The 70,313-nt window shown below is 52.5% G+C and overlaps 2 protein-coding genes across 9 annotated transcripts in view; one reads left to right on the forward strand and one right to left on the reverse strand.

The window, feature by feature from the left end:
• FAXDC2 (fatty acid hydroxylase domain containing 2) overlaps positions 1–5,615 on the forward strand; it is a 15,821-nt gene extending 10,206 nt beyond the window's left edge. For all 7 annotated transcript variants that reach the window (XM_027885626.1, XM_027885630.1, XM_027885629.1 and 4 more), the window contains 5 exons: positions 503–624; positions 940–1,145; positions 2,044–2,149; positions 2,838–3,004; positions 4,004–5,615. In XM_027885626.1, the coding sequence (XP_027741427.1) occupies positions 503–624; positions 940–1,145; positions 2,044–2,149; positions 2,838–3,004; positions 4,004–4,160 (758 nt within the window). In that variant the 3' untranslated portion in view covers positions 4,161–5,615. The remainder of the gene's footprint in view (positions 1–502; positions 625–939; positions 1,146–2,043; positions 2,150–2,837; positions 3,005–4,003) is intronic.
• Positions 5,616–9,389: 3,774 nt separating this feature from the next.
• LARP1 (La ribonucleoprotein domain family member 1) lies at positions 9,390–50,327 on the reverse strand. Of its 2 annotated transcripts, XM_027885623.1 has the most exons (20): positions 49,982–50,327; positions 34,443–34,469; positions 22,248–22,309; positions 20,634–20,699; positions 19,741–19,912; positions 19,019–19,150; positions 18,700–18,843; positions 17,874–18,036; positions 17,481–17,625; positions 17,166–17,340; positions 16,147–16,316; positions 15,545–15,904; positions 14,379–14,502; positions 13,593–13,798; positions 13,388–13,494; positions 12,871–13,022; positions 12,450–12,594; positions 12,107–12,216; positions 11,466–11,593; positions 9,390–10,885 (listed from the first exon to the last, which is right to left on the reverse strand). In XM_027885623.1, the coding sequence occupies exons 1-20, from the start codon at positions 50,325–50,327 to the stop codon at positions 10,667–10,669; spliced, it is 3,153 nt and encodes a 1,050-aa protein (XP_027741424.1). In that variant the 3' UTR covers positions 9,390–10,666. The 2 variants fall into 2 exon arrangements, with proteins under 2 accessions (XP_027741424.1, XP_027741425.1); XM_027885624.1 differs by lacking the exons at positions 34,443–34,469; positions 49,982–50,327 and adding an exon at positions 29,424–29,505.
• Between the last annotated feature and the right edge of the window lie 19,986 nt (positions 50,328–70,313).

A 70,313-nucleotide genomic window follows, 5' to 3' on the forward strand; every position in this document is an offset into this window, starting at 1 on the left:
ATCATTTGCTGCTGCTGAAATGGCTTCCCTTTGAAGATACTTTGCTCCTGTGAGAACTGAGTGACTCGGTAGAACTGATGACTAAAAATATAAGTACAATTACTGGATTTTACTCTTGCTGTAGTACTGTAAAACTCTTCTCTGTGATTAACAGCTGGTGAACAGAACTTATAGGGACCTTGCAAGGTTGCAGGGATCAACTCAACCTTATACTACTTGTATTTAAAGGAACTCATAACAGAGAGGCCTTTTCTTACCCTCAGTTTTCTCAAGTTTCAACCTATAAGACATTTGTCCTCTCTGACCTCCTCCCCATTCTTTAGGTCTTACCTGGGTGTCAAAACTTGAACAAAATTCCGTTTGGAAGCATCTCAGGGCAGGTCTTGGCACATCCGGGTCCCAGCAAGGATGTCCTCTGGATACTATGCCAGTGTATTTTGTTTCTGATTTATTCGTAGCTCTCAATTCATTCACACATCTCTGCCCTCTCCTCATGCCACAGGGGCTGCATTGGTGCCTGCACTTGCTTTCTGGGGCTTCAATGGAATCCTTATGGTGGCTGATATAACAGGAAAGCCAACTTTCATTACTCGCTATCGCATTCAGCTGGGCAAGAATGATCCTGTAAGTACTTCCCACTCTGCCTCTTCTGCTGGCTAAACTTACTGCAGTCTCTTAGGCCAGGAATGGGGAGAAGAACCTGTTATGCTTTTCTCTTGCAACCAGGTAGGATTCCAGGAGAATCAAGCCAAGTCTTGTATATCCACTGCAGAGAGGAAGGCAGATCCTGTAATCAGGTTACTGATCAGATCTGGATTGGCAGCTTGTTAAGAAGCTGTTCCCCGAACTAACTGCCTGTAAATCTGAAAGCTTTTTATCCTTCCCACTAAAGCTGCGTCACTTCTGACTTTGCCTCAAGTCCCGACCTCTCTTTTGCAGGTGGACACAAAGAAGCTGCGCCAAGCCATCTACACAGCACTGGCTAATCAGTTCTTTATCTCCTTGCCCATGCTTGTGCCCATGTTCCACGTCATGAAATGGTGGGGCAACACCTTCAGCAAGGAATTACCCACTTTCCAGTGGTTTCTTGTGGAGCTAAGCATCTTCACCATAATAGAGGAAATTCTCTTCTACTATACACACAGGTGAGCTGAGCACAGGAACAGGACTCTGATTCTCCTCCATGCCTTTAAGCTTATCTCTTACAACAGCAATAATCCATAGTCCCCTCTTCCACCAGTCTAGTATTGATATAGAAAACTTTGAGGTCCTGAAGTCCACCCTTACAACATGAGGTTTTGGTGCCATTACCTAGAGTAAGCAAAGGTGGGTAAAATTGCAAAGGTGGAACAGCTTAGAAGCTAAGGAAGAATCAAAACAGGCAGCTTTGCACAAGAGCTGTGCTCTCTGAAAAGAGTGAGGCTGAGTATGCTGAAAGAAAAGAAGTTCAAAAGTCAGTGACTGATCTCCTGTTCCCTTGTACAGCACCTGTGAAACAGGGCCTGGCTCCCAACACTGCAGGATTTCTAGAGGACAAAGCTAGAACAAGGGAGACAAAAGCCTACAAAAGTCCATGCAGAAGTGAGCTCAGCACTCTCAGAAATATGTAGGTTTTCCTTCTAGACAAAAGTACCAAAAAAATGTAAAATCCCTTTCTTACAAAGGGCCCATGGAACCAGAAATTCTGACTCTTAATAGTTGCCAATTGGAAAAGTCAAAACAGAGAAAATGCAGTCCTCCCCTAAGCAGGACTCCCATATTTGAGCACATGATTCATTCAGGGACTGATTTATAAGATTTATCTGGACTAAGTTTAGCATCAGCCAGTGGACACATTAGTTGAGTGAAGACTTGATACTAGAGAGAGAGCTTGGAAAGCCAGCAGTCCTACACTCTTATTCCCAGCTCCTCTGAAATCCTTAAGTTAGAGGAGATATGAGCAAGTCTCCCACAGAAATCCTGTGTTCTGGTATTCCATGTTCCTTTCTGCAGAGCTCAAAACCTTCCTTTCTGTGTTTTGACCTTTCTGTTTGCTCTGCTTAGGCTTGTTCACCACCCAGTCCTGTATAAGCACATCCACAAGAAGCACCATGAGTGGACGGCCCCCATCGGCGTGGTCTCCATTTATGCTCATCCCATAGAGCACATAGTAAGTGGATTCTCCCATAATCACCCTCCAGCTGCTGTGTGGAGCGTGATTTCCTTGGGATTAGGAGGAGTGGTAAGAGAGGAGAAGCAAATGTGATCAGTGTTTGCGGGAGTGTCTCCCAGCGCTGCTCCTGCTGAGACTTCCCAGAAAACACATCCCACCTTGAAAAGATTCCACTCACAAGTCCCATCTCCTGTTAACAGGAGTCCTGGGCCAGAGCACCAGCTCTGAGTGTCTCTGTGTGTCACAGGCTGGACACAGTGAAGTGATGCAGATCATCACATCGCCCTGCGTGTCCACAGGCCATACCCTTTCACAGCGAGGTTTCCCAAGAGCAGCCTCAGTGTTATTCCACAGTGAAGGTGAAATGCATGACCTGAAACTCCAGGATGATTTGCTGGAACCACGCTGCCCTCACATCCTCACTTTAGTCTCACGTCTAACTTCTACTACAAGCTTAGGGAGCTTGGGCTGTGACTGTGGTTTGCAGATAGTAGAACTCTGTTAGCCCTGTAATAATTTTTTTGGATGATTATGTAACTTTATTAAGATGTTCCCAGAGGAATCTTCCCTTTATGCTGTTTGCACAAAACTAATGTCATGCATCACCCAGGTGACACAATTCAGCTCCTAGAGCAGGGTCTTCTTGTTGTGGAGCATTACTGAGGTGGTTTGTTCTCCTTTCCAGCTCTCCAACACGCTGCCTGTCATGACTGGCCCGATGGTCATGGGGTCTCACATCGTTTCAATCTCAGCGTGGTTCTCCCTCGCTCTCATAACAACAAGCATTTCACACTGTGGATACCACCTGCCCTTCCTGCCATCTCCAGAGTTCCACGACTTCCACCACCTCAAGTACGTCTGGGCACTGCTCAGCTTCCCCCTCCCTCCTGCCAGCACTCTGGCACCGCTGCTCAGCAGAGCCCCTTTCCAAGGGTCAAGCAGGTTTGCACAACTCATGCACGGGCAGAGCAGCTCTCCAGGTCACCTGCTGAATGCTGCCAGTCCTTACAGCAGATCAGGATTTCAAGGGACTCTGCAAGGCTCTTCCTAGAAGTTGAGAGGACATTTTATGTGATGTAAAGACAGAGCAAGGGCAAGTCACGCAGGTGAAATGAACATGCAGGAAGCCTGTCTGTCTGTTCCTCTCCCATACACTGGGATTAGTAACACTGATCAGATAACACCTTGCCCAGACAATCACAACCCTTCCTGGCAGAGATTCCCAGCCTCCTCCTATGCTAGAGAGAGAAGCTGCAGCAGGTTGTTCAGGGACACATACCTGAGCAGTGGAAGAATTGTTCCCATGTCCCAGGTGTGTACCAGATTCAGACGCTTCTCCAAGTCTGCCCCTCCTGCAGATCCAGCCCATGGGACAGTTCACCCGCCACCCAAATGTTGGGCAGCACCAAAAACATGGTGCCAGTTCTTACCTGTTGTTTCTTCTGAATCTCAGCTCCTGTCAGGACACAGATCACTGCAGATCCAAGGTGCTCTCTGGGCAGGACAGCTGTGCCAAGTGTCCCAGTGCTGGAAGCAGAGCCGCTCTGTGTCCCACGGCAGTCAGGTCTTGGGAGCACATGGAATGGTAATACCAATGTCCAGCTGCTCCCACAGCTCAGCTGCCTGGGAGAGTCGTGGCTGCTGCTCAGTGCCACCATTTCTGGGTAACAAAGGCACCAAAGAGGGAGGCTGCATGAGTTTCACCCAGGCTTCAACAGAGCTGCCAGGAGGACTGGTGCAGGGGCAGAAATCACACAGGCAGGTTACAGGCCTCCCAAAGAAAAGAAAATACAAAAGGTGAGGTAACCTCAGTAGCTTTCTGGTGATATTAATCTTTTGTTTGGTTCCCAGGTTCAACCAGTGCTACGGAGTCCTGGGAGTGCTGGATTATCTGCACGGCACAGACAGAGTGTTCAGACAAACCAAAGCCTTCGAGAGACACAAGGTCCTCCTCGGCCTCACTCCACTCTCCGAAAGCATCCCTGAGGCACCCAAGAGGGCTGAGTGAACCAGCCCAGCAGCTCCTGTGACCAGCAGAGTGAGAGACAATGATTTATGCCAAATAGTATTTTAATTGGGAAACGAGTTATTGTTCACACATAACGAGACCCGAAATGGAAGTTAAGCATGCTGCTGGAAATGATTGCACATTAACTGCAAAAACCTCCTGCTCTAGAAATCTATTTTTAAGCAAAATTTAGTGGGTTTGTTTCTTAATTACTTGCACTGTCCCTTGGTTCCAGCTGCCTGTGCATGAGCCAGGTGTGTTCTGGGCCACGTGGCTCTGGGGAGTTCTGAGAATTATTGTTTTGGCACCAGTTTCCACAGGCAGTGCTTTGGCCTCTCTCAGCAGCACTCACTCTGTAGAAACACCAGCAAGGTCACTGTAACTACATGTGATAGTATTAAAACCACTCTTTTTTTGAGACTCAGAGCACCTGGCACAGTGGATGCAACCCCTTGGAAAATCAGTGGTGCCACAGCTTTAGAAACTCTCCCCTGCATATGCAGCAGAGACCTGACTCCCCCTGAGCAATCTCTCCTGCTAGAGGTCAGTCCAGCTCTCAGTTAGGGCTGGCACGGCCTCATCACTGCTCCACAGACCAGCAGCAAACAAAGTGAGCTTCCCTCATGGGACAGGGAAGGAGCTGGGAGCTGATGTGCTACATGCCATCACCTCCTCCTGCTGAGCCTCATCCCACTCCGGGATACAACTACAATTCCACAATGCTAAATTACAGAAAGAGTCTTTCCAAGGAAAGCAGAGTCCCTGCTGTCCTGAGCTGTGCAGAGATCAGTGAAACACTCTAAGAAAGGATTCAACTCAGCAGCCCCCAGAGCTTTATGCACATCCCCAAGTACCTACAGACCCACCGAGACATACTGTGAATCTTCTCAATCTTTTTTAAGTTTCAATCTTGCCTGGGGGCCTGGGACAAAAATGGCACATCTCCCCCCAGTGCTAGAGCAGCCCCCCTGGGAGGGGACACGCAGGGCTGAGCTGCACTCACCTGTGGTCAGCCCAGCTCCACCTGTGGAAGTCAGCTCATTTCCACAGCCCTGCTCTGGTTCCTGCAGCCACACAGGGATGAACCCGGCCTGTTCATCAGCTCCCACCTCCCTGGGGAGGGCAAGTCAGCAGAACAGAAAACCCAGGCTGCGGTGTCTTTTGAAGTTTTTATTTTTATACATTTTTTTTTGTATTAAAAAGGAAAAAGCATAATTACCACAAATTACAAAGGACTAAAGCATTACTAGAATAATGAATCACATCAGCCTAGAAAGCAGATAATCTGAATAATATTAATGTTATAATACAAGCTCTCATTCAAGTATTTTACATTTTTCTCTTTTCCTTTTATACGTGATGATGATCCTAGCACATGGGTCAAAGATTATGTACTATCGACAGAGATGGATCATGTACAGCCGGCCGTATTAACAAGATTTTCCTCCCAAGTGATACATGGTCTGTGATGAGTCATTTTAAGTTTGTCTCTACGATAAATGCAGCTGTAGAAGGTTGCACACACTTTCTAGTTTGGGGAAACAGAAGGCTGAGATTGGACACACGGGGTTTGAGAAGGGCCAGCACATCGAACCATCACCCCTTTAGCTCCAGGCGAGCGAGCAGGGCTGCACTCGCTGGGGTGCAGCTCAGCAAGGGTTTCTGAGCCACAGATCCAAAGGTTTCCAACCCCAGCGGGACCAGGACAGGCTGGGAGGGGAGGAGGGGGGGCTGCACCAGGGAGGCTTGAAGGGACCAAGTGGTACCAAGCCCCCCTGGCGCAAGGCTGACACCTGGGGAGCGAGCAGGGACAGCACGGGGGCCTGGGGGGACCCCGGCAAACCCCACAGGGCCTGCTGGCACCCAGGGCACTCCCCGCTCCCCTGGAGCTTCCCACCAAGGGGATGTGCTTGTCACAGATACATCGGTCCTATGTTCAAGTGTCTGCAGAAAGTGAAACTGTAAACTACGCCTGGAAATGCTGCCCTCCAGCCGCCTGCTCCACGCCACTGAGAGGAACATCTGCTTAAACAAAAATTCATTTACCTGTTAACTGTACTGGAAGCTTTAAAAAACGCCCATGAGGCATTTAACATCAAGTGTAGCAACCCCCTCAAGAAGAGCCCAGCATCCATTTCAAACAGTGACAAGTGACATAACGAGCCTCAGAGGAGACAGGAGACAACAAGCATTGCAAACACAGCTTGCTACATTTACAATTTTCCTTTTTTTTTTTTTTTTTTTCCCATTTTTTCCTTTTGACAAAATAACTGGAAAGGCATTAACAGCTAGAAGGCCCCCTCTGCATTGCCATGCAGACACGTGGCAGGACACTGAGGTTAAACACGTCAGTTTGTTACAGTACAATCGACCAGTCCCGAGCAGTTCCCAAAACTCAAGGGACCCCCGTCAGGGGGCCGAGGGGGCAGCAGAAGAGGGACAGACAGGCAAAAACGGAGCAGCAGTATTATTACTTTTTTTAATTTTTTTTCCCCAAATGAGCATGGCAAAGCAACAAAACCTCCTCTGAAAGACACCTTCTACCTCCACTCCTGAGCCCTGTGCCTATTGCAGCCACCTGCACCCCACAGATGAGCTGACCTCAGCAAGGAGCCCCAAGCGGTGGCAGCCTAGAAGACCTCCTGAGAAGAGGAACACACCATCCCCTCCCCACCAGCCTCCCTCAGCCTTTCCAAAAGCAGCTGGGGCTCCCCCCAGGCTGTGCCAGCAGCTGGGCACTGGCACCAGCACCACGCAGCCCTTGGGGCTGTGGGATGGATCAGCGCTCACAGGAGCACACGTTCAACCACTCAGACCTCTCAAATCAAAAAAAGCACAGAACACGGGGAGGTGAAGGATCAAAGCTAAAAGCAAGGCCAAACTCCCTCCTCTACAGGAGGGCAAGAACTTCCTCAAATAAAATCCCCCTCTGGACAGGTGTCCCTTCATTCAGCTGGAACACGAGTGGTGTGCGGTGCCTCCTGGCCTGGCCACAGCCACACACACTGCCCTCTGCCAGCACCCACCCCTGCACGGAGCAGGAGTGAATGGCTCTGTGTTCCCTCCATCTGGAGGAAGACAGGTGGGAGCAAGCAACAGCTGCCTCAGGCTGTCACGTCCATCTTTCCTTTGCTCTGCCTTGCCCGCTGCTGTGCAACAGACAGTAAAACAAGGCACACAGTCCACAAACCTGGAGGGTGGTGGGACCGCTGGGATTGCTCTTCTGACCCACCTTCCCCTGGGAAACAGGTGCACACACGGATGTGACAAACCACTCACTTGGCAGAGGGGGAAGGATAAACGCTGAGACAAGTCTCAGGCTCAGAAGTGAAAATATTTAAGTCAACTGAGATTTTGGGAAATTCTTGGGGAAACGTTCTACCTCTTCTACTACCCAAGCAATTCCACAGTCTGCTCCACAAGCAACAACTCCACAGCAGAAGCTCATTCCTCCTCATTTCCTATTATGTTCGTTGCTAAAACACAGACAATTGGTTTCAAAAGAGAACACACCCACAAGAGGAGCACAGGACACGGCAACGGGGCCACCCGCGCACATCCAGACCCGCTTCCACTTGCAAACAACCAGCAACACATCTCTTATGTCCAGCCTCCTCCTTCCCAAATCAGGGACAAACCTGGCTACATCCGTAACCTCAAGAGATCTGACTCTGGCTCACAAGAGGGGAAATCCAGATATAACAGTCACGGCCACAGCACTGTACAAGTGTTACTTTTTGCCCATCTTGCCCAGTTCCTACCCCACAACCCCAGAGCACTGCTGCCACAGTGGAGCATCCATGGCCTCAGCCAGGCTGGCCTGCTGGAATCTGGCCTGTGAGTGGTACCAGCTGCAGAGTGACTTGGCAGGGGTGGATGGACCAGGGCAGGATCACACCACCAGGAAACAGCAAAGCAGCAGCTCCCCAGCCTCTCAAATCCAGCTGTGCTGTCAATTCTAGCAGCAGTTCACAAATCCGCTTCGCTCCAGCCCAGCTCCTCCTACCAAAGCAGCATCCTCAGGGCAGTGTCAGTTTGGGAAGTGATGATCTCAGCCAGGGCCCGGCGAGCACCCACAGCCACTGCTGATGACAGCCTGACTGTGCTCCCTCTCCTGCTCCTGCTTCTCAGCTCCTGGCTGCTCTCACCCAGCCTGCAGCCACATAGGGACAGCCCTGGAGAGATGACTCCTCCCAGCTGAGAGCTCTGCATCAACTGGATCCTTTGGGAAAACACTGTTAGGTACCAGCTCGTGATGTTGCAGAGAGGGTCATGCAATGAGCTGTACCTTTGGAGTCACCCATTGCATGCCCGCTCCACACCACACAGGAGCACATTTTGCAGCTCAGGAGATGGAGCACCAGAGCCAAAGCCAAGCCATCTGCACAGCAGGTATTCCAGGGACCCAGGAGATGGAGCACGGTGGCAGCAAGGCAGGCGGGTCTGGCTGGAAAGAAAAAACCTTCCAGTGCTACCTCTGGAGCAACTCCAGAGGTAGCACTGGAAATCTCAGATCTCACTCCTCTGACACGTGCCCCTTAAAAAGCTCACAGGGTGGGGAAGATTTGCCTGCCAAAGCCCACCCGGTGCAGGGCATAAGGATCAATCAAGTAAATGCCACAACAGCTCTGCAGCCACCCCCTGTGCCTCAGCCACCAGCTGCATGGTGTCATCTCAGCCCTGGGAGGTGCACAGGGACTGTGCTGAGTGGGAGGCTCCATGCAGCCACCTGCCAAAACATGACACACAAGGCGAGAGCTCTCCCTGTGCTGGGCAGGTCTCCCGCTCGCCCCTGCACGAGTCCCAGCAGCAGCCCCGAGCCAGTGACTGCTCCGCAGCGGGACAGGGTTCCTAGGGCTGCATCACTCCCTGTCAGGCTAGGGCATCGAGTGGCACCAGAACAAGACAGCCCTCCCACTCGCTCACAGCAAGGACCAGTCCCTCCAGCTGCTGTGACAATCCCCCTGCTCACCCCCCAGCCACGCTGGAAGCACAGACTGGAGCAGATCCACCTCCTGCCCGGAGAGGGTGGGGGGTGTGAGCAAGGCCATGAGCACGTTCAGTCGCGGTCGTGGGGAGGAGGCTGCCATGGTACAAACACAGCAGAGCAGCTTCAACTACTGCGTGAGCACAAGTCTTGGATTTGACTGCCCTCGGCACCTTCACCAGGAGACTCAGGCCTGGCAGGGAGGCTCCATGACAGGAGAGGCATCCGAGCGAGCTGCGGGGTCAGAGGGAAGGCCGCAGGGAAGATCAGCTCGGCAGCAATGCCGTGAGGAGTCTCTGGGCCTGGGGGGGCCAAGTGCCCAGTGCACCCCAGGGTGCAGGAAGCCAACAAGCCTCCCCGGTCCAGCTCCACCATAAGGCAACTTTTTTTGTGTGGGTTTTTGGGTTTTTTTTGTTGGTTTTTTTTTTTTGTTTGTTTGTTTGTTTTTCTTCAATAGTATTTCCAAGGAAGAAAGCAAAGGGAGATGTGTCCTTTTAAAGAGTTTTTTGTTGTAGTTTTTTTTTTTTTTTTAAGAGGGGTTTGTGGGTTTTTTTTATGTCATGTCATTTTTTCCAAGGGAAAAGGAAGAGAAAAGCTCCTTCAGCAAAGTCCTGTCTTTGCACGCGATGGGCATTCCTGGGGCAGCGGATGCACCGTCCATGCAGGCTCGAGTCCAGGTGCCTGCCAGCCTCCCAACCAGCCATCCTCGCAAGAAGGAGTCAGAACAAGCCTATCCTTGGCAAAAGGTCCTTTGGTTGACTTCCAAATTGTCCGTGACGGAAGGGAGAGGTGGGCAGAGGGAAGAGCCAGACCCTCGGGAAGGTGAAGACGTTGGGGTTCAGGAGGGAGCGGGAGGACGAACAGGGCGATGCTCCTGTCGAGGTGGTCGGTGTCGGGAGAGGCACCGCCGTACGTGGAATGGGAGACGCCAGCCGAGTCATGGAGATCAGAGGCTCCGCAGCATCGTGACACGCTGTGGCTTCGGCCCCCCACTGGGGAACCTCGCTCCTCCGAGCTTCCTGAGCGGCTGCCCCGCGAGATCCGAGGGGGGACACAGACGGGAGTCGTTGGGGCCACACAGAGCAGACTTGTTTTGGTAAATCCAGACGAACTTCTAGCAATAATTTAAAACTTGATATATATATATAATAATAAAAAAATCTCCCCTTTCCAACCCAGCCAGAACACATTTTTTTTTTTTTTTTTGAAGAGACGCTAAGACATGAGTGTGTGCACAGGAGGGGAGGGAAGGGAAAGGAAAAGGTGGGTCTGCTGGGAGCGGGTCTGGCTCTGGTCAGGGTTGTAATAGCAAAATGGTGTTTTAGATGTAGATAGTCCTTGCTTTCCAGCCACAAGAGAAGATGATCGTGTGCGTTGAAGTTTCTCCCAAGCAGCCTATTCCTGGGCACCCACCTTCCAGCTCCCTTCCTGTCCCACCCCCTCATGTCTCCCCTTCTCCAAGCCAGTCCCCCCACCAACCCACCCCATCCCCCAGCAGGAAGCAGACGCTGCAGCCTCTCTACTTCCCCACTGTCTGCGACTCTGCAGCCGATGGGGCAGGGGATTGCTGGCTCAGGTTTTTGGCATCCTCTTGTGCAGGCTGGCTGGAGGCGTGGGCTTGGCTGGATGGGCACTGGCTGACCGTTTTGCTGGAAGACTGGGATGGGTAGCGCTTCCTGCCATCTCCCCCTGACGTCGAAGGGTATCTCTTGTGTCCACCTTCCTCCCCCATGGGTGGCTGGAAGAGAAGCACCCCAGTATCAGCACAGCCTCCTTCAAACGCAGGTGCCCTTCCCCAGGATCAGGAAACAGCCTTCCTGCAAGCCTCCAGTTGCAACTTCTCTCCCTGACCCACAAGGAACGCACGTATCCCAAGCACTCAGCTGCCCTCCTCTCCAAACCTCCCACTGCCAGGTTTGCTGACAGAATGACTGACTTCCAATCAAGCACAATGGTGATAACTCGTTCTTAGGCACCTGCTTCCCACACAGGAGCACAGTCTAGCAGTTTGGGAGCAGAAGCTCCACACAATGTTGGCTTTACTCAAACCATCAAGGCCCTCTTTCCCTCTCCATCCTCAGTTCATCAGGGAGGACGGGCTCATCCACCTCCCTCATCCCACTCTGAGTGGATATAAAATATTCCAACCCTGCAGATTGTTCCTGGCCCGGCTGCAATAACAGGGAGTGACAGTAGATGTCACTGCTCCCACTCCCCCGCCTGCCACCACTCGGGGACCCTCCAAATCCTCCATCCTTGGAGGGGCCAAGGGGTGTCTGCAGGTACATCAGTGCGGTGCAGGCGCTGTGTCTACTCACATCTACTCTGAAGTCCTCGAGGCGCTTGAACTTGCTGAGGTATTCTTGCAGTTTGCTGTTAATGTCCAGATTTTTGGCTTTGGAATATTTTAAGAAGGCCCAGAACTTTTCCAGCCCATAGAGCTGCCCTGGAGGGAAAGAAAACCAATCCAGATGTCAGCAGGACAAAAACCAAACCAGATGTCAGACACCTTTCCTCCAGGCTTCCCCACAGCCCCTCATGTCCCACTGGTGGGCAGAACTTAGGCAAGATGAAAAACCTTGAGGGAAGCAACCTGCAACAGTCCTCGGAAGCTCCCCTGACTTGGGATGTCTCCAAGCTCAGCTGAGCTGGTGGTGGCAAGACTCAGCCACTGCAGAGCCTTGAGAAATCTTACATGAACTGGTGTGCCTAAAGGAACGCCTTGGGAAAGCTACAGCCTCCCACTGCCCTCCTCCATCTCCCCCCAGGACTCTTCAGGACTGAGCATCCACTGACCCTCCCACGAAGTGAGCAACAGAACGTCCACCCCGTCCCCGTGGCACATGTTAACGTACAGCACTGTGTGGCTTCCCCAATATGGTAAGAAAAGGCCCAGGGGCAGCCCTGCAGCTGGGTTACATCACTGCCAATCCCAAAGGAGGCCAAAGGAGACACCTACCAGCTTCGTAATCCTTGATGGTCTCTTCTTGAAAGTCCTTAAATATGTCTGGCCGGAATTTCTTCTCCAGCCCGTAGCTGTAGTATCTGAAAAGGCACTCCAGACCGTACCTGGGAACAGAGCAGCACGTGGGGCTCACACACAGGTGAACCAACACAGGGCACAGAGGCTCTTGAGGAGAGAGCCCTGCTGAGCACCAGCAGCAGGTGACTGGGGGTGACCCCAGACCCACTTTAGAGCAAGGCAGAGCTGCTGCTTTATATGCTGTGAGCCCTGTAAAAGGCCAAACCCTTCTTCCCTCACTCCCCTCACAGGAGAGGCCACTCTGCTCCTCCTCTCCTACCTGTATCCCTCCTTTCCGTCCTCCACAGCCAGTTGCTTGAACTCCTCGTACATTTTCTTGTTGAAGTGATCTCGGAGGAAGAAGGACCAGAACCGGAAAAGCGTGTTCATCTCCTGGGACTGACCAATGCCCAGTCGTTTCCGTTCTGTTTTGGGAAGAAAGGATGATTACAAGGCCGATCCTCTCCCAGGGAATCAAGGGCTTATGTACAGGAGGGCCCCATGGCAACGTGACAACACCCAGCCCCAGTGCTGGACACCCTGAGCACAGCCCACGCTCTCCACAAACCGTGGGGACACATCAGCTGACAGCAGGGCTGTCCCACAGGACCCTGCCCGTGTCTGTGGCCGTGCCCTGTGGCAGTTCCTGCCCCCAGCACAGCGGAGCAGGGACACCCTGTCCCCCATTTCAGTGTCCCTACCGTTAAGGCAGCGCCGACGGTACTTGTGGTAGACGTGTTGTGTGAAGCCGTTCTCCTTGAGCAGCTCGTGCGAAGGGTGCTGGAACTTGGGCAGGGACTGTGGGGTGCAGCCATAGCTCCCGACGGCCGGGGTGCCCTCTGAGGGGCTGGAGCTGAGTGTGAGAGACTCCTGTCAACATCCTTCCTTGGCACCACCCAGCCAGCACGCTCCACCCACGGCACCTCTCTGCTGGTCCCACTGCTCACTGTGGCTGTCTACCCTGGGCTTGGGATCTGAGCCAGGGAATAGCCTACTAGGAAGGGAGCCAGCGTTTCTAACAGAGTTTCATCTTGCTGTTCTCCAAGGCTTCAGATTTTTTTCCCCAAGCCCTTCCAGGAGGAGCAAGTTTGGTCCCTAGTTCTTTCTGCGGTCACCTAAGAGGAGACTTCCCCTGCAAGAGCAGATGCTGCCTTTCCCCCTTCCTTCCCACACGCTCTCCCTTTCCCGTTTCTGGCTCCTCCATGATCCCTGGGGTACCTGATGGAGGCAGTTCGTGGCCTGTGCTCCCGAGAGTCCATCACCCAGCCCACGTGGCACTCCATCGGAGGGTTCGAACTGTGCCTCGTCTTCCTTTTCCGTGGAGTCTGCAAGACACGGTACATCAGGGCTGTGTTCCCTTCCTCCCTAGGCCCCACCTGGGAAACCCCAGCTGCCACCCCACAAGCCCAGCCCTGGTTCCCACCTTGGCATCTATCGTCCTGCCCTCTTTCACCACGGGGTAGAACCGGGGCGTCTGTGTCGGGTCCTTCAGCTGCGGCGTGCGGGGGGTGCGGGGGGTCCTGGCGTTGCGGTAGTTGGGTGATTCTGGTACGGTCGTGGGCAAAGACCGGGCGATGGTGGAAGGCTCAGGGACTCCAAACAGCTTGTTGGCCAAAGCGTCAGTAGGTACTGCAGGGAGAAGCCCCCCCCACCCAGGTCAGGCTGAGCTCTGAGCGTCTCTACCATCTGGCAGATGGGAAGTAGGGAGGGCAGGAATGCAGAGACATATCCCAGCCCTCCCACACGACCGGCTTCAAATCCAGCATGACATCATCAGCTTGGCCAGAGAGCCCAAAGCCTAGCAGCAGATCCAAGGATGGAGCTTCCAGGGATCCCACAAGGTATTTGCTTTCTAGTGGCAAACTACAGCGACAAATCCCCCATTCCCAGGAGAAGGACATGGCACTGGGAGCACACACAGGCAGCTGCCTTCCAGGTACTCAGAGAGGGTCCAAGAGGAAAGTCACATTCAGGTAATTACATCCAAACCTGCCAAGGTCTCACTCCACTGGGACACCCCTTCTTCTGCACCTCCTCTTATGGAGCCCCAAAACATTCAGTTGAAAGAACATCATTACTCTCGGAAAGACAATCCCACATGCCTGTGGCCCCAATTCCTTCTCCCTAGCTGCTACCCAACTTCAAGAACCTCTCTGCATAAGAGAACAGGGAAAAATTCAGTCCAACCCATTCATGCCCCATCTCTTACCTTGCTGGAACCTGGGAGGACCTGGAGGGACTTCTTGGTTTGGATCCACAGGGGGCTCTGGGGTCAGGGTGTCAAACTGCTCCCTGCTGATCATATTCACCTTCTTGAAGTTCTCCACCTCTTGCTGTGTTGGAAGAGGAAGATGGTGAAGCAACCAGCTGCCCTCTTCTGCCCTCATCCCATCACAACCATGGCTCTGCTTGTGCAACAACCACAGCACTGGCCCCGAGTGCAGCCACGGGGTGCCCAGAGAGGGACCTGCTGCACAGGGGTAGGAAGGGGAGGTGTAGCAGACAGAAAACTGGGCACTGCACAGTCCAGTTATGAACTATGAACCACTTGCTGCTCCCCAAGCTTCCTGGGATCCTTCAAGGCAGCTCCACTAATTAGCACTTGCTTCTCTCAGGCTTTTACCCACCCAGGTCAGTGCTAGTGCAGTAAAAGCTCAAGGTGAGCTCAGTAACCTGTTCTTAGCCAGGTCCCCCCTGCCACTGCCAGGGTGTTGTGTCCCTGGAGTCCCCTCCCCACACCCCCACAGCAACACCAGCAGTCAGGCATAATGCTCCTGTGTATCTGAAGGACCCACACCCACAGCACACACTGTCCCTGTCAGCTGCTCTCCCCACAGCTTCTGTCTCCCAGAGAGCAGCACTGCTTCAGCCATGAGCCACGTACCAGATGTGGAAGCACTGAGCCCAGCTGTAGCTCCAACAAGTCACCCCACTTGAGCCATAATTTCTGTCACTGAGCAAGTCCAAGCAAGTCCCCAACCGTGACAGTCACCAAGTTTGGACTCAAATGTTTCAAAGCAGCAGATGGGCTTTCTATAAAAAGCCCATGTCTGTGCAAACTGACACCAAAATGGAGAAGAGCAGAGGCCAAGTGCAGCCATGTTCCAGGTCACCTCACTACTTGTACTTTGTTTACCTGGCTGCAGCCTTATGTCTTGTTACAGAGCTGTGTTTATCCTTGACATGGCAGAGCATGATGCCTGGAACCAGGAAGCCCAAACACTGCAAGAGGACTAATCCCAGCTCAGCTCTACCCCATGAGTGGGCTGAAACCTGCCATACTGCCCTTCTCACGCCACATTAACCATCAGCCACCATGAGGCTCCCCACAGCCCACACCACACACACTCCCCTTCCTGGATCAGCCGCTCTCACCTTGATCTGCGAATACTCTGGCTCGAACTGCTCTGTCCACAGGTCCTGCTCGTAGTAGTAGAGCCCATCATTGATCACCTTGGCCAGCTCTGAGCTCATTTTAGCCCTGGAGGTGTGGTTGCCAGTCCGGTCCCCACCAGGATGCCGGCGCAGGTAAGGAGGGGTCTGCGTCACGATGAGGATCTTGTTCACGTCGCGGTCGTCGATCTCGTAATCGGAATCTTCATCTGACCAGTCAGTGAAGGTGTTCTTGCGGCCATCCATCTGCTCCATCTCCTCGTCGAAGAGGAAGTCCAGCTCCTCAGGCTCATCTTGGTCCTTTTGCTTTTGCTGCTGCGGTGTCTTTGACTCCTCTGGTTTCTACAGGTAGGGGGGACAAGGGTGACACAGGGTAAAGACCACACGGCAAAACAAGGGACAAGAGACCCAGCTATTGCCCCTTATTTCTTTACTCCAGACAGAACACCTTATTTACACCACTGAGGAGCAGCTGCAAAGGGGGTCACAGACCCTATTTGATCTGAAGCCTGCCAACTTATGATTCAAGTCACCTCAACAACTGGGAGACCCCCCACTACAACAGCTCCTACATCACCACCTACTTTGGGCCTGGCTGGGGAAGGCCGAGGCCTCTTCTTCACTTCAATCCATGTCTCTGAATCCAGGTCTGGCAGACTTGTGGACAGGCCCTTGGGCATTGTCTTCAGGTTACTGACCTCTTCTGTTTTGGTGGGGACAGGGCTGGCAGGACGTGGGGAGCCAGGAGCAGACTCTAGAGCCAAAAAGAACCACAAGGTGCTTTAAAAGAAGGGAGGGAGCCTGGGGGGTTGTGTACTTACAAATTACCCGACCAAAGGAGGAGTCATTCTGGCAGCACAGCACAGCTTGCAGGACTAGCTGGCATCCTGTGGCCGAGGCTACCAGCACAGTGCCCAAAGGTGCTGGAGTGGGAATCTCCAGTTAACGCCAGTGGTGGCCACAAAGCTTTGCAGGTGACAGTTTCCCAGACACACAAAGCCCTAAGGCAGGTGCTATGCTGCTCCCTGGGAAACCTTCCCAAGACAGTCTGGAGCCAGTGGGAATAGATCTTCTCCTGCCAAAACTCTTACAGGAGAAGATCCTCCAGTTGGTCTCTCAGCTGCAGGCCTGGGCTCCTGCCAGCCCCCATGGGGTGGGGTGACAAGAGCAGGAGCAGCCCTTGAAGGACAGCAGACCCTTCCCCAGCACTTGGTTGGCAGCTCCACACCTGCTGCCCAATTTGTGCCCACTATCTCCTCAGCCAGTAAGGAAAAGTTGGATTCCCAAGTGTCCTCTGCTCCACCCAGCAGCCATAAAACTATTTCCAGGCACAGCCAAAAGACTTCCAGCAGGAGTGACCCTCCCCAGAACCCTTCAGCCCCCAGAGAGGAAAAGCCAGAGAGTCAGTCTCTCATGTTTTCCCATGTATGGAGGCAGCAGCTCTGGGGTTCTAAGGACAGAGCCCACACCAGCTCCTATCACCATGCAGAAAGCCAGTGGCAGAGCCCTGCACTGGGGAACACTCCTGACTATCAGGGTATCTGTACTGTTGCAGTCCCAGCACTGCATCCCACACGTCCCTCCACATTCCCCCAGTGCTCACCTGTCTCTTTCTGGAAGCTCTGCCGGGGCACAAACTCAGGGCAATTGATGAACTGTGAGAAGTCAGTCTGAGTGTAGTCTGCCATAGGAGGGCCAGGCAGAGCCCATTTTTCTGGCTGCTCTTTTCTCCTGATCTTCTCATCCACGATTTCCACCACCTTGCTGTCCTTCAGAGCCTGGAACCACAGGATACTTGGTTAACTTAAGGCCCTGCCTTGGCACGTTGAGAGGCTAACTCGTCCACAGAAAACAGGAACCACACAAAGGGCGGTGAGATGCAGGCCAAGAAGGAAAGGTCATCTTTCCTTGCCCTCACCTTGATGATGAGGCTGATGTCAGTGGTCAGTGCCTGCACCCGGTGGAAGCTGGCGATCAGGGTGATGGGGAGGAAGCCGTCCGAGTCCATCTTGCGGCGCAGGAAGAAGTCTCGCTCCAGGTTGTCAACACTGAAGTAATATTCTCTGTATGGACAACATGCCAGTGAGAGGAAACTCTGAGTCACTGTCCCCTGGGCAACCCCTAAGGAATATACCCCCCTCCCACCTAAGCTACTGAAGGGAGAAGCCTGAGGAGCCCAGATGTGGGGCAAGCAGCTGCTGTAAATGAAGCAGAGCGTCAACACACCTCAGTTCTAACCCTTCCCATGGGACTGGCCACGCAGTCCCCATCACCACCCAATGCTCAGACAAGGACAAGAGGTGGTGCTCACATCTGCCTCTTGATGTAGTCTTTGAGCAGCTCCTGGTCCACGCTGTAGAGCTCAGCACTGCTGATGTTGTCGAAGTAGTAGGTGATGTTGCTGGCGTACTTCTGGGTGCGGGAGCCATCCGAGCCCTCGAATTTCCGGTACCCATACTGGTAATCGAAGTGCCCTGTGGGACACCAGAAAGGGTCAGCACAGACACGCTGGGATGTGCCAGACAGGATGCACTGTCAGATGGGGCCAGACTCCTGCATAAACAGTTCCCCCTGCACTGTTCCTGAGGACCCCATGGCAGCCCATAATAGGGCACCTGCATGCTCTCTGCCTTTGCCACAGGAGAGTCCAGAAGCCCTCTTATCCAGAGCAACTGGGCAGCCCAGCTGACACACAAAGGCCCTATACTGAAGCCAGGTGAGGGTTAGCACAGACACTGCCCAGTCAAATGCCAGAGTAGATGCTCTTCCTTATTCAAGACACGCTTTCTGCATGGCTCTGGACATAAAGCCTACAGAGTACCAACATGTTTCACCTCCTGCTCACAGAGGTACTTCAAGGGACAGAAAACAGGAAGAAGAGCTTGGCCTGAGTAGATGGAAGACATTTGCTTTTATCTAAATACTAGTAAGAATTTTTTGCTTTGTTAAAAGCAGCTCAACTTATCAGCTGGGATGACCCGCCACAATACTTCCTTGTACGCCTACAGTGCTCTGCCCTTCCCAGCCCACTTTAAGATGCCCAGATCTCTCACACAGAGAGATGCAGAACTGTGCACACTTTTGTCACATGCTCAGTTCTCTCCCTGCTGTCACAAGACCACACAAACACTGATCACCTCCTCTGCCACGGCCACGGCCCCTGCCACGGCCCCTGCCTCGGCCCCGGAAGGTCCCTCGCACGGCCCCTCCCTCGCTCTTCACGCTGGAGGTCTCATCGTGGTCCTGCCAGCTGCGCTCGTGCTTGTTGTCTGGGTGCCAGCCTGCAGCAGACAGGGAAGGAGAGGCAGAAGGAGCGTTAGGGGATGAAAGCACCTCCCTGGAGCAAGCCCGCTGCACCCAGAGCCCTCTGAAGGCAGGAAACATGCCCACTGGGCATCAGGGCTTGCTGTGCCCCACGGCCAGGGCAGGGAGCAGGTCCCAAGCCTGAGCCCCCACCTTTCAGCTCGCTGCGGTTGTTGGAGGGGTGCCTGTGCTGCTCGTTTTGCCGGTTGTTCCGAGAGGCGGTTTTGTCCCTAGGCACCTCTGACTTCATGTCTATCTGCAAAGGGACCCACTTGTGTTTGTTGCCTGCAAAAGGACAGGGTTTGGGTGTGACACAGGTTCAGAGAGCATCTGCTTCCTCTCCCACAGCCCTCTCTTGCCACACAGCCCCCACGCACGGAGGAGAGAAAGTAGCGGGGCCTTCTGGATAGACCTTGTCCTGGGACATCCCTCCAGGCCTCACTGGATGCAGAAAGGCACTGACCAGGACTCTCAGGCATGGAGGGACATGACACAGAACTTGCCTGTTGCACTTGCCACAGCACTTGTCCCCCCTCTGCCCCTGCTCAGACCAGACCGAGCCCATGTGTCAACCACAGCTGACACAACCCACAGTCGGGCTGTTCTGTGCCACCACAGAGCACAGGGAGGGCTGACTCCTGTCACACCCCTGCTTGGGCCCTGCTCCCACTAAAATGACACTTTGCCCCTTTGAAGTCTGCAAACACCTTTCACTACAGCTGTCCCCACACTGGGATTGTTTCCAGCAGTGTGGCCCCCAGGGAAGGCAGTGGATGCTTCCACCTGGGTTGTGGACAGGGAGACAGAGCGATTAATTCAGGAGCCCTGAATTAATCGGAGGGCCACGGGACTGAACCCATCAGGTTCTGCCTTACCTTTCTTCTTCTGGGCTGACTTCTGGTTGTCATCATCACCGTTCTTCTCCTCCCCAGACTCATCTGATTTGGTTTTCAGGCTCTCTTTGCCATCACTCCCATCCCCCTTCTCCTGCTCTTTCATGTCTTTCTTGACAGGCAGTTTCCGAAGGGCTGGTGCTTTGTGTGGCTGCTGGAGACACAGCAGTGCAGGAAAGATGTGAGAGGTGGGAAAAATGAAGGGCTGAAGGTAGAACCCAACTGTCCCACCAGGAAGACCTTGTCCTAGGCTGGAAGCATCCCTGCTCTGCACCTCCCAGAGCTGTCCTGCTCGTGGATGAGTGTGGCAAGGGCCTGGGAGATGCTGGGAAGTGTTCAGGATGTGCTGAGACACCAAGACTGCCAGGGAGGCCTGGAGCTCCTGGATGGGAGTGTCCTATAAGGACCAGACTGGCAAAACAGTGAGTGACAGACAGCCAGGAACTGACAGAGCAGCATTCAAAAATAGAAAGGTTTCAATGACACCCATGTCCCTTAGCAGGAGAAGAAGGGCCAAGCTCCTCAGACACACCAGCCCTTTTCTCACACATTTTCAGTTCCTCCTATGGAAGAACTGACTTTGGCCCAGGTCCCTTCCTGCACTAAGCAGCCCTTAGGTGAGTGTGTCTGGGAGCTGCCTTACCTGTTTCACCCAGCCCAGGGTTTAGACTGGGCTCCAGATTCCCAGAATAGCACTGAGGGAGGGAGTCGATTGCATGGGCAGCCCTAAAAGGAAATCCCCTGCACGCTATTCCTGGCTGTCTCCACACTGACACTCAGCACCCCAAATGGCCTGGCTCAGCCAGTGCTTCCAGAGGGACAGAGAGGTCTGCAAGGGCCTTATCTTGCTCATTGCAGTGGTTCTGGGTTCTCACCTGGACACTCTTGTGGGCTATTTCTCCAGGTGTTGGCCAGTTTGTGGCATCACCGAAGTCACCAACCTGGAATCCAAAAAAGAAAGGTCCTGTTAGTGCTATTCCCTGCATTAGGGGAGCCAGAAGCCCTTCCATGCACCACTGTCCTACAAACAGCTGTCCCTGGGAGGCTTGAGGGAGACATCCAAACTGCATATACACAGCCCCTCTCCCCCCCAAAGCAGAGCCCCTGAATTAATCCCAAGAAATGGTGTCTATCACCAATGGTAACAAGGCTGTCACAAGTCCTGCAAGCTTCCAGCCTTTCACCAAACATTTTGCCTCAGCAGTAGCATTTGGTAGGCAAGCAGCCCAGGCTAACTCACCATAAGCACCATCCCCTGGACAGGGAAAGCACTCAGTTTCCACACTGTAAATCCACCTGAAGCAACTACATCCCCTTAAAGAACTTCCTCCACCTAGTGGCAGGTCACAGCCAAGCACAGGTCCACTTAAGTGCCCACGTGCCAACAAGAAAGCAAACAGATTGCCTGGTAGGATTGGTGAGAAAATTCAAGCAGGTGATGGGATCTCCCTCATTCCAGTCACCCCATGCCCACACACGGAACACCGGTCATTTCTCCACTCAATATGTGACCTGACCATTACCACTGTTTTTACCTCTTTCACATTTCAGAGAGAATCAGAAGACAGAGGAAGGAACCCACCAAACAGCTGCCCAGGCACCAATGAATGGTGGCTGGGCACTGAGTTTATCTGGGCATAGAAACTCCTCATTGCCCCCGTGGGGTTTTTATTTCTGTATTGATTTGGAGTCACTGAGTTCCTGAGGAGATCACATCTTTACATTTAGGTGCCATGCTCCTCTCCTCAGGAGATAGGTTTCCTTGGAAAACCAATTCCAGTGCAGGGCCATGCCTCTGTTTCACAGACAGGAGCAACTTCCATCCCCAGGGCCCTCCTCCCTCCAAAATGGAACAGATAAGAAAAGTCCTATCAAGTTGCAGACCTGTCTTCAGTGGTTGCTGGGAACCAACACCAACAGCCCCTGTCCCTTGCTGTGCCCCAGCTGCATGTAACATCCTCAAGAATAACTGTCCCTCCATCACACATTCATCTCCTGGAACAGATTGGCCTGGTTCCTCCAAAGGAGCTGCTTTGTTTGAAATCAATTACCCTGTCTCTCCATGTGCCAGTGAGGAACAGACTGCACAGGGAAGAAGGGACCTGTGGACACACCGCTAATCACTGCCCTGCCTGCACTGCAAAGCAGGGCACAGGCTGAGCCCACAAGTAACTTGGGGTGTCCTTGCAGTGGAGGGAGAGATTTTCTACATCCAGGACTGCTCCAAGTGCCCCCCTGTGGGAGGAGAGGTGAGAAGGTTTTCCCTTGCCTAGTTGGATAGAAAACCAGACGAGGCATCATGCAAGACCACTAAAACGCTGAAGAGATGGAGAATCACAATGTTCTCCTCCACACTCTTGCAAGCAGCCACGCCAGCCCCTCCATAACCAGGCTTGCCACGGGAGGGGTCTGCTCTCCAGGCCCTCAAGATGCTCAAGCAGCACTAACAACTGCACCAGAAGCTGGAGGAGCAGCAGGAACAGCCTTACCTTGCTTCCTTTCCGCTGTCTTGGGTTGGCAGCCCTCACCACTTTTGCTGGAGTTGTAAGTTCTGCAAGAGGAGGAGGAGAACAAAACTGTTAAAAAGACAGCTGAGGGCTGTGGGAATGTTGGCTCTGGAGGGAAGCAGGCAGGAAGCAAACCAGCTCCCCCTTCAGCAAAGGAGGGCTAAGAGGAAAAGGTGAAGAGAAAACAGAGCCAGCTTCTGACCTGAGTCTCTGAAGGGCCCTATCAACATCAGAAAATCAACCCAGGTAGCCAAGAGATGGACCTTTAACCCCATCCTGCTGCAGGAAGGCACTCCCCAACTTAGTTCTGCCCTCTCGACTCGGCCTTGCCAGCTGGGGAGGAGGGGTTTCAAGGAGCTCAGCTCGCTGCAAAGCACCATGGAGAACATGATCTGCTCTGAACAGCAAAGTAAACACGCCCTTGAACAGCCAAGGCCCATCGTGGCACCATGGCCAGCCCTCGCCAGGGTGCAGAGGAGGGCTCTGGTGGAGGGATGCACACACAGGCACTGCTGTCTCCAGGTTTGAACTTCAGCATCCCAGCAGAGGACAGGAAGTTCACAACAGGGAACATACAGAGAAAAGGATCCACATCCATAAAGTGTTTTAACGCATCAGAGTGCAACTGTTGGGGTTCACACCACCACAGACCTCACACGAAGTCAAGACCTCAACCCCACCATGACCCATCTTGGCTCCTGCTCACACATCACCTCCTTACAGGCAGAAATAGAAATTTGACTTGTTTTGTCCCTCACAGGTTTGGCTGCAAGGTCTCCGGATCAGGCTCGTGCAGGGCACACACAGTCTAACAGAGCAGCACGTCACTGCCCGACACAAACCAACCCCGTGAGGACCAGGTACGAGGGTCTCCTCCAGCACAGGGGTGCTCCACAGGGAGAGGAGAGCCCCCTGTCCCCTGCCTCGAGGGGTAGCCCGTGCCAGGTGCCACACAGCCCCAGCAGGAGAGAGCTTTTCCGCTGACTCATCGGCTTTGTTTAAAACCAAAGCAGCCCTGACTGGGGTAGGGTGAGGGTGGGAGGTGGGTGGATAGCAGAGGCTATCTGGGGATGCCCCAGGAAACACCCTGAGTGGCCTACTCAGCTCTACTCAAAGCTGCCTTTGATCTCCTGTGCAAGGCTGGACAACTTTGCCTAGATGATCAAAACCGGTCCCCTTCTGAGCCTTGAAACCGGTGATTCATCCTGCCGGCCCGGCCTTGCTCTTGCTCAGAGCTGGAGGCTTTGAAGTGTCAATAAGGCAGAGTCAGACACAGCAGGACAGAGCCATGTCCTCTCTCTGAGGCATCTGCATAGGGATTACAACTCCAGAAAAGTCCAAGCTCTCAGATGAGTCCCTGGATCCTCCCCTTTCCTGCAGCACCACCCCAATCCACCTGCACTGCTTCCCGTCATGAGAAGTGGCAGTCCCATGCGTCCCTCATTTATTCCACATGCACTTCATTGAGAATCCCAGCTCTACTGCACAAAGTTGCCACAAGGCTTTTGAACTTTCCTGATAGTGGAGGATGAGCAAGTGCTTTCAAAACAGCCCCCAAAATCCTCCCCTCAACACCCACAGATGTCACCACCTAAAAATAGCTTCAAAAGGCACCAGGAGCTACAGCACCCTCAGCCAGCCCAGTTTTCCACACATACAGAGCACCCCTGCCTGCTCCAAAAGCACTGACATGACTGGCACTGCACAGAGAAATAAATGAACTTGCTCTGCAGCCTGATTAGACACTGATCTCCTGGGCTGGAGGCAGCAGGGCTCCCTCTCTCCCTGTGAATATCCTATCCCAGTGCCTGCTCCCACCATGCTGCTGCCCTAGTGATGGCATCCAGCATTTTCCTCCCGCTGCTTCAGCTGAGGAGCCTCACAGCCATAGATGTTCCTGTGCTTTTTTTGGGGACCAGCCAAAGAATGGTGCCCTCACAACCGCAGTGAAAGGGGACGAAGGGGCACAGGGGTGTGTGCCACAGACTCAATCAGCTTTGCGGGGGAGGGAGGAGACTGTTTCAAACAAGTTCTGCTGCTTTCCTTATCTGCAAGATAGGAACAGGGATCCCTTATCTTGCTGAGGTGCTGAGAAGACTAATTAGCATTTGCAGAGCGCTTCGGAAGACAAAACACAAAGCAAAGGGCTGCAGCCAGGCAGCGAGGGAGGGAAGGAGGCTGCTCTGGGCAGCACAGCCAAGCCAGAGTGGATGATGGAGTCGAGATCCAGCAATTCATGGTGGAGACCAAGGTAGGAGAGAGGGTGTGACAGTGCTGGTGGACAGACAGCTGGACACACCATCCACCCAGGCAAGACCCTGGTGAGCAGAAGCCGTGCATGCCTGGCACCCTCCAGAGCACACCAGCCTAACCCAGGGCACCAGTTTCAACCCATCAGCAATTCTGGAGTCAAGCTCCTAGACATCAAACTCAAAACTGCTCTTCCTGTTGTTCCCTTGCAGAGACTCTAGCAAACACAAGTGTTTTAAAAACCAAACCCAATACACCCCAAACACATTTAGGTTAATCCAGATGCTCAGGCTCCAGAAGAAGTCCTTCCTATAGGGACAGCAACACATCTTGTGGTTCTGAGCTGCAGAGATCCTCTATGCAAAAACTCAACCATCCTTTGTCACTGCATCTACCTGGGAAGTGGGGAGCAAGTGGATGCTTCTCACCCCACATAAGAGCTCAGGACAAGCAGTGAGGGACACTCATTACTGCCCTGGTTCACAGCTGGCACTTAAAAGCTGCTGACAGATGTCTCAGACCTCTGGTCATTTCACAAACCTCCTTTTACATTTATTTGTTGGCAGTAAGCAATTTTCAGTTGCACCAGCACTCCCTGACCAGCCCCCCCAAAAACATGGCCTCTCTGTGTGAGGGGACAGACAAAACAGCTGTAGCAGGAGCCAGAGCTTTAGTGGTGTGAGACTGACAAGGGGACAGTGGGCAGGGAAGCAAGGAGCAGCTTTGCCTGCAACCACAGAACAGATGCTGGCACAGCCAGGAACAGAATAAGCAGGTCTCAAGTTCTGATCTGCTGTCTGCAGCCAGAACCTGATCGTTTGCCCAGCCATGAGGTTGCCCAGCCTCGAGGAGATTATTTCTTAGCAACTGAGGGGACGAGGCACAGGTGGGAGCACCCACAGTGGCCCCAACACCAGTTTCGTAGTCAAACCCTTTCCATGGGCACAGCACAGCCAAAGCACTCACTGGCTTTTGACGTTCGCTCCCCAACGCACCCGACAAACACCACGGGCAGGGCTGTGCAGACACCTCGTGCTTTCCTCCAGCCCACGGACGGCGGTGGCACAGCCCTCGGGGAGGGAAGCTCATGGGGGCATCCAGGTGAGTGAACGCCTCGTACTTGGAAGGAGAGGAGCCGTTGCACAAGGCCAGGCAGAGTGACAGCACAGCCCAACCAGAGTGACAGCAGATCCACAGCAGATTTCCAACCCAAGAGGGATATGTGCCACAGGACAACTGAGCTTGGCCTAGGAGACCTTACCTCTGAAAATCACAAACACCCTCCAGCCTGGTTCCCTGTCTTTTCTTACATCCCAATGCAATTTGTAATGGAATTTTAGAGAAGGTGGATGAAGGAAGGGAATAAATTACGGCAATGGGCAGAGACCTGGCATTACACTGCAGAAATACTTGCACCTATGGCAAGAATGCTGTAGTGCCTACTTCAGGTGTACCACTCGTGCAATGGAGACAAAGGCTCACAGAACCCCAGCACCAGCTGGGACAGCCCAAGAGGGCAGCCCAGGCTTCCAGTAGGAATGCAGAGTCCTCAACTCCAGCATATGTCCTATTCCTGAAACAGAACACCCCTCCTAACCCAGCAGCCAAGACAACAGAAAGGAGCCGGCCTGCTCCCGCACTGCTCCAGCCAACAGCCTGGCACCTGAGAAACTGCTGATAAGGGTGGTTTCAAAGCCAAGAGCCCGGACTTTGTGCTGGAGAGGCTGAGGCAGGGGTGCATGCTCTGTACTGCAGGTCCTGACGGGGCTGGAAGAGCCAAACTGGTATCCCCAGTTTCCCCAGAGCCCCCGCAGGAGCTCGAGGGTGCCGTGGAGGACAGATGGCCACGTGCCCAGCGGTCCACCAGGATCCACTTCACTACTCTGTCTCCAAACAATCCTCCCTCCCTCCCACGCTCCACGGGACACTCCTGGCACACATGAAGACCATAGGTCATGATCACCACCATGGGACACCCACTCTGGCAATGCTCCCTGGAGGTTTTTAGGTGAGAAAGAGCAAGTGCAGCTTGGGCAAAGGTAAGCTGTGCCCAGAGTACCCAGGGGGCTTGGCAGGTTGCAAGTGAGAAGGGAAATAGTGCCACAGTCAAAATGACACAGCAAGGACAATGTATGGCATTAACCTCCTGAGAAACCAGTGGACACCCAGGTATGACAACTTCTGAGACTTAAGATAAACCATTAGACAGCTTACACTCAGAAGGACCTCTACTCGCTCACACTATTGGTATATACACATGCTCACTGTTTGGGCAGAGAAAACCAGCCTGGGATTAACTGTTTCCCCTGGAGACAGCTTCTTCAGAGTCTTTCTAGGAGGGCAGGAGAGTCCCTCCTGGGGTACTGACACACAGGAAAGATGTGGTGGGACAGCACCAAACTGCAAAGCAACTCCCATTAGACAGACCCAGCATGCAGTCAGCCACAGCCAAGCCTGCCAGGACCCCACTGTGGCTGCAAGAATCCCTTTCTTGGCCTAAAAGGAGACTCAGAGAGCCAACAGAGAACAGCTCCAAAGGTGCATCTTCTTCACCTTGCCAACACAGGAAACTCAGACTACCAACCCTGTCCTTCCTCACGAGTTGAAAAGCCTGGGATTTACAGCACTGATGTTTGGCATGCTCACATTCTGCTGCTAAAGGCATCACAAACCTTCACAAAGCCAGCAAGGTTCAAGACAGACTCAGCACAAAGACTGCAACTCCTCTAGGTTTGAACCTTTTATGGCTTCACCTCCCACCAAACTGCAGTGGCAGCTGGAGGCGTGTGCATGCACAGAGGGGAAAACCAAGGGAGCACGGGATGGAGTTCTCTGACAACTTTAAATGAGATTTTCCAGCATAAACAGGTTGGTGTCTCCACAACAGGGGTTCCCACCTGTTCCTGGGGACTGCACAGAACCACAGTTGGTCTCACACCACTTGCAGGACGTGGTCTCATGCTAGAAGCATTTGGCCTTTTTCACCAAGGCAAGACTTAGCAACACTTCAGCAGTCTCACAGGTTTCCTGCACACGCAAGAAAAACCACTGGAACGGGCAAGGTCAGGACCAAGCAGATGACTGGATCCTTAGGTATGGCTGAGTGGTACTCAGGCTTGTAAAGCATGTGGGAAGCCTGTTCCACTGGAGCAGGAGATGAGCTGCAGGCACCACGGCTCTAAGCCTTCCAAGCAATTTTCCACAGCTCCTCAGCAGAAGTTCCACCGTACAAGCCCTACTGTAACAGCAAAGGAAGCAAGGAGCTGCCTACACCTCCCTGCAATGTAAGCTCTGCAACTGCCGCAAAGATCACTCTCTAAAAATAACTTCAAAAAGGGCATCTGACAGCTCCACAGAGAGCATGAGAACATTCCCACCTGGGTGTCCTGAGCAGCTCTGGGAGCTCAGGACTTTGCCCTGGAAAAGTGCAGGAAGGGAGGCCAGGATACAGGCAGGTACAGGCAGGAGAGCTCTGTCACAGGCTGAGAGTGTGGGCACACAAGTTTTAATCCCAGTTCTCCAAGCTCTCACATCTCTCAGCTGATACTTCCAAAAGCCCTGGAACAGGGCGAGGTAAAGCAGCTCAAGAAACACGCAGAGCCCATCTCTGCCAACAGCACATACAGGCAGCACACACCCTCAGAGCGAGCACGAGCTCAGAGCTCTCACAGGGAAATGAGGAACAGCACTGCTCCTTTAAATGCTGCTACAAGCTCTGCACCCACGAGTGACCTGCAGGGTCTGAACTTACCAAAAATGCATTATCATCCTCCCTGCATCTCTCTATCCAAGACAGAAATGCTTCAACTTGTGGCCAAGCTACACTCCAGGAGGAGCAGCTTAAGAAATGCTGACAGGCATTTCTAACGTTAACACTGTGAGTGAGGGCACTGTGGAGTCTTCCTGGCACAGAGAGCCACTATTAAAAGTAGCAAAGGAGCTCTCTTTTAAGGGCTAGTGACATCTTTCCACCGCCTTTTCAAGCAGTGCTCTTCCCTGAAGAGGATTTCTAGGAAACTTCTGACACATGATCCATGCTCACACCACTGCACACGATCCCCGAGATGCCAGGCACATGCAGAGTGAAACAGCACGTGAAACCCTCCCTCCCCCCGAGTTTTCTACAAAAAAATGAGTCCTAAACTAAGGGTTCTCTGCTGAGAAAGCCAGTGGTTCCCAGAAACCAAGAGGCATCACACAGGGGACACAGCCAAGGTCACCCAGCTGACCAGGCTCCAGAAACTGTCAAAATGAGGAAGCTGGGCTGGCTCAGGCACCCATAGCTGCTGAGCCACCCTGTTCTCTCTGAGAAGGGAAAAAGGCACCCACCACCCCACCATCCCTGCAGGAGAGGCTACTCCAGCACCAGTGCTTGACAAAGCTTGTCCAGTGCAGCCAAGTGTCCAGCCAGCAGAGCATGTAACCAGCAATTCTTCTGCCAGCATGGACGGCAGAAAAGCCTTCAAGGACACCTGCAAACACTCCACCAGGTTAAATGGTTCAGGGAGAGGGGCTGGAAAAGCCAGCAGCGGTGCTCCAGGGGAAACACTGTGTCAGTCTATCAAGGGCAGGCTGGGCCCCTGAGAAAAGGCAGGAGTTGATCCAGCTGCTGCTCAGGGCAGCCCCACACAGCAAGGACACCTCAACACAGGGGGAGAGGAGGCTGCCGGAGGCAAGGCAGCAGGGGCCCGGGGCACACAGGCAGGCAGGCTAAACCCAGGAGGATGGTCAGGCCCTCCTCCAGTCCAGCTCAGAGACCAGTTGATAGTTCACAGCCTAACAAATAAAATCAGTGGTGGGGAAGAGGGAGGGGTGACACGAGCAGGAACAACAGGACAGCAAGGACAGACGAACAAGGCAAGACTTGCAGCTCCTTATAGAACACAACAGAAAACCCAACCCACTCACCTTTGGGGACAACTGATTTGCAAATTAAAAGGGGGTGTCCACCCTCCAGGAGGGACCAGGAGCAGTTTCCTGCTCCTCTTAGCCTTTGCTGCACCGCTCTGCCTGTTCTGCCAGGCTCTAATGAAAAGCTAGTTAACAGTTAATTATTACCCATTCAGACACACGATCCCCTACTCTGACCGCCGGGCAGGAGGGATAAGACAGTCACGTGACACAAAAATCCTGACCTTATGAAAGCACAGGAGACTATATTTAGTTGGAAAAACGATGACCTAGCGAGGCTGCTCCTCCCTGGCCCCCCCCAGAGGAGCGGACCTGCCACCTCTGGATATCCTACCTCCACGAGACACGGGAATTTCTTCATCCAGCACAGCTGTAACAGTGAGACAGGAGCAAGCCCTGTGTGCATCTACAGGTTGTCCTTGGAAGGGGGGGCCAGACCAGCACACAGCCCAGGTTGGAGGGACCCTCCCTCCTCATCCTCAGTGCTGCAGAGCGGGTCACCTTGTCAGCAGCAAAAGCTGATAAGCACCAAAGCCCACAAACAGGGCCCAGCCCAAGGTCCTGGACCTTATCTTGAAAGCAGGAGGCACACTGGAAACCTGACCAGTGAGACCAGCACAGGAGTGGCATTCAGCAGCAATGCTCCAGCTACTGGAGTCTGCAGGCCCAGGGCTGGTAATGTCCAGAGCTGGTGATGGGAGTCTGCCTCCCTGGATCAGCTCACCCCTCTCTCCACAGGGCAGACAGGTGAACAAGACAGACACTGCCATGCCAAGACAGAGAGGGAACCAAGGCAGTCGTGCAGGAGTCACACATGGGCACCACTACTGTGGAGAGACAGTCCCAGAAGAAAAGGTGTGCAGCAACAAAATCCAAGAGCATCACACTCTGCCACTGCAGTGAAACAACTTCAAAGGAGAAGAAAAACAAAAGCCTGAGGACCAGACATCATTAATCTCTTGTCATCAGCAGAGGGGTGCTCTCTGCCCACATCCCATGGCAGCCAACGAGACAGCACAACCGGTGGCGCCCACAGCACGAGCGAGAAGAGGTCACTGTCATGCTGACATGATCCCTTTAATGGCCGTCAGCCTCTTCTGCAGCTGCATCTGGGGACTTGGAAGCTGACAAAACCCTTCCTGGGAAGCATCTGGTACGTCTCACTGTAAATATTTAACAGTGAAGAGACAGGAATCGAGAGCCAAGCGCCTGCCGCGAGACCCTCCAGCTCCAAGCGTTCACACTGCCTACGAGGACACTGAACAGCTCCCACTGTGGCAGTGGAGGGAGCGAGGGGTCGTACAAGGCAAAAGTGCAACCTCTGCACAAAATACGGCTCTGGAAAAACCTGTCATCTCAAAGAAAGGGGCTTTTAGAGAGGAAACTGTGACGTAATTTAAGTAACATCATTCCTAGTTCCTCCCGCTTTGATTCCCGCTACTTGACTTCGGTTGTTTTTGCAGAGGCATCTCCGTAGCACCAGAGTGTCCCCTGTGCAGTGACCACTTGCTAAGTGACCACTTAACCTCGCCCTCAAAGCCTGCACCAGGACAGCTGCAGACCTGCCTCCCTGACTGCATATAATGAGGAGACTGAGCAGCAGCTCAGCTTGTGAGGCCAAGGAAGGCAGAGCCACCACCGGGCAGAAATCCAGCCCCGTCTCCTGGGGTGGAGTAAAGCAAGACCAATTTGGAGGTAGGAGAGCAAGTGCAGAAAACGTTCCCAGGAATTTAGGGGGGCCAGACCTAGGTCACCCACTAAGCAAGGTGTCTCCAGAAATGAGCTGAGAAAATCTTATGTTCCCATAAGCACCTGGATTAAACTAAGCACAGGTATGGGGGCTTCCTCCTGTTGGCAAATCCAGAGCATTAAAACCATGACAAGGCACTTAAATATCCCTGCCATCTTTGAGAGTAAGCAGAAAGGCTTCTTTTTTTGCTACTTAAGGATTACTGTACCTCAGCCAAGCTGATTTCAGGGCATGCTGTCCAAGCACAAAATACAACATCCTCACTTGTGCCTCCCACCTTAAGCCAGATGCAGAGAAATTCCAGATTTTCTGAATAACTTTAATATAAAAAAAGCTGCCAATTTCCTTCTTGGGTGCTCAATCACATTGATCCTGGTACATAAACCATTCTGTAATCCAGGCTGCCTCACCCATGTCAATACACAGCATAAAACAGTGAAACACCTCAGTAAGTCAGACTTCCCAAAGAAGTCAGGAATACCCAATTACAAAAGAGAGCAACACAGCACTTTCCTAATTTAAAGATCTATCTCCCCTCCTCTTCTTTATAAAACATTAAAAACCACTTCTTTGCAGTGGTAACATCACCCTCATCTCTTTATGGAAAACTTCACAGCGTTTAATTCAAAGGGGCATTTATAACTCAAGAAAGATATCCCAGCCACAGCTGACAATTGGACAAAATGAACAGGTCAGAGTGCAACAGCAGATTAAAAAAAGTCATCAGGAGTAGAGAGACCAAGACAGAGCATCACTTGCTGCTCTGCTGAACACCAGCACATCCACAACTGCACCCTGCAGTCAGCTCTGGTCTCTGGATTTCAACAAGGGCACAGCAGTGTTACAGATGGTCAAAGAAAAGCAATTAAACCACCCAGAGGCAGCTCCTCAAGAGGTGAGACTAAAATGTCTGGGATCCTCCAGCATGGAGAGGAGGAGGGCTGGCTGCAGCACACGAGGCCAGGAGGGCACAGGCACAGCACACAAAGCCAGCAGGAGATCTGCTTGAAGTGGCAGAAGTATTCCCTTCCAGAACAGGCAGCAAATTTCACCATCACACACAGTAGCAGGTTCTGGGAAGTGGAGCATCAGCCACCTCAGAGAGGGGGTCTGGTTTCAGGGAAAACACATCCACAGGAAGCCGAGCTGCAAATGTACCCCCATAGTCCTCCTCCAACAGCAGAAGTGGGGAATATCAGAGTATCCCTCTGCCCTGCCACCACCCCGCCAAGCCCAGCCCTGTATATCTCAAGGGTGCTACAGTCTCGCAGCTTTCCATGTGAACTCCAGATCACACGGTCTGAAGGGGCTTCTCCTGATGCCAAATCCGAGTTGCTGGATGTGGGAGAGGAACACACCAAGGAACTGCTGTGCCAGACAGAAGGAAAGTCAGAGGCCTCTCTCCAACAACTACTGTATTTCCAAACACTATTAGGTAACCAGGACACAAACACTGCTGCCCTTCCACCTCCATAGAGCTCACACGTGACACCAGGCTGAGGGCAGGACGCCTCTGGCATCCATCACTAACAAGCAGGAACATGCTTTGGGGCACTCTACAGCTACTGTGCCTACAAAACAGCTGATTTTTGGCTCAGGCTCCTCACCCATGCAATTCCCAACCCTGTTACTGCAACTCAGCATCCTCCATCATTCTATGCTAACTGCTTCGTTGGGAGGAAGAACAACAGACTTCTCACCCAGAGGGGAAACCGGCCATACAGACCCATCTGACCTTACAAGATTAACCTTAAAAAATAAGCACCGACATAGGTATGGGAGTCCCAGTGACTTGCAATAACAGACTTGAGCTATTTAACTCATTCAACAGCGAAAGGGAGGTGAGGGAGTCAAGCCTAGCAGCCTGAGGAGTGCACAACAGCTCTGGTGCCAGGTCTGCTCCCAGTGCTGCTCTGCCTTCACCCGCTGTGCTCACACTTGTGTTTTGAGACACCAGGGCTTCCAGATAAGCTCAATGCATGGGAAGAAAAGGCATGGCAACCAGCTTTAAGGTTTTACTGGAGAAGGTATGAGAAAGACCAAGCAGTGTTCTGTGCAGCTACCATAAAGGGGAATCCTGTTTGAGCTTTCAATTATCTCCTAAAAAAAATACAGAATTGTAAAAAAGCCCCAAGCTCTGTAGGTAACGTTTTCTGTAACGCTACTGACATGTAACATGTGCTTTCTGAAGCACTATCATCTGCTGCAGACATACATTTGTGCCCCACCCTGGAGGTCCCCAAACAGCTGGAGAACAAGGGGATGGAGCTGTGCCAAGCAAAGGACATCTCTGAGTTTTGCAGCACAGGCAGACAAAATCCAACACCCAACAAAGACAGATCTTAAGCAGGGTGGAGAAAAGCCTCTTATGAATTCAACACATGGGAATGTACCTTTGCTCCTTCAAAACCAGTCTTAATATGTCACTCTTACGCATGTTATGAAAGCAAGGAAATCCTGAGACTTACAAATGTGGAATCAAAGCCTTAATCCAGTGGATTCAGTTATATACCACAGCCTCATTAGCTGGAAACACATCCACAACCCCCAGCCCTCTGTTCAACTCAGAAGTTAAATTACACTGTCTCCACTGTTACACCACACCACTCTAAACCAGTGAGTTTCCTTTACTGAACTCAGCTTTAAGACAACGGTGTTGACTTCCACACTTCCAAATCCTGATCACGCAACGCTTCCACAATCAGCAGCAATTTATCCTCACACTATCCACGAACTGGTGAAATGTAATCCCATGCAAAGCCAAAGATGAAGGTCAGAGGTGCCTGGGGTTGGACAAAGCCAAGGCAGGCACTGACTCCCATTCCCAGTGCCTTGCTATGGGATATCTCCACGTGGCACTACAGATCTGAGACAAGATCTTCCTGACTGATCTTGGTATCACTGGTAAAACATAAACCTTTTCTTCAGTCCTGGCACTCTGACAACATTAACCTGGATGCAGACCTTCTGGCAGTTTGGGAAAGGCAGGAATTGAGATCATGAATACTGGCTACATTCCTTGTCTGATTTGGGATCTCTACCCAGAGTAGCCTCCCTCCCTCTGAGGGACCCCAATCCCTCCCAGCAAAGTGCACACCCTACTGGGGCCAGGAACTTTTCAGTGGTTTCATTTTAAATTAATGCCCACTGGATATTCTTCTACCAGTCTCCTGTATCTGGTCAGTGACGGCTCTGCAGAAAGAGAAGTGCAGGTAGGGAAGGCAAGGGAGAGGATTTGAAGAGTTCCATTTTTACTTAATACATACCAGACTGGCCATCAGTTGGAAATATATCTGTAAAAGAAAAAAAAAAAAACAAAATCAGTACTGGTTGCAGCTGGAGTGCGAATCATTTTTAAAAGGTCTCCTCTCTCGATTTGTTTGCTTTAGCTAAATAGAGGAAGTATTTTCTTAGTATCTCAAGTTAAACATCAATCCAGCTTGGAACCCACCTCAATTCAACCACTTGTTGTGAGAAAGATTTTGAAGGAGTCTGTGTTTACCTGAACACATTGCTCTCATAAATAACCTTCTGTATTGGCTTCTAACATACAGCATTGAGCAATAAAAAAGGTTGCTGAGATGTACAAAGATCCACACAGTGAGCTAGTTGGTGGCACCCCCATGCTCCCACTGAGCAGCAATATCAGATGGAAACCTGGAGAGAACATCTAACAGGGAGCACAGGTGGAAGCCAAGGCGAAAGCCAAGTGAGCGTTTTCCTCATGGTCCTTGTTTTTTGCAGCCTCAAGGGACATCAGCAGCTGTGCCTGGCTCTAACACAGCCCCTCCACCAGAGAACAGGCAGCCAGAATTACCAATCATCACCAAACAGGCACCCAGTGCCTTGGCACATCACCCACCACCCCAGAAGAATGCTTTCCCCTTCCCAGCTCACGTGTCCCTGTCAGCAAGCACAGCCTGCTGTGGGGTCTGGGGGAGTTCAGACCCTGACACAGATCATTCAACCTCACCACTACCCCAAGCTCTTTCCAATTAGAGGTACAGGTCCTTCTCTTGAAGGACCCTATTTATTGCTGGGAAGATGTTTACTGAAGTAGCTGGGAAGGACCAGATGGAAGATTTTTCATGTGAGGAGCACACAAGGCATTGTATGTGGAGAAACATGGCTGACAAAGGCTCCCCCAGAAGCTATGAAAACAGTACTTTTAAAGGAGCAATACATTAAGTTGTTTTCTTCAAGGATCTTGGAAGAGGAGGGTGAAGGGAGGCTGCCAGAAAGGCAAGGTCTCCTGGGACAGGGGCAAGGCCCCTTGCTCCTGCTTATCAGCTACCCAAAACACACATTCAGCTGGAAAGTCACAAGGACTACCCCTCACACAGGCCAATGCTCTCTGGCCTGGGCTCAGCCAATGCCAAAACAGCAAAAATACACACAAAGAACTTCTATTTCTTTACCTTTGACAGTGCACCATGTTCAAAGCATCCTCAGGCAGGGATGCTTTCATCCCATGTATGAGCAAAAAGTAGTAAGTGGAGCAAAAAGCCCTAAATCAAGACTTCCTCCACCACTACACAGTTTTGGTCTGTGGCCATTTGAAGGCATGATATCAGGGGCAATCCAACACATCCAAAAAAAGCCTCCAAGCACCAGTCTGGATCCTTTGCAAACTGCATGTTCTATTGCAATCCTCCACTAACCCATGACCCAAATGCATCCAGTGGTATCCCACCTGTACCAGCTGTTATCAAAATGCAAACTAAAACAATGACAATAGTTGATAAAAGAAATTCCTTTGTGCCAGCCAAGAACTACAGGCCTTGGCAATCGCTGCCCCTGCTATACCCCGATGGGTGCAGTTCTCCAGTCTGCACTCCTGCTAGGCTGCCCAACCAACTCCTCAAACACGCCCTGCAGCAGAATCAGCTACTCACAAGAGGTCCAGGCTAGAACCCACCTCTAGAAACCACAACTGCCACCAAATCAGGCAGCAGCTGCAGATGACCCTTCAGCAACATCCCCTGTCAGTCACACCACCACCACCACAGCTCCCAGCTTGCATTTCATCAAGGTCTCCTCTCACCTCACTGCTTTATCCCCCACTGCCCCACCTGGCTCTGGATGTGCAGAAAGGCTTACCTGGCTCCTCCTGAGCTCTGCCACAACTCAATAGCAGATTTACCACCACATTTACTACAAAAGCAGTGAAACTCCTCAGTGGCCGAGGCTGGTAGAATTCAAGGACCACACATCATGGTTGAGGGCAGATACACCTCACATTCACCTCCAGAGGTTTGCCAGTGCAACTCCTGTCGAGGAATGACACTTGTATCCAGCAGTCAGAACCCTTCTCCAACTCATCACACTTGCAAGCTCTCCAGAGCAGAGATCCAGAACTCTGGGCTTGCAGGAAGTTTTACCCACTGCTGAGAAGAAGCACAGAGAAATCAGTCTGCAGGACTTGCTCTTTTAAAAACAAGGTTGCTGGGAGTACACATCTGAGGCAGGGCTGGTCAGGGACTGTCAGGCATGACGACCCTTTGGGACACCTTTTTCCCCTGCAACCACAAGTGACTAGATTAAAAATTAGCCTGCCAATTAAGGGCAGCACCTCAGGTGCCCAAGAGAAGTCTAAATCAGGCAGCGCTTTCTTTTCCCAAGAAAGCCATGGTAGGGAAGTAGGCACAAACACATGTGGCCAGCGGGGCAAAGATAAACCCCTCGGGCTGCTCTCCAAGAAACCCACCTAGTACACTGCAGGACTGTGGCTGCCTGCCCAGGTCAGCTCCCTTCCCAGCTCTCCCAAGGTTAAAAATCAAACACAGAAGACCCAGGCACAGAGATCAGGCTGGTATTTTGCTAAACAAAGTGCCAAAACCAGCTACACTGATTCCTGCCACCACACCCCCCGCTTTCCCATCTGCCACCTCCCCAAGCATCCTGATGGCAGGTATCCCAACACAGGCCAGATGCTGCAGGACAATGCTCTGCAGCAGCTCTCCACCATCCCATCAGCCACCTGCCCAGGAGGGGCAGTCCCCACGTGGGAGCCAGGCAGCTCTGCCCCTGCCTGCATCACACCTCCCAGCCATGCCCCATCGGGCCAACACAAAATAGCCTCCAGTCAGCCCAGTGGGAAGGAGCAAGCAGTAACAGTATCGTATGCAAATGAGGAGGCCTACGAAATTTGGGCCCTAGGGTCTCACATTTCCTTCCCCTTCTTGCATGCAGACACTTTGGTTTCTCAGCATGTGCCCAAAATGAGAAAGACTTGGTGACTAAACAAAGGGATTATAATCACCACAGGAACCAGTGATCTCTGCACCATAGAGATCTATGGCTCTGCCGAGCCAGCTATTTCCCAAGCCCTTGACCATCCTTCCTCAGCTCTGTACAGTATCCACACAGCCTACAACATCTCAGCAGAAAACAATCACATTCCACGACTCTTCCCGTTTCCAGGAAAAGGAGGTAGAGGAAGGAGTGAACAGGAGAAGGTCAAGGGTGTCCATGGCAGAGCATCAAGACAGGCACAGAGTATCCCTTTCAGGACCACCAATCGAGGGTGCAGATGTGGTACAGTGGTGCTTGCTCCGAGCACCAATAGCCAGAGTTGCTGCGCAAAAAGCCCAGGAGACATAACTAAATTGAGGGCAGTTGTCCTGATTTTAGGTGGTGCTGGGGGGTGGATACAGAGTCTCAATTTTTGCCTGGTGGTATTTTTACACACAGGAGGAGCCCTGTATGCTAAAATGGGGCATTTAAAGAGAAAAGCTGATGCATCCACACACATACCCCCTCCCCAGGGGCTATCTGGCTCCTGCTGCTATTCAGGTATCTGGGACAGGTCCAGGAAGGTTACCCCATTTGTGAGCCCCCATTTCCCCTCCACTGCTCCCCCCACTCCCTGTGGAAGCTCACTGCCAAGGGGGCTCCGCCACCAATCACACTCACAGTGCTGAACCCAAATACCCTCGCAGGAAGCCCATCCACCACCTACTGCCTGTCCCCAGCCCCCCTTTTCCACCATGGACACTGCTTCCTCCTGGCAGGGCCCAGGAGGCAGCGGCTGAAGAGCAGCTCATTATCCCTGACGCAAGAGAAACGCTGACTCGTTATTACAGCAACCTGCAGCCATAACTGCCGAGGGGCCGCGCGGCCGCAGGCGGAGCACCAGCAGGAACCAGCTCCAATTACCCTCCTGCTCTCCAAGCTGGGGGGGGAAAACGACCTCAGAGTGCTTTATGTCACCTGCCAGTCACCAAAGCACACTGACTGGTACCGGTGTGCTGAGCGAAGGCCGCGCCTCTGCACACACAGGTACCAGCGGAGATGACAGCCAGCTCCTCAGCCGCTCCCAGCGGGACACAGGGCTCATCCACACTGCCACTGCTACAGGAAGACACCAGCTGATTTGTTCTGCCTTTCGACCCGTGAAGTTGTAACCAAATCATCCTCCACGTTTTGCAGACAAAAGACTCGGACGTCAGCAAAAAAAAAAAATGACCTCCCCAAGGTCACGCAGGGACTCGGCAGCAGAGACGTGACCAGAACTCGATCACAGTGGCTCGAAAGCTGCAGGGCTGTGCTGGCTGCCCAGGACAGGGACTGGGAAGTGCTGGTGGACGGCAGGATCGATTGGTATCTCTCCTCCTAACCTGACCTGCTGCCCAGCAGGGACGATCCAGAGAGGGAAAAAGTCCAAATTACATAGTCCAGCATGTGCTGCAAAGAGGCCAGTGGTGCTTGAATCTCTTCTCTGCCCCACAAAACATTTCAGCTCAAACTTCTATCATCTGGCTCCCCCTCAGAGGCCAAGGCACTGCCTGCACAGGTTCCCGAGACAGTTACAGGTCTCTTCAAAGCAACGCTCAGCAGAGAAGGGGGCGAGGTTTATTAGGAAAAAGTAGCAAAGCAAGAAACCCTAAACCCAAAGATTAGCATGGCCAATTAAATCCCTCCTGAGACCTCATTTGCTTCCTGTTCCCTTCTTTTGTTACCTGCTCAGCAGGCTCGGGGAGGGTCCAGCTCTCAGCCACCCAGATCTTCCCAACCCTATGGAGCTACCATGCAAACACCTCCCAAGCCTCTTAACTTATTGTAGGAAGTATCCTTACCCCCTCTCAAAGAGAAGCTGAAGCTTGAGACAGATGGATCAATCCTAACCTGATGCTGGTTAAGTCCTAAGACACCACCTACGGTCTGTGCAAGAGAAAGAAAAATCTACCAAAGGGTTTATCAGCACCCACATCAATTTCTCCGCAAGGGCATCCAGCCCACCAGACCCCAGTAAGCGGTTTTCTGCTCTCCGTTCAGAGGAGAGGTTTGGTTCCTTCTCAGACGCCTCTGTCGCCTGCACCAGCTCAAGAGCTACAGTCAAGGTGAGCTCTGAACATCAATTTCCCACAAACCACATGGAAACAAATGCTTGAAATAGGTTTTCAGTGTATAAACAGCTGTGTGTTTGGTGAAGCTCAGCTGTGGGGCCGCTGCTATTTTCATGAACTTGAAAAGGAATTAAAACCTCCAGCATCACCGAGCTGTAAGAGGAACACCTCTAGAAAAAAAAATTACCTATTCCAAAGTCAGAGCATTACCTGTCTGAGACAGCTCCGTAACTTTAACTTCACACCAACACTAAATTAGTACCTTAATGCTGACATTCAGCCTCCTCCAGACCAAAGGGGAGCAGCACTGACAGAGCAGGGCTGTGACACGGGTTGAACACAGGCACCAGAGGGACAGGCACTGTGTCCTGCAAGAGCACTTTCCAGAGATCCCCGTGGAAGAGGGTCCAGGTCTCTTCTCTGAGCACCATAGATGCCAATGGGGTTCTGAGGAATGCATCTGGTCAGCCTGACCAGAAAAATGAGAACTCTCCAAACAGACAGTCCTGCAAATCCAACGCTCACATGTGCACAGGCACACAAGGAATAACTGGAAGGTCACGGCTGTTGTTTCTCCCATCCACTTATCAGTGCTTGCACTGGAGAGAACAAACACTGGGTGTTCTATCCCATTAACCCCTTCCCTCATCTCCAAAATGGACAAGCAGAAAAACTCTGTTGCTCCAAGCAAGAGTTCCAACATCCCTAATCATGAACCCAACAAGGAGCTCCATAGAAAGTACAAGGCACCTTAAAGGTGCTCAATTCCTGTTCCCATGGAGCAGCTGGTGACCCAGCTCTATGCCTCACATCCTTTAATCACCAGTAAGCCTGAAGTGACACTGCTGGAGGCTTCCAGCCTTCCAGGAGACCAACCCTACATGAGTCTGGGACAAATGACCACAGTCATCCTATCCAAACTGTTCTTTAGGACACTGGACATTGAATGGGCAGCAAAACTTCAGGCACGATCAAGTAAAATTAACGTGTCTTAAAGACTCTTGTTGAAACATAGGAACCATTTGGGGGGACCATTTTTTTGGGATCCCATACTGTGGAAAGTGAGATAGGACGGTGTTTCCCTCTGAAAGGGTTGTCACACTCTGCGCTGCAACACACTTTCTGTGTGCACATCAAGGGCAGGCTCAACTTCCACAGCCAAGCTTTGCCCAAGGGCAGTGCAACAAGCAGTAGGCAGGACAGATCCTTCTCTCTACAGAGGAGAATCCATTACAGCAGCCAGAAATCCAGCCTCTCCATGAAAGAGGATCCCACCCCAGCTCCTCAAAACCACCAGTATCATGAGTAAGCCCCATAATATCAGAAAAGGATGCCATAAATTCCCCTCTGAAAAACCCAGGAACTGAAAAGGGCAAGGCTCTCTCCACCTTAGGGCTGCAGGCAGAGGGCCAAGCAGGGGGGGATGTAGGATACACAAAGCAGCACAGTGAAGACAACATAATTAAATCTCTTAACTGAATTACAAATCATCAGACTCACAGTCTGAGATGTTCCCTCCCTCTGGTCCAGGCTATCTGCTCGGTTTTAATCAAACACAAAGCCTTTCCAATCACCCTACGAACTCCAACCGTGCTTGGTTCCACTTCTCTGCTGGCACTCAGATCAACTCAGGTTTCAACTCCAACAAGAGGGTTATCTCGCTGTAATCTGCCACGTCTTCTCCAAATCATCTTCACAGTTGTCCTTACATGATTAATTTTAAAAATTTAAAACCATGGGTCATTTACAGAAAATTCCTCCCTGCACAGTGTGCAAATGTCACATCTATTATTCTCCAATTAAAAAACCAAACAAACACAGAGCTGAGTTCACCCAAGACTGGGAAGCCAAAAGAAAAGTCCCCTTTTTGTTCAGCTCAGTGCAAGACCCTCCACGGTGGCCGAGGATTTCTGAGCACTCGAAACATGCATTAGATCATAGTCAGTATTCCCCCGAGTTCTCAAGGTTGAGCTGGGAGTTAGGAAATGAAATTCAATATGATTGCAGACAGTGAACTCTCATGCTTTGTCATCTGAGCACATGGTGGAGACACCTCCGTGATTCGCTCTTCTTTTTTGCTGGGTGGAACCTTGTGCACAAATATCCCATCGTTTCTGTTTCAGTCAGAGTAAAATCTCTCAACAACATTTTTTGGATATATTACTCCCCATTTTAGTATCTGCTGCTACTTTGTCAGCATCCTGCATACTGCCGTCGCTCTTTACGCCTAACTCTTCATTTTGTTTTTCCCTTTACCTGCCCACTTGCACAGCCTTGCAGCTGACCTACCAACAGGAGCCCTGGAGGTACACAGGTACAGTGAAGTGCTTCAGCCACTCCTTTAGGTATCTCTTCTTGTGCTAGAGGAGACCAAGAGCATTGTTATTTCTTATTGTGGTCTTTATTTTCATAGGCCCATTCTGTGAGGCCAGGAGAGCTGACACAGACTTTGTGACTATTTGGAAATGCAAACCTTCCGGTTACAGCAGAGGTACAAAAATCATGGCAGTGACAATCCTAAGGGTTTTGCAGGAATAAATTCAGTGCTTCTTTTGCAACACTTAATAAAATAAAGGAAGATCTGACCTCGGAGAATCTGAAGAAGTTAAATTTCCTGTAACTTGAAGTGAATGTTGGCTTATCAAACCAAGTGTTGCTTGTAAACCATAAGTTCTCAATCTTTTATTCTACCACTAGCTTTGTCATCTCTAAGTGTGCAAATCAGATAGTTTGGTAACTAAGATATGGTAAATTAATCACTAACTAGGAGATTTCAAAATCACAGTCATAAAGAAAAAAAAAAAAAAAGGCAGTGTGACTTAGTGTGAAGGCCGAATATATATCACAAATAATCTGCTTAAAGGCAGTGCTCAGTATTTAGCAACATACTCATCTCTGAGTTGCCAGGCAAGTAAAACACTCATCTCCCCACACACCTTTTCTCTTACTTTCCCCCATCAACAAAACTCTACCCTTTCCTCATTGTTGTGGTTTTTCCAATTTCATACTTGTTTCCCCACATATTTAGCCAGGAAAAAAAACTCACTTCTTTTCTCAAGTGTTTCGGAACTTCTTAAAAGCTACCTTATCTAGCCCTGAAAACCCCCCCACTCCCCAGTTCTCTCCATGCATCCGCCCGGCAGGCGAGTCAAAGAAGTCGAATGACTACCAGGAAAGCAGAAGTGATAAGAGCCCCCCGCGCCGGGTCCCTCCGGCGCAGCCATGCCCTGCAGACTGCAGAGTCACTCTGCAGGAGCGCGGCACACGCCGCCGCTCGGCTGGAAAAACGTGCTCAGCAGTGTGCTCAGCACAGACTGTGCTTCCTCCTCCCACCGCCCCCCGGGGACTGCACCCCCATACCTGGGCCGAGAGGAGCAGAGCAGGACCCATCTCCCACCTGCCGGTCCCCCAGGCTCGCACAGCCCCTCCGGCTGCACCGTCGGGCGGCCGGCAGGAAGGACACGCTTCACATTTCCGCCCCCTGTCCAGCTTTCCAATCACAATTTAACTCTGGCTCGTGTGTCAAGGACACGTGAGGTTCACAAGCCCCATCCAAGCCCCTATTTCTCCCTGCTGCCTCTCTGGTTGTCGCTCTCATGGTCACCAAGGGATCTTCTCTGCAGAGCCTGCCAGAGATCAAAGGAGTGACACCAGAGCACCGGAGGTGCTTCTCCTTCAACACCTTCCTTGTGGGGCAGGGATGCCTCTCCTCGGCCCCATTAGAGGCTGGGGCTGCTTTGGGGAGCAAGTTGGCAGTGGAGAGCAGCGCCTGTGGACATGTGGCCAGGTCACAGGCCAGCTCTGCTGCTAAAGCAGCAGGTTGCAGACCTGTTTCCAGCCACTTCAAGGGGTGTCCGGCAGGAAGTGAACGTGCCTCCCCAGGAGCACAGGCTGGGGCAAGCTGTGCCCGCCAGCACATTATGAGTGTCACACCCACTCTGGAGGGAACCAGAGTGCCATTTTCTAGATCAAGCGAACAAAGGGCGTTTGTGCTACCTCTGAGTGCCACCAGAGCCAGACTGAGCAGCACCGAGACCTCGGTCACACCAACAACCACCTTTGTTGACCATTTCTAAAGCAAATGGAGGCTTCCCTCTGGCCTTTGGTGCCAGAGCACCCAGGCCAACCAGGGCCACCTTGACCACCCCCAACAGTCCCAAGCTACCTGCAGCAGAGAACTCTACCAAACCTTCCAACTTGTGACCACGCAAAGGAACACAGTGACTCAAACCCACAAAATAAAAATAAAATCACAACCATGCAGAGTACTGAAGCCTGCTGCACATTCCCATACAACACTGAAACACATGGAAGTGTCAAGGGAAGCTGCTGCTTCCTAAGTCAGCTTTGCTCTAGAAGGACAGAGAAGGTAAACCACTGATAAAGCAGGTTCAGAGCCCTTCCTCCCTCTCCTTGCATGTCTCAGCAGAACATCCTCCAGCACACGTAGCTTTAATGCTGCAGGAGCAGCTCTTGATCCTGGCAAAATCCACCGTGAGTGTCACGCCAAAGCTGGGATAGATGACTTGCTAAGGATGGCTCCAGCAGCTTGGTCAGCCTGGTGCAATATTGAGACCAGGAAAGCCACAACACATCACACACCGATTTGCTTGGGAAAGACAAACCACTCAGGCCTTCCAAGGAAGCCCCCAAACTGCAGCACAAATGCATGCTCTGATAGAGGAAAAGCTCAGTTAAGAGGATCTTCTGGAAACCTCCAATTACAGGATGAGCCTCCCTTCAGAAACATGTTGACACTTGACCACCATTTCCACAACCTTTCCCAGAAACAAAAGTTTATCTTGCACAGCATTAGAATTGCTATCAGCAAACCTATTTCCACCAAATGCCTCGTGCCAGTTTTTACTCCACAGCTGCGGGACCTTCATGTGCACACCCACTTCTCCTTTCAGCCAAGCAATCCAGACCGACCCTGACCAAGGACTCTCCCCACAAAGAAGTCTGGTAATCGATTTATTCAAGGCCAAATTCAGTTCTCATTTGTTCTGGTCACCCATCAGCATTTCCTAGATACACAAGTAGCTGTAAGTTCTCTCACCACTGCATTAACTTCTTTGAAGCCTTTCTCTTCCCTCTCCTCTGACCTGCTCAAGTTGTGCGGCTGCATTATTTGCTGCAAGATATTTAGATGAGCCAGTTACTTCAATGCAAGGAGATAAAGTCTCCCAACTCCACTCAGAACTCACTAACAAGGACCTGGACCTGCAGAATGCCTTTGGAACTGAAGCTCAGTCTCATGTGAAGAAAGGAAAAAACACAGTGCTGTCCATGCCAGAGACCACAGATCCACAGGGTACCCAGGGCTTTACCCAACCCCAGGAGACAGCCTCTTGCCCACGCAAAGCTCCACCTAGTCAGCAGTACCACCATGGCAGAGCCCAGGAGGTATCACCAAGGTTGCATCACCTTTTTCCCCAAGCTCCCTGTGTGCACAGTAAGCCAAGGATTTGACAGAGCTAGCAGCACAGAGACTCAAGCCCTTGGTAGGAAGTCAGCAAAGGTTTCAATGCCAAGATGACCAGAGGCTAAATAACATGTTAAAGACCATAATGTATATGTGTATCGCGGTTGGGAATGAACAAAGCTCACCAGTCTCAACTGGATTTAGGGTGAGAGCAGCTGTAATAACTGTAAGGGTTAAAACATTCAACCTGGTCTGAACAGCATGGCTTTCCCCTAAAATGCTCATTCCTTATTTTGCCAAACAAGCACAACCACTGAGGTGGTGTCAGAGATTCATTACAAAGTAGTCTCAAGTATGCAAAGAGCAACCTAACTCTATCCAAGTCGGCATTTGGCATTCCCCTGAGGATAATTTCACACTATTCGAGCACAGCGAAAGGATCGGGTGTCATAATTTGGAAGGGAGAGCAGAGCATTTCAGCCCCAGTGCCCCCATTCCCAGCCCTGCTTTCTGGACCAGCTTTGTCTTCACAGCTGAACCAAGTCCTTTCGCTGCCCAATCCAATGATCCCTGATGCAATCCTGGTGGAAAACTCCATGACACCACAGGCAATAAAAAGCTTAAAAGAAGAGCTGTGAGGGTAAGAAGGTGGCTGGAGAGAATCCTTCAGCGATGCCTCGGCAGTCTGGATCCGGAGGTCACAGCAGAAGCAGGCGCTTGAAGCCCAGCAACCGGGGCCAGCGAGTCAGCTCTCAGGAGCTGCGCCGCATTCCCCAGCCTTCCCTTCCCGAACAAACAGTGCAGAACAGGGCAAAGGTCCAGCACAAAGCTGAAGGGCAAAGGTATGCGGGGGAGGGAAAAGACTAAGCTTCACGTTTTTTTGGAGAAACAAGTTCCAGTTACCCTCATCATCCCCAACGAGGCGGGAAGAGTTACTCAAACGTGAGCTGTGGGTTCGGAACAAAACAGTATTTTGGAGAGGAAACTTGGGGCAATGGGGGGGAGGCCTCCTGCTGCGATAGCAGCTCTGTTGCAACAAAGCTGCCAGGAGAGCTCCACAATTACGTGCCACGACAGAGCAAGAATTGCCCAACACTTGGAAATAGGTGTGTGTAGCACTACTGAGCTGGATGCCCGAGCAAGCAGATGTGCGCGTCTACTCTGAACGCAAAGACACGCCAAAGGTAAAACAAGCTTCCCATACATCTTATCTCCAGCACTGGAGGCTGGTTTCAAGGAAAGCCCTATGGGGAGTTAGTCAGCAAGGGGTGAGAAGCTAATGAATCTTCCCCTGCCTTCTCCTCAGGACCGGTAGCCAACCCAACCTCTGCTCTGGCATAAAGCAACACGCGCTCTCTCTGAACAATAGTCAGACAACCTCTGGTGCTTGCTGGTAGCAACCATGGTGTGCCTTCTGGAAAGTACTGCTTATCCGCCCAGTGCCTCTGCCAAACAGAAAGCAAGAAACTCTACTCAAGAAAGCAAAGCACCTCCTGCATCTCCATTAGGAAATACACTGGCCGAGCGCTTCCAAGGAGAATGAAAAACGGCATAAAACTTAGTGCAGCCAAAGCTCAGGGATTGCAGTGCTGGTCATTAAAACCTGAGTGTTCTTACTTCCAAGATGTAAATGGCTTTAAAAATAAAGAAGTGCCAAGTGCCTTGATGCAACATTTCTTGAAATAAATCCAGCAGGTTTTCAAAACGGGGTGCTGTTAACACCTGTCCGTACCAGTGCTTGCATCAGCACCAGCCCTGGTGCAGGGCACAGCGGAGGAGTACAACATGTTCCAGAAGGTCGAGCTGTCTTAACTGCAAGCAAAACTTCTCCTCTACAGAAGAACTGGAGAAAATACTTTGAATTTGGTTTATAGCCAGTAGTGCAAAGCTGGTTTTGCCAGAAAATGTTTCCTATGCTACTGCAGACACACACACTACCATCATGCCTTCGCCAGCCAGGCTGCTGGCTGCATTTATTTACATGATAAGAAGAGAATGTGTAACAACGAGGGGACAGTCACACAGACCTTGTTACTGGATCATTAGAGACTAAAAATGAGGTATCATTACAGCTCTGCAGCGTCCCTCACAAGCAGTCAGCAGTGTCAAGCCCTGTCACACAGGACAGGACTGTGTGTATCTCAGGGATCAAAGGCTCCTCGCTCTGATCTTTGCACCCCCAATCCGAAACACACACAAACAAATGTAACGCACATCTTGTCGGGACACCGGGAAAATTTTCTGGTGTGCCGCTCCAGCTGAGCCTCAGCCTCCACTTACAGCATCAGCAGTATCACTGCTGTCTAACTCGACCTAATGGTTGCTCCACTTACTGCTACACCGTCGTGCTTCTGGGAGGTTAAGAAGCAAGGAGAGGCCTTGCTTCAAGAGTCCTCCTTCCTGACAAAGCAGAAACATTCACTCAAACACCCTATTATATTACTGACTTCACTGCCAACCTCGAGCTCAAAAAACGCTGCAGCAGGTAGGCAAGACATGAGCTTCTGAAGGTAAATCCTGATCTGCCAAAAAGGACCCTGCTCCCCAGTCCCTGAATAAACTCCTCAATGCCCTGGACTTGCACAGCTGTCGCAAGTCAAACAGTTCAAAACAACAGGAGGTGGATCTGTTAAGCTCTTCCTTAACCATATTCTAAGAGAGACAGCAGAAATTCACCAAGATCTTTGAAGTGGTTCTGTTTCCCCTGGGCCAGAGCTCAATGCCTTTACTTTTATAAACACCAATTCCAACATGGACCATTACAGAATGGGTGAACACCTAAGGAATGAGTAGGTCTTGTCTATTAAATCTGCTCTACGGGTCTATAATTAATACAATGATTATAAAAAAAAATTAGGGCTTTCAAAGCCTGTAAAACAAGTCATAGATGGATCCCTTTATCATTACAGAGCAGTCATCAGCTCTACACTTCTTGGTCTCCTCATTACCTCTAGCATGATCAGGGCTAAAAACATTTAATATCTCCAGCACAGAAGCATTGGTCTGGGAACACTGCTGGATTATGAGCCAAGGCTTCCTAAACTCTGCCGAGAAACCAAAGACATCCAGCAGTGCCTTCCCAGAGTTCAGCAGCTCTCAATCCACCATAAGGGTAAAAAAAGAGTCGTTTTCCTTGGGTGATTCTCCTGGAGGTCACCACAACACAGCTCACCTCACCATCAGGTTCTTTCACACAAATTTACCATATCTTTTTTGGTAAGTATTTGCGCAAAGCAGTGAAGACACGACGGGAGTTGGCAAACTCTGCGAGAAGGTACTTGGGCACAGGGCTGCCAGGCAAGGTCAGCTGCCAGCCTGCCTCTCGTGGGAGCTCACCAGCCGTGTTTATTTTACACGTTTTCTCTTCTGCTAACGAACAGGCAGCAAAAGAAACAATGCCCCAAGAGAAGAGAGCCAGGCAGCAGCACTGGGGGCACTGCTGGAATCAGCTGCTGCTGCCAAGTGTCCCAGAACACACCACCAACCAGTTCCATTATTTAAACACCTTCAGGAATACAGGGGCAGCTGTACTGGGCACAAGGATAATTCTGATGTTGCAGCATTACTCCCTTACCCTACAATTGGGTGGACACGCTACAGACACACTCTCACTCTCTCCCTCCAAAAAAATCATCTCAGAACTTGTAAGGACCCCCTGCTTTGGGGGCAGCTGTCTCATCTCTCACACACCTTTGTGAGTGATGGGCCTGGTAATGAATCTGGACACCCCCTAGACCAGAGCCTCAAGTAGGAACCTTCAATCTTGCAATGCTGCATTTTTTGGTTTATTTCTACGAATTGTTACCCTCAGAAGGCATAACAATGGAGCACAACCTTCACACAAAGGAGCGATGTGACCAGGTTTGTGCCATAACGCACAAGGCAAATGCAGACAGCGACGCTGTCCTGGATTTTCTTAAGCTTTGCTTATGTCAGTGAGTACAATGACAAACCACCAAACAATCCGAACACAGACTTCTACCTAACACGATTAACTTGTCCTCTACACTTCCCCTTCAGATGACAGCTTTCCAGGTGGAAATCGCAGAGCTGTCCATCTCCCAAAGATCAATAACTCTTGATGAATCATCATCCTAGGCGCTAACAGTTCTTACAAAACACTGGCACGTACAGTAGTTCGGAATCCGATGTCACATCTGGCAGCGTGTTTTAGAGTTAATAGAAAAAGAAATATTTCACAAACAAGACGCTTAGTGAAAACTTCTGTTCTCCTCCTAGTCGCGATTCACTGGAAGTAGGTAATGGGGGAGGGAGGGGGGGGGGAGGGCAGCACCCATCCCGACACGCGGGGAAATGGTGCTCCTCAGCTTCACCCTTTTGCTGACGACAGGAGCGGGCTCCAAACGCGCTTTGGGCAGCGCAGCCTTTCTGGGGACACCCCCGTTCCCCAGCCGTGCCCCCAGCGGGGGCAGAGCCGCGCTGGGCGCCGCCGCCGCCATGAGTCGGCAGAGAAAGGCGGCGCGGCCTGCGCGGGGGAGCCGCGGCCGCGCACACGTGGGCAGCGCAGGCCGCGGCCCGGGCACGGGGCCCCGCGGGGGCGGTGGGGCTGCGCTCCCGGGGGACCCGCACACGCCGGGGAACCCACCACGTTGCCGGCGCAGCTGCGGCGGAATGCCGGGAGCGGGGAGGAGGAGGAGGAGGAAGAGGGGGGGGGGGCCGCGTGTCCGCCGCCGGGCCCGCCCGCCTCCACCGGGCCCGCGGCACCCCCCGCTCGCCGCATGGCCGGGCCGCACTGCCCTCCCCGCCTCGTGGCCGCCGCCGCTCCACCCGCCCGGGCCTGGCCCGGCGCGGCCCCCGGCCCGGCGCGGCCCCGCAGGCCGCGGGCGCGGCCCCACGCCGCGTGTGCCGCATGGCGCGGCCGCCCGGGGCGCGGTCGGCGGCGCTGCCGGCCCACCCCCCCCACCACACACACATACACACACACACACACACACACATATACACACCCACCCCCCCCCCCCCCCCCCCCCCCCCCCCCCCCCCCCCCCCCCCCCCCCCCCGCGGCACCCACCGGGAGGCGACTGCCCGTTCACGGCCGGCGCGTTCTTCGTCCAGGGGTTCACCTTGGGCGGCGGGGCCTCGATGAACTCCCGGCGCCCCGCGCCGCCCGCCTCGCCGCCGCCGTCCTCCGCCTCGCCGGCCCTCAGCAGGCTCTCCTTCTCCTGGTTGTTGCTCTCCTCCTTCTGCTGCTTGGCGCTGGGCGGCCGCGGCGCCGCCGGCCCGCCGTCGGGGCCCATGGGCGGCTCGCCCTTCTCCCGGCCGCCACCGTCCTGCGGCGGCTTCAGCACCAGGGCGCGCTCCTCGGCGGGCAGCAGCGGGGCCGTGCCGGGCAGCAGCGCCTCCACCTGCGTCGCCATCTGCGCGCCCCGCCGGCAAAACCCCCCCCACCCCCCCCTTCTTCTTCTTCTTTTCCTCCTCCTCTCCCCGAGCCCCGGTGCCGCCGCAATATGGAGCCGCGCGGGGACCACGCGACTGCCGCGGGGGCGCGCACCGCCCGCCCTCCCGCCCGTGCGCGCCGCCGGCGAGGGGAGGGGCGGTGCGGAGCGGGGCGCGCCCCCGCGGGGCGGCCGGCGGCGCGCACGGGCCTGATGCAACGCCCCGGCCGAGCTGCGGGAGAAGGGGCGGAGTGTGTGGGGGGGATGTTTGAAGAGCGCTGGACCTTTCCCTGATATCCCGGCCCCGCCGCACGGTTGGGAGAGGAGGAGCTGCTCGGGCCACGGTGGGGGCAGCTGCCGGCTCGGGGACTCCGGGGCTCCCCCGGTGCGTTCGCACCGGGGGAGCCCCGGAGTCGCCGAGCCGGCTTCGACAGCGTCCCCGGTCACTGCACGGTAAAGAAGTTCTTCCTCGTGTTCATGTGGAGCTTGCGCTCCCCCCCCTTTAGATATTTATACACATTGATGAGGTAGAAACCACCTCCCCATGTCCCCGAGCCCGGCAAAAACCTTCCTTTGAGGAGGTTAAAATATTGGCTTGATTTCTCGCTGGTGGCATAGGTCTCGCTCATCATCATCACCAATGTCCCTGGTGTTTGTCCCCCAATTCTTGTGGCTGGCAAGACAGCGAGTGCAGACCCTGTGTGCAAGTGCCCACGAGTGATACACATTAAAAAGGCAGCTTGGACTGCTGATACCATTTAGCACAACCTGTCTAATTCACAGTGGCCCTTACTCAGTAAGTAAGCGTGCCTTTTTTATCCAATACAAGTCTCTCCCAGCCTCCTCCCCGTCACAGCAACCACGCCAATCCACTTCTGCCCAGAAAGGTTTATCTGGAAATCTTGGCATGTCCTGCAGCCCCAGGGACACATCTGTGCAATCCCTGCAGGAGACCCGTCAGCATGACAAGGCACTGAAGTGTGTAGCTGCCGGTGTTTGGAGCAGGATTAAAAGCTGACTTCACTGTTGGAAGGAAAGAAGAAAGTGAGAAACAAATGGGAGCTTAATACAACATTTGGAAGGGCAACACCATCAGGGGTCTGGCAGATCCATAGAAGGGATCCCAGGCTGTCGGAGATGCTCCGCTGGGACCATCTTGGTTCTCTGCATCCTTCGGTACCCAAGCCCTTGGCTCAGAGAACACCCTCATGTGCTGCAGCCTCAAGGATTGCCAGTGTGTGTCACATCCCAAAATCATTCAAGAATTTGGCCAGTAAAATTCCAAAAGGAAATCTAAATATAATTCCAGTAGAGCCATATGCTGGCCTGTCTGCCTGGCTGGATACCCAGTGGGGATGCTCCAATACCTGAGTTGCAATAGCACAAGCCATGCCCTATGCTCTGTATGGCCCAGTTCCTGATGTGCCAGCGGTCCCTGTTCTCCTCATGAGCATGACTTGGGAGCTGCACAACTTCCAGCCAGGCTTCCACCTTCACCCTCTCTAGGAGTGGGTCCTTGTGGTTGCAGCCAGGGGACCTTCAGCCCCGTGGTGTTCCTGTCCTGTCCCCCATCCAGGGCACAGCATTCCTGCCACTTGGTCCTTCTGGGACGCTGCTCCGCCTGCCACGTGAGCAGTGGCTGAAAGCCAAGCTGGCTCCAGAGCTGCCAGGCAGGATGGAGCTGGGTGAGTCTCACCCTCAGTGTCCTCACAGTGCCCAGCCAGCCCAAACCCCAGCATGGTTTTCCAAGTCTGAAAATAAATACGAGGGCGAGGGGGGAGAGAGGGAAGTATCTGTGCAACCTTCCTGCATCAGCTGTAGGGAACATCACCTTGGCAGGTCAGCTCTCAGACACCCATCCTGCACCTGAAGGGAAGCTGTGTGCATCACCTCCAGCTGGGTGGGGTAAACACACCGGCCACATCTAGCAAGCTCTGTGTGCCCCACTCCTCCCTCAGTGTCCTCACCTCTGCTGGACCCATCTCCCCCTGCTCTGCCCAGTATCCATGGCACTTGAATATTCTACTCCTTGGCTCCAGGGACTTGCTGAGAAGCAGCCCAGGAGTCTCTGCACTTCTGCAGCCCAATTCACGGGGAATTAATCCATCTCTGCTTTTCCAAAATCCAAGGAAAACACCTGACTGTGATCCCCAAGCCTGCTTCTCTGCCTCATCCTCCAACCCACATGTGTCCCTCTGCCTGCCCAGACCACATCAAGCAGCTCTGAGTGCTGCCTCCCAGCCCTGTGCTGGTCCTGCGCAGGCTCCAAGGAAGCAGTCTCCAGGGAAACTCCTCTGCTGAGTAGTGATTTGGGCAGGAGCTCCCCACCTCCCTTGCTCTGTGTACAACAGCTTATTTATTTCTCCTTGACTGAAGCGTGGCTTGCATATTTAACACAGATGCCTGGCTGCTTTGGTGCTGGCCTGGAGGTTTAAAGATGCTTTGGTGGTGGCCGTAAATGTCTTTGAGCATCTCTGGGTCTTGCTTGGCTGGAGTATCCCCAATTTAATTTCTACTGGCCTGGCTACCTCAGGTCCTGACCTTCCCTTTGGGAACAGCTTTAATTCAGCCTGGAGTGAGGGGTGTGTGTGGTGGTGGGGAGCACAAAGCAGCTGACGTGACTGATACACCCCTTAGCTTCCCCAACCTGTTTGGGTGGTAACTCAGCCCCTTCCTCAGGTTCCACTTGCCTAATTTTGTCTGCTGCCGGGAACAGGAGGTCACCATTGTACGTGTTTCCTACAGTTTTACTTTTCTCTGGTCTGGTCCCCAACGCAAATCAGCAGCTCCAGCACACTCTTGATCACATCTCTTTTCCCTGCATCCGGGGGCTGCACTGACCTCAACAGCCAGCTCTGAGTAGAAGTGTGCTTCCCAAAGGAATCTTCTCTCCCCAGCACTTCCAGACCAGCTTGTTTGCTGCCAGCCAGTGCCGGTCACGCTGTTCCCTGGTGAGATGCCCAAGCTTTACACATGGATGGCAGAACATTAAGGCTCAGGCACCTTGAACGCTTTGCAAAAGAGAAAGAGGATTTTGCCAGGGAAAGTCCAAGCTTCCTATCCTGAGTCATATGCTTTGACTTATTTCTGCAGTTGTTACTGCTCTGTGAACCCTACCAGGCAGAAACATTGTCAGGGACAGGAATGCATGCAAGATTGGGCCGATTTTCCTGCAGCAGCTCTGCAGTGTCACCCTCGAGCAAACCTGGCTGCCCTCAGGGGGTGTCATAGTCCTGCTCCCAAAGCATCTGCAGATGCAGCGTGACCATCAAACTGTAGGAAACTGCTTCAAACTGCATCAAACTGCCTCTGGCACCCAGAGGGAAAAAGCTTCTCAAGGGACACCCAGAGCTCATTGCAAGAAGAGAAACATCTCTTTGAGAATGTTGGAGGTTCTGCACATGCAGGTGCAGAACCATTCCCAGGACTTTGGGCCACTAGTTACAGCCCTAAGATTGAAAAGGGAATTTTCTATTTCAGAAAACCTGACAGTTTCCCGCTGAAAAATATTCAGATTGCCCTAAAGTTCCTCATCAGGAAAATCTGACTCAACATTTTCAGTGTGGATCAGATTCTCTCCCACAAAGCAGTGGAAGCCCAAATACCAGTCCCAGTTTGCAGCCCCAGCAGTGAGCAGGTCCAAGGGCAGGCTGTCAGCAAGTCCCTGTAACCCTGCCACGGCAGGTGCCTCCCAGCCCCAGCAGACACCTATTAGTGGCACATTGTAGCCATCACAAAAGACTTGAGTACTTTTAAAATAAAACACCCAACCCTTTTATTCCACTACCCTGAATACTGTCATTTCAACCCACTTTAGCTCAGAACCAGAAGAGAGTGCCCATTCCTACAGGTTTCTGCTGGAGAGACCTCTAACAACCCTTTCTTTAACCCAGATTTTAACCTCTCCTTGCTCTGTGTTTTCAATCCCAGAGCTCCCACCCGTGCTCTGGACGGAGGGGCCATGCACTAAAGCACAACAGGCAGCCAGAGCAGCCAACTCTGCTCCTGCAAGGGATGGGCAAAGGGATGAGAACACTCCAAGTGCTCACGGGCAGTTCCATAGGCTTGTCCTATCTGCAGCCCTGTGATCCAAAGAGATGGAAGATAAATTCACTCGGACCCTCCTAGCACAGTGCATGAGTGATCCGCGTGAGGAGTGAATGCGTTCACGCTAATAAGTAACGTTCAACCTGCGCAATAAACCAGCGGACACTAACGAGTTCCATTTCATCGCCATTAAAAAGCGCTTTCCCTTAGCAGGACGCCACGACCCAGGCGGGCTCAGGCTCAGTGGTTTGATGCTGCAGCCCAGCCAAAGGCACTGTGCTGCTCGTGGCATTTGTAGGTTGGCGATCAGCTCCCAGCAGCTCTGCAGAGCCACCAGCCCCTCGCTGCTTCCACCCATCTTCTGCACACTGGGAAGTGATGCTGCAGGTGTGTTTGTATGTCAAGACTTCACCACATGGATTTTCCTGGTGTTAGGAAGTTGGATTTAAATGAGAGCGAATAACCTGTAATTAAAGTTCTGAAGTCTGCAATGCAGTTTTTGTTGGGTTTTAATAAATGGATTGGAAGGAGGGTTGCCTAATGATAGATAACTGCTTTTATAACTGCAACTTTTCCCTCAAAAAGCCACAGTTCTTTTAGGACTCCCACAAAGCCAACAAATAATCTTGACTGCTTGAGAAAAATTCTAAAAACACCCCCATTTCCTAGTTATTGATGGCATTGGCTTTAGAAACCAATACTTTCTCTAGATCACAGTTTCTCACCTTGTATATTTTTCTGGAGATATATTAGCCCAAGGTTTCATATATCCCCTAAACCATTTCAAGAGCTCACGAAAACATAAGTTGACTACTGACCCTGATATTTTCTCTAACAGATATTTACCCTCCAGGCCACCCCTCCACCATCAGGAATTTCAGCAAAAATATTTCAGACACTTGTACAAAGACAAATGAGGCGTAAGAATTCTAGAATCCTTGTTTCAAGATGCCTTAAACTCTCTATGCTTCAGATGAGACAACCTGCATCCTTCCCTGGTCCAGACTGCCCTCAGTAGCACTGAAGGTCCCTGACTCAGCCCACCCAGGGATGTGCTATTCCCACAGAGAAACAAACCATGCTGGCAAAGTGCTGTGGTTCCCAGGAGCTCATGTTTCTCTGCCATCAGCTCCTTCCACTGGCACTGGCTGGGGACAGACGTCCTTCTGCCTCATGCCTGATGTGCAGGGAGGCACCAGGCAGTGGCTGCTCTGCAGAGCTCAATTAATTCAAGCAGTGGCAGCTTGTGCAGGTGCCCTAAAAGCTCCCAAAGACCCAAGGTAAGAATCAATAAGATTGATGGGTGGAATTGCTGGGATATTTTCCTCTAAGCACCTGAGGATAATTAACAGCCAAAAGGCTTCGAGTCAACCACCAAAGTTATGAAATACTAAATCAGAGACAGCTCTCAGCAGCTTCATTCACTCCCTTTGCAGGTTGTATGTAAATGATAAAACCATCAGCCGTGAATGGCCACAAATTCTCTCTTTTCCCATGTGACTCCTGCTCCTTTCAGTGGCTGGCAGTTATTTAAATATTGTTTTACCCCTCTGCAGTCAAAGCAAAGCCCTAGGCTTTGCCATTCAAATCCTACCCTGACCCACAGCACAGTGACATTGCTGCCAGGTGTTTCTCTGGCAGGCAGCACACTGGGATCTGTGTGGATCTGTATGGATATGGATAGATCCAGTGGGTGCTGTTCTCCTCCTTTGGTAGTTACACAACTGGGAAACAGTGAGAAGCTAAAAGCTTCTTGTTATTTTGTGTGCAAGAATTCAGACTTCTGCCCTTCAACTTTTAAGATCACTGGGCATCCTACCACAATGCTTTCCTTCCCACTTTGCAGCCACATCAACGCTGGTGCCAGGCACAAGCAGCCAGCAGCCCAGACTCCAATGGGCATCCTGGGGGTACCAGAGGAGGAGGAACCAGGCAGGAACCCTGTCAAGAGCCAGCCTGGAATGGTAGGGCTGAATTGCCTGGCCAGGTATCCTGCATGGAGTTTGGGTTTCCTCCCATGACCCACAGAGGAGGGGCAGTGCACACTCAATCCCTGCCTGTCCCAGCCTGGTTGCCAGCTGCAAGCACCAGCCATCACACCGTGGGTGACAAAGAACCCTGGGAGGGGCAGCACGTCTCTCGCTGGCCAAAAGCTACATCTGCACATAAACAAAGGGGCTGAAGCAGGGGCAGCTCCATGCCTGCCTCTGCCTGACACGCAATCATAATGAAATGGTCTCCCTTTAACTGCTGCATGGGCCTGTTTTGTTCCCGGTGTCATAAGGTTCTTCTTCTACTGCATGTTTCTACTGACATCCCTACTCACATTGCAGGGAGCTTTCAGTGCCAAGCTGGTTTCCCTGGCTTTCCTCCCCGTGCTATCACTTGGAGAAAGCTCCATCATGCAGAGATACTCCCCCAGCAGCCAGCACTGCTCTCCCATGTCCCCAGGGTGCACAGGGGGACACGGCTTCATGCTCTGAGCATCCCCTCCTCTCCACTTGGGCTCTACCTTGAGACAGGCCCGCTGGCTGTAACTCCCACTCAGCCTTGCCAGCTTTGTGTTTGCTTTCCCAAATATTTTGCTGGTGCAAAGGAAACATCAGCTTGCTGAATCGTGAGCTGAGCCACCTCCATCTCCGAGCTGAAGCCCATGAAGTGGGAGAGATGATAAACTGGAAGCAAAGCAATGCCAAAGCATAGAGCAACATACACCAGCTCTCCTCATCCCCCAGCAGCCTGTCCTTGTGCCACCAAGTCAAGCTGGGGATAGTCCCCTTGGCCAGGGTGCTGGCATTGCCACTGAACTCACCACAGCCTCTTGATAACACCCTGTCAGCAGCTGATCAGCGAGTCAGAGGTAAAAGGGCTTCAGTAAAGTGCAGTGCCAGCACCCAGCCATGGCCACCGCTGTACAAGCACGGCCCGTGGGACACAGGCAGGGGGATTAAGAGATCTGTGTCAGCAGTGGGCCTGTGTATACAAACACAGCAGCTAAAAGGGCTCATGTTCATGCTCTGTCCCCAGGGAGGTCACTGGGGATGGGAAAGGGTTGTGGAGGGGGGGACGTGTGGTATCCATGTCCGAGCAGACAGAGGGGTGACAGGGCTGGGAGGGACAGTGTCATTGAGAGTGAAATCAGCCTTGGGCAAGGGGACTGTCCTGCAGCTCCTCTCCCTGCAGAGGCCTGGGCTGGGGATGTCAGATAATGCTGTAGTGCCTGGAAGGTTGTAGGGAACTCCCCAGCTCTTTAGTGGCCCTCAGGAGGGCTGGAGAACCTCTCTTGTTCTGGAGATGAGAGCAATGGAAAGGAATTGTTCCATCTGTGGTTTTAAAATGTCAGCCTGGAGCTGTTGCTGTAGGAAACTTTCATCGAGATCAGCAGCTGCAAAGGCATTAACCAGAGTATTTCTCACTAACCCCAGAATACAGTATGTTTGCTTTGCCAGCTCCATGGGGCAAGCAAGACTATGGGATGCTCATGGACATGCTCTTGTAAAGCTTCCAGAAGGATCTTGAATCCACTACCCACTCCAGTGGACCAGGAGTCCAGGCTGCAAGATGCTGTCTTTTATGACTTTATATTTTTGCCCTTGCTTCTTCTGCTCCTATACTTCCCAATGAACTCCTGAGGTTGTTGACAGCCAAGCAAGCAATGAGGGGAAAAGAGACCCACCTCAGGAACCTGAGACATCCTCTGTTTCCAATGCTGTCGGTGGAAATCACTGTGGGATGAGAAGTTTAGTTGCAAATCTGGGGCTGCAGTGGCCATGTTCTGCAACAATGCATTCATTTTTACAATTACATCAAGAAATATCAATTATATTCAGTGACTGAAGAAGTCCTAGTGATATTATCTGATGGCAGTTGTTGCAGTAGTGACAAGGACTGACCAGCTCCAGCCACACTGGGTGAAAGGATCTCAGGCCAGAAGTGCAGAATTTGCAGCTGCATTTTGTTATATTTTGGCTGCCCAATCTGGTGGTGATATGAGAACTTTCCCTCATCTGGTGAGTGACCTGTAAGGGAGTCTGTCCTCCTGCCAGGCTGGTTGTTAGACTTTGAAGTTAAATTATGAGCAAAACAAATGCAAAGTGAAGCTGTGTGCAGTCAGAGCCAAGATTTCTCGCCTGTGTTTCAGTCTGTTCAATTTTCATGCTTCTCAGCTAACTCTGTTTGTTCCTAAACATATTTTCATCCAACAGCTAGCAAGGCCAGGACTTCAGAGTAGAAACAACAGGAGCCAGAAAGGAGCTTATCTTCTCCAGAGACACCTTTCAGGTCCTCTTCATCATCAGAAAAAGAACAAGGAGAAAAACACATACTGCCCCTCTGCATCCCAGCAAGTTACTTCTAAGCTCCTGTTCCGACTGTGACACTTCATCTCTGTTTCAGTAGAGTCAGCACAAGGTTGGCACAGGACCAGCCAAGGTGGTCTTTCTTTCTAGGTCTCCAGAAACCCTTGGCAGCAATTTATATCCTAAACCAAGATTGTTCCATATGTCTGACAGTCAGGAGAGACCTCTTTACCCTTGAAACCGTGGGGGTTTTTTTGAGCTTCTTTCCAGTCTACAGCCTTATCTTATTGTTTTGTAATTCCTCTCCTAAAGATGCAAAACCACAGCTCGTGCCAAACCAAAACATCTCCTCGGTTTATCCAGTCAGGGAGGAGCATGTGATGGTGGCTCAGAGCAGGATGGCAGCTGGAGCCTGCAGAGCAGCCAGGCGTGGTTAAAGTTGTTGGGGCATAAGACCTCCCCAGCACACCACCAGAGAAGGACAAACGCCGTGTTAGTGGCTGCTTTTGACTTTCTGTCCTGCCTGGTGGGATGAGGCCACCAGAAAGCAGAAAATCCAGGGCAGTGTCCCTGCACACATATCCCTCCCCCTCTGCACCTGCCAGATCCAGCTCCCCCATGGAGCTCCCAGCAGGTCCTGAGGTGGTTTTGCCCGACGCGCTCCCTCTGGCAGGCTCGAGCCATCCTGCTCAGCTTGGCTCTGCAATTCCCGTGCCAGCACTGGCCGTCTCTGCAGCTGCACTGTCTTAGCTGTTAATTTAATAATTTACTTTAGTGAGCCTCATTAAGGCACCTCCTGCGTTTCTCCACATGGCGACAGCCTGTTCCGATGGCCGATAATGCCGGCAGAGGCCGGAGCGCTGAGCCGCCGGTGCTGCGAGGCACCCGGGCACGCCGTCTGCCTGATCTTTGAGCACAGATATGTCCTCCCAGGGCTCCCCAGCCTTTCTGCCCCTCCCCGTGCTCTCTGGGGCCCAAACACTTCCACGCTGTCCCCTGTCCAAACAGGGGAGCCGGTGACTGAGGCAGTGACCCCAACTGCTCTATTCGACACTGCTTGGGATGGTACCATCTTTCCACAGGGCAGTCAGAGTTGTTCCCATGGAGCTTCTCCAAGCGCTGCTGTTTGGGATGCTTTGCCTAGTGAAGCTGTTCTCCCTGCAACCCCTATAGTGACCTGCTCAGCTGTGTGGTAGCCCAAACACCAGGAAAACTCCCAAGAAACTGCGGTGAGATCGGCTGCTCACCTTGAAACTTTTTCTAACACACTGTGTAACCCTTTCTATTCTGTCTTGAAGGTCTGCTGGCTGCTGGAGGGCAATCTTGCCCCTTCAACCCACTCCCAGGGACAGGACAGGGTTTGGAGCCAGCTCCTGGGCTGCACCCATCCCAGGAGCAGCTGCTGGTGTTCAGGGAGTCACAATGCCAGCACGAGAGCAATCAGGATCTGTCCTTCCCTGGAAGAACCAGTTCCCCAGGTAGCAGCAAATGGCACTTTCCCTTGGGCAGAGGCCAGGGACACTGTCCTGCTCAGCAGTGCCTTTCAGATAGGCAGCCTGCAAGGCGTGCAGTTCACATGAGGAGAGGAGATAGCACAGCCAGGCTCCAAGCACTCGGAGGGGCCGGAGGGATGGAATGAGCCAGCGGGGCTTTGCCCACGATAAAAGCTTCAGCACCCTTGTGTGTAATCAGGAGAGGGCAGCCTCGGCTCTTAACTGCATCTCTGGGGAGCCAGGCTGGGTGGGGTGACACAGGCACCCAGGACAACTGTGCCAGAGATTAGTCAGCACGCCAGGAGGCAGAGCTGGCAGGGGAGAGGGGAGCTACTTCTGGTGGGGAGAATTTCCCACCACAGCAAGTTCTAGTGCAGCCCAAGAAGTAGTGCAGCCCTGGTGGGATTCTCTGCATGGTCAGCGCTTTAGGAACTGGCAATGCCAGTGTTGGTGCCCTCTCCCACACTCTGGGGCCTTGTAGGAGAAATTCCCCCATGACTGCTTCCAGGGAGAGGAGATTCAGGGAGTGAAAAAGAGATATTTGGGGGTGGTTCATTACCAGAGGCTGCAGATCCTCCACCACCAACATCTCCAGCTGGTCTCAACCTCCCCTGTCCTTCTCAGAGGCCTTCAGAGGCTCAGAGACTTACTACTTGCTTGCAGTAGCCTTTATATGCCCCTGTGGCCAAGCTTGGGCTTCCTAAAATCATATGGCTCCAAATGGTTCCAAATCAGGGCCTGGCCCCAGCTTTGCAACCCACATCACGTCTCTCAGGGCAGCTCAACCCCATCCCTGTGCCCACTCTCCTGGCAGGAGCTGCTCTGCCAGCAAGGCCTCTGTGCTCTCAAAGCAGACTTTTTTTTCTCTCCCTGTTTTTTAATTATTTTTATTTTTAACCAAACAGGATGTTAGAGGAGCACACAGGTCTGGAGAGGATGCCCTCCAGCTTTTCCCCCACTGTTTCTTCGAGGATGGCATGGCCCCAAGCCTCCATCTGGCTGATGGTGCAGCTCTGGGCACTTGCCAGCCCTGACCTGTGACTCGACAAAATCACCTGACCCTGTAAACAGGCACCCCAAAGCATCCCAAGAATGAGGAGGGGGTTTCCTTGGCCCCCTCCCAGCACTGTGCTGGAGCCAATTGCCAAGAGAGAGCTTTGGCTGGTGCCTTGGCCAGCCATGCACTGCCATGGGTTCTGGCTGAGCTCCCAGCAGATGGCAAGCGCCATGGAAAACCCACTGAAAACCTGTTTACAGCTCTCACAGCCTTGTGCTTTGCTTTATATATTCCTAGAGAGTGTTTGGGGCAGGGAGAGGTTTCCCCTCTCCCTGGTTCCCAAGGCACTCGACAGAAAAAAACAATGCTTGATGCAGTGAGAATTGCTTATCCTTCCCAGGGGGGTAAAGACCCTAGGATGATGCAGGGAGAGATGTTTGGACTGTCACTGTGTCCAGCAGGCCCCTGGCAAGGTCACTGCATCAGCTTTGGGACGGTTGGGAACGGGAAGCAGCCAGCTGGAATTTACCGGTGTGCTTCTTTCCTGCAGGGAGAGGAGTCAGGACACGGCACAGCCAGGAGCAAAGTTCCTCTCCCCGCAAAGGAAATCAGTTTGGAAGGAAATTCTGCTGCTGGCTCGTTCCAGGCCGAACCTGGGAGCAGGAAAGCCCTGGGAGCAGGGAAGCCCCAGAAACAGGGCAGTCCCTGGAGCGGAGCGCAGCCCCTGCCCGGCTCTGCTGCCACCTGCCGCCCGCAGGCTCCGGTGGGGGACCCAGAACACTGCGTTTCTCAGCCAGGGGATCTCTCTTTCCTCCAAAATCCACGAAAACCAGCCCTTTCTTTCCAAAGGGAAGCATTTGTCCTGCGGGGACGAAATACTTGCTTGAAAAACAGCTTCCCGGAGCAGGGAAGCAGAAAGTCTCCTCCTGCCTGGCTTCATCCCAGAAATGAATCCCAGGAACACGTTGGGACGTTTGCAAGGTGTCCTCAGCGCAGTACGGGTTGTTATGCCCTGGCTCTGTCTGGGACATCCCCGAGATAACATCTCAGCTCCCAGAGCCGGCATCCCACGGCGTTGCCGGTGCCAGGCAGACAGCAATACTTCTACAAGAACCTTTGTGTACAGAGAGGTGCAAATGTCTGCATGTGCAATAAACTTATATGAAATGCCATTTTCTAAGGGTTCCCAAAAGAAGGAATTTTTTGTTTCTGAGTCCTCTGCTCTCAGAGCCAGTGGGAGCCGATTCCTTCCCCTCGTTTCCCCAGATCTCAGCTCCACTGACATGGCAGATCCTTCCAACCACAGCTACACCCCGGAGGGCTGGGCTGCCAGAAACCCGACGGTGGAAAAGCCTAGAGATTTCGTGCTTTTTGCAGATTTGGAGATAATTTAATGAAATGGATCCTGAAACCTGCTGCTGCCTGCGGTGCCCTGCACTCCTCAAGGATGGGAGAGCCAACCACCCACCCCCAAACAGCGAGAGCCCAGCGGGGAAGATGCACCGAGGGCTGCCAGTGCTGAGGGTTAAGTCGCTCCTCGTGCAGGGGTCTTTCTCTGAGCCCCTTTGTGTCCCTCTGTAATGGGAGATGAGTCCCAGGAATGCCAAACCTGCCTGTCCCATCACCAGAAGCCAGACCTGGGGGTTCCTGCTGCGGGATCGGAGGCTTCCAGTCGGTTACGCCGAGTGTCCAGGGGGTGGCACATGTGGACTGCGGCTCCACTCGGGGCTTGGCTCGACCCCCGTCCTGTGTCCCGTCCCGGGTCACCTCCTGCCCGGGGATGCTGCTGATCAGGTGATGGTCACCCGTGCTAGGGAATTCCCGGCACCACGGGTCGCATCCTGCATCGCTCCTTTGAGTTTTTCCCACTGAGGATGAGCAGGGGGACAGATGGAGGTGCAGACAGGCAGGGATGACCCTCTTGGCTGTCAGCTCCCGTCACTCCTGGGTCTGGCACTGCCCTGTGCTGCTCTGCAGACACCACAGAAGTGAACAAGAGCCCTCCCTGGGGTTCCTGCCCCACCACCCCGAGCATGGATGCACCTGTGGGATGCCAGCCTGCCTGCGCTGCCTGTGCCCCAGAGCCCTCTGCTTCCTGCCCAGCACAGCGCCCTCGCTCCAGCGCTGCTCCTTTCCATGACCAGTGAAAATCCGCTGCCAGGATCACGTACCAAGAGAGGCAGGGGATTTGCCGGGTCTCCAGTGGTACGGCCATCACTGAACAGCTTCCCAGGGGGCAGTGCCAGAGTGGCAGCACACATCCCCCGTGCTGGGCTGACTACTCCCCTCCTGGCTGCCATGAGAGTCCTAGAGTTGTTTCCTGCAAAACTGGAGGTGCCTGCAAATTAAAAGACCTCATCCGTGCCTGGCTGTGTCCTCTGGGTTGGATTGTGAACTGGACGTGGATAGCCATTTCCTCCTCTAGGGAAACTGTTATGGCTGCAAAACCCTTAAAAACTCCCTTGAGCTTTCCTCCAAATATCAAACTACTCTGCTTGCTCGGGGTTGCTCACCTGCCAGAAGGATGTTACAGCTGCTCTTGGTTGTATTCAGCAAGGCCTCACGGTGTTAGCTGTGCACACTCTTGCTGACACATCCAGCTCCCAGGGAGCCTCTCTGAAGTCCTGGTGGGCATTAATCATCCAGGGGACACTGTGTGGCACAGTTCCATTTGTGATGGTGGCATTGCCCAGCTGGGACATCACACTGCTGTCAGCCTTCAGTGGGTGTGATCCAGCACTGGCACTGGAGGGAAAGGGCCGGGCTGGTATGCAAGGATGTGCAGGTTGGATTAAAAGGAAGGGGGGACTTGAGAGAGCAGCTCAGAGGAGGGTAATGGGCACCAGTGGGAGCCACAGGGCTGGTACAGATTGGGAGGGTCCTGTGGTGGTCTAGCTGGAGCTGGAGGAGCCGAATCTCAGGTCTCTGTCTCAAAGGGTTGGGCTCCTCCGTGATTAACTGCTGGGCTGTGCTGCAGCTGAGCTGCTGTGTTTGATGTATGGAGCAGGAGGCGGCGAAGGATTTTCCTCCCCTTCTGGGGTTAATCCTTCCCTGCCTATCGCAGCCCTTTGATTGCAAAGCCCTGCAGATAAACCTCCTTAGTCACCAGCAGACAGCAGGCACCGACCAAAAGGATGAGGGCAGGAACGTGGGCTTGGAGAGATACTGGATTTGGGAGCTTTCCTGCAGTAGCCGGTGACTGTGGAGTGTGTGTACTCCTTCCAGCCTCCAAAGGGGGAGGAAAGTGCTTTTCTTTTTATTAATCTTGATTAATTCTGCTTATTTAACCAGAGATCCAAAGTCAGATGAAAAGAGCCACGAAACCCCAAACAAGCACTGTTCCCCCCCCCACCCCTGTTTGAATGAAACCTTTCCAAAGTCAGAGCTCTTCAGCAAATCACTAACACACCCGTGAACATGCGGTTTGGGATATGGCAATAGCCACACCACTTTGCTGCTAGCCCCAGCCAGTTTTCATCACACACATATAACAGCCATAAAAGCCAGCCTGGAACAAGCAGGGTTGTTTTTGCAGGAGTGGTCGAGTTTTGGATTTTAACAAGCCTCAGCCTCCTCATAATTTTTCTCTTTAAAATGCCAAAAGGCACCAGCCCAGAGCAAGACTTAGAAAATAGCCTGAAAATTCCTGTAAAATAGCTTGTAAGTGTCTAAAAGCCTTCGAGTTTCCCTCTTTTGGGCTTAGGAATGCCACCTTCAGAGCAGAGCCACAGGGCGAGGGAGGGCCTGGGGAGGTCTCGCTGGTCCCTGTCCCATTTCAGGTCAGGAGCTGTTGAGGGGACATTGAGTGGTGCAGGCTGTGCTGTGACAGAGGGATGGATGGTTTGGGTCAAACCTGTCCAGCCAATTAGGAGACAGAGCTGCTGGAATGAGGATAGCCAGGGGTGCAGGACAAGGATATCCTTGGCCACCGAGCTCAGGGAATTAAAGTCCTTTTAAACCCCACACCTGCACTTGACTGCTCTCCCACAGCCTTGTCCAGCTTGGCTTTAAAACACCTATCCCATAACCTGGCCCAGGCTTGACTGTCCTATGATGCCTGAATCATTTGTCTTAATATCTGACCTTTGAGCTTTCTCATTGCAAATTAAGTTGATTACATCTTGTCCCAACTCCAGCTGACCCCGAGATCAATTGATCACTGTTGTCTCAGAGATCCTGGGACACCCTTATCATGTCCTCCTCCATTTCCAGCTTTCCAGAGAAAACAAACTCCATCTCTTTGGTCAGGTCAGACCATCCACTTTGTCATCCCTTCTGCTGCACCGACTGCTCTGAGCATCTGCATCCCTGCCTGAGCTGGCAGCCCTGAGTCCACAGGGCTCACTTTGATCAGTGTTCAAAGGAGGGACCCCAACACCCTGAAGACCACCCTAGGTCACTTGCTTTGCCTGCATACTCGAGTGCTCACATGAGCTGAAGCCACATGACACACAGACTTTGAGTGAGGTTTGGCCATCTGGGCTCCCCATTTAGCACGTGCCAACCCTGATGTGCCTCCCAGTGATGCTACACACAGCAAAGTGGTCTGACCTCTCTTTTGCTCAAAAACACGGCCCTGCTTTCCAGAAAACCAGGTTCATCTGTTGATGGACATGGGACACGGGCTCCTCAACCCTTCAAGCCTTGAAGTCGAGGCAGGACATCACGCTGCATTGCAGCTGGAACTGGAGGGACCCACAGGCTCCAAGGTGGGCATTCTCAGACCATCACCCTCCCTGCCAGGGGCCCTCAAATGCACACTCACATCTGCCTTCACATCTGCACACACACAGCCATGTGCTGCCTGTCCAGGCAAGGATTCTCCAGCCTGAAAGTGGAGCTATCCATCCCAGACTGCCTGGAGAATGCTGTGTTTTGCCCAGCTGCCTCTTGTCTTTACTATTCTCAGTGAACAACACCCAAATCCCGCTAATTTGAGATCATCAAGGAGCTCTCTCCATCTGCCCAGGCTTCAGTGCCGGAGACATAACATTTTTCACCCACCCACCTGCCAATCATCCTCCCCTTCCCCCTGCTCCAGGATTTAAAGAGAGAAAGATCCACCGGACAAGCAGTCCCAAGCCAACATCCGAGCGATTATAGAAGTGCTTTCTGCCAGCTGCCAGACTCCTCGTCACCAATCTGATCGGTAGACTAAACAGCAAGGACCTGGGCTGATCCCTCCCTGTGCTGCTCCAGCCTGGAAACGGAGGGGGCTCGGGAGAGAGCAATGGTTAGCATCAAAACAGGCAGCAATGTCCTAGCGGAGAAGGCCAAGGGAATCCTGTGGCTGCTTAATGGAGGCGGGTGGGAGGAGGCAGAGGGAGGCCTGAAGGGACTCTGGAGGATAGAGCCAGGGCTGTGGGAAGCAGGGAATCCCCCTGGGCTGGGGGCTTGCTCCCCCCAGGGTGAGCTGTCTCCCTGTCTGCAGTCTTCCAGCTTTGCATCATCCCTCTTCCATCGCCAAACCTGTGTTTCCAGGCCTGATGCACCAGGGCTGCAGTTTCAAAGGTGATTTTTTTTTCCCCTTTCTGTTGTCCAAACCCTCCTCTTCCTCTTGCTCTACAGAGAGATAACACAGACAGTTTTCCCCAGGGGCCGGGGAGGCTCACATGGAGCAGCTGGCGCCATTATCTGGGAGTCATTCCCTTATCTGGCAGCGACTTCAGCTCAGGGAGTCAGCACCTCTCAGGTGAGGAAGGCTGGGTGCAGGGCACCCCGGGGTGGGGGAGAGGTATTATCAGTCTGGTCACCTCCTCGTCTGGCCAAGCCCCATCAGGCAGCAGTTCCTGGACATCCCTGGGGTGACAGGGTGGAAATGGGACACTGCAGCTGGGAAGCTCTGGGAAATGCCTGCTGCTTCCTTAAAATAACGAAAGAAAGGAGCATAATCTGGGCTCAGGTTCAACCTTCCATCACTTCACAGCGATGTGTGATGGTGCCAAACCAAATGCAGTGGCAGTGGCACTGGAGGGACCTGCAGTGTTTATTGCTCTTATCTTCCCTGCTTCTGGAGGAGCAGCTGCCTGCTTGGGGGTCTGGGCAGGGACATGGTGCACACGCCACAGGGAGACCAATTCCCCTCTAAATCACAGCTTGCCATGATTTACACAGAGGCTCATAGGTTAGGTAACTGCAGTAAACAGAATAAACGGACCTCCCTCTGGATTTATGGACTGGCAAAAGGACCTTTAACCACAAAAGAAATGTGCCTTCCAGCCCTCTCCTATCACCAGATCCCAACCAAAGGCTTAAATGCTTATGTCAAGCCCTCAGAGCTCAGGATTTGGTCTGGATTCAAGCTGCTCCTCCATCCTCCCTGCTTCCTGAAAAAGTTATCTCATAGTTCATCTCCTGTTCACCTCTCAGCTGGCCACTGACACACACACACGTGATGCCAGAGGAGCCAGAGGGAGCAGGGAGAGGATTTTTCTGTTACTTGGGCTTAAAATAAATGACAAATAAATGTACAAACAGCCAAAGATGTGCAAATGCTCTGCAAAAGGGTTACTGTCTCCTGGAGATGCCCATTCCTTCCCATGGTCAAGTGAGGAGGTTTGGCTGCTATCACCGAGCTAAACCTTCCCAGCAAGACAGCTGCTGTCTGAAGAGAAATTAAGGGTGCTTTTTTTTTTCTTCTCTTGGAGTAAAAGAGGTGTTAGATTTTGAAGTGTTCTCAAATATCTCATGAGTTTCTCCCTGTGGATGTGGAAACTCGTATAATGATGGTATTACCAATGTTTCATGACAAATCAAGGGGTGCGTACAAAGGCAGGGTGCCCGAGGAGTTCTTTATTAGCAACCTTTATTGGTTTTCATCTGGCACCCCTGCAGGAAAAGCAGCTGGAGAAGAGGATCCTGTCCATCCCCAGACAGTCACAGCTCGTGCTTGGAGAGCTGGTCCCACCAGTGGCACGAGCACCTCAGGGAGTGTAGGAGCTAAGAGTAAAACCAGAAGCCAGGCTGAAAGACTTTGGAAAATTTGGCATTAATAGGACTTCTTGCTTTCCTATACTCATCAGCTGAGTCAGCCACAGTATCAGCTGCACAGAGCAGCCCAGAGAACACACAGCTACCAAGGAAGTTCTCAGAGCCCAGTGTTACCCCTTCCCTTGATAGCCAGAGAGGGAAAAGCATCCAGAAAAGTACTACTTTCCTTCCATCTTGCACATCTTTATTTAATTCCACTGAAAGGAAGCACACATATTTGAAATGGAACAATTTAAATCCATGAATTGTTCTAAATCCAGGAGAGTTGCCAAACTCTCTGTTTTAATGCATTTTCAAATTGCCTTTTCCTCCTGTCTTGAGGAGCCAAGATATGGCCATTTAATTGCAAGCACAACCTCCATTTAAGAAACCCTCGTAATGAGGCTGGCGTGGAAAGGCATCCAATTTTTCCATTGTCTGACTGAGGCACTGCAATTACTGTGTTCTATCCCAGGTTTGCATTTGGTAGAGCTTGGGGAGCGATGCTGTGGGGAATGGGCTAGAGGTAATCTCCGTGCTCTGGGCTCTTCGTTATCCTGCCTGTTAGAGGGAACTGAATCCAGACTCTTTCCAGAGGAAGAGGATTTGGGCTGACTGCTTTCTGCAGCTCACACCTGGGAGCTGAGGCATTTAGTCCTCCAGGTGCAGGTTGGGAGAAAAGGAATGGGAAAGAAATACAAAAGGGAGGAGATTTGGGTCCGAGGGAGGCAAAGAAAAATCGTGTTAAGGGAGAGATGCAACAATGGCATTGCAAAGGAACTGCAATGTGGTCCTTGTGGTAGCTGCACAAAAATATTCCTCTGGGTTTGGTTTGAGTCAAAACCAAGAGCTGACCCACAGAGGGAGTTACTCCAGGTATATTAGCAGCAGCTCAGCTCTGAAATTCCCTGCAAAGGACCCCCCCTGAAGGCTGGGGAGACCCAGATGTGAAGCAATATGATGGCAGCATTGTTTCCTGGCTGAGATGTCCTAAATCCAGGGATCTCTGAGTGCTGGAGCCATCACACACTACCAAAGGGACCATGGTGTTCTGAGCCCCCTCAGTCCTATTCTCACCCCAAGGAAGCTGAATTTAAACGAAAGCATCTCCGTGGCACAAGTGAGGATCATCCGCCTGCGGGTCTCTCTGTGCCATCAGGCTGCTGCTAATAGGTGTGGTGTCACCCTGGCAGCACGATGGCAGTTCCCCCCTGTCACCTGTCAAAGTCACCCACTGTCCTCATCCAGTGGAGGGGACATGGGTGGGCTTCAGAGCCACCTTGGATATGATGAGGCAGGGTGGGAGCAGCTCCTTCCCACTGTCCTACAACCAGGCTGCCATTTTGGATCTGCACTGGCCACCCCTCTCCATGGGCAAGGGGATATGGAAAGGACCCCGACCGATGTGGGGGTACCCACATGTGGTACCAACACCCACTGTCAGAGCTGGTGGAGGGCTCAGCATTCCGTGCTGGCTCTCCGTGCTGCTATTTCACATTCCTCCGGGCTCAGGGAGCGCTGGGCCGGTTCTGGCTCCCAGGAAGCAGCTGGCCATGGTGGAGCCAACCTCATCCCCATCCATCATCCTTATCAGCCGGCGCTGGCAGCCCGGCGGTCCCTGGCAGCGGGGCTGCACGGACGGCAGGCTGGAGCCGTGCGGAGAGAGACAGGCAGGAGCATCGCGGCGATAAGCCACTCCCAAACCAAAACAACAACTCCCCTCCTCGGGACTTCAAAGCTCCGAGGCGAAATTTATGTGGTCGCAGAACACGCGTGGGTGCTGGGAGGGCGGGGGCAGCCCAGGGTGGGGACATGGGCAGGACGTGGGATCACGGTTTGCACACATGGAGCTGTGGATCTGACAAAGTGTCCTGTGGAATGTGAACGGGATTCAGGCAAAGAGCCAAGGAGGTTGCCCTGCACTGCGATGGGTACGAGGTAAAAGCAGCAGTGCAGCCCCAGACGAGGTCGTTCCCCGTGGCCATGGGCCCTCTGTGCCTGTAGGGTCCCAAAGCATCCCATAAAATGTACTCCGAGTGATTCGCCAGGAATGATGAGGGTCATCTGCTTTTGACATGCAAGCGTCTCACCAGGCATAAAGAGACCAGTTCGGGGGCTGTCAGGCGGGAGATTTAGGGCTGTTCCCAAGGAAAGGAAGAGCCCA

This window comes from Empidonax traillii, unplaced genomic scaffold, assembly GCF_003031625.1.
Source record: "Empidonax traillii isolate 1590-97213 ecotype Southwest subspecies unplaced genomic scaffold, ASM303162v1 scaffold168:size1726349, whole genome shotgun sequence".
Taxonomy (NCBI): Eukaryota; Metazoa; Chordata; class Aves; order Passeriformes; family Tyrannidae; genus Empidonax; species Empidonax traillii.

What these genes read in the sequence shown, in the direction of transcription:
- LARP1 (XM_027885623.1), bottom strand. Translation starts at nt 50,327, where the DNA reads ATGGCGACGCAGGTGGAGGCGCTGCTGCCCGGCACGGCCCCGCTGCTG. An exon ending in GACAGCGGAAAGGAAGCAAG is followed by an intron (nt 20,700 to 22,247) that starts GTAAGGCTGTTC and finishes TTTGGATTCCAG; the next exon opens with GTTGGTGACTTCGGTGATGC. An exon ending in CTTCCCCAGCCAGGCCCAAA is followed by an intron (nt 15,905 to 16,146) that starts GTAGGTGGTGAT and finishes CCCTACCTGTAG; the next exon opens with AAACCAGAGGAGTCAAAGAC.